Source organism: Lonchura striata, chromosome 14, assembly GCF_050655825.1.
Source record: "Lonchura striata isolate lonStrDom1 chromosome 14, ASM5065582v1, whole genome shotgun sequence".
Classification (NCBI taxonomy): domain Eukaryota; kingdom Metazoa; phylum Chordata; class Aves; order Passeriformes; family Estrildidae; genus Lonchura; species Lonchura striata.
The window spans coordinates 12,253,823-12,325,911 of record NC_140716.1 but is presented as its reverse complement, the minus strand read 5'-3'; positions in this window follow the sequence as shown (position 1 = coordinate 12,325,911).

Here is a 72,089-nt window from a genome sequence, read left to right as displayed (position 1 = left end):
ATTTCAGCTGAAGAGCTGATATCTTTCAAACTAAGCATAATCTCATAGTAAATTTGGTTACTTTTGCTTTGTTTTACTTGTTTTTAAAGAGAGAAGAGGAAAATAGTGGTATAACTTTCTCTGAGTAAAGGCAACATTTTTTGGTCCTATTTTCACTGTGCAAGTTGGTAGGAAATTGAGTTCAGAGTACTGGGGACACAGTTCAGATGTTTTGAACCCTAATGTACCTGATTTACTGAGGGAGAATAATGAAGCAGAATAGCCTCAACTGCTGGAATAGTTTCACTCTATTGAATTGCATCAGTTTTAGACAACTAGGTCTGAACTGTGACATGTGAGATGGGATGTTGTAAATAGCATGGCTGTGTGCACAGCACAGCCCCCCTCTTCATCCTGCCTTTCCCTCTAAGCCTTTCCAGCTTAGAATTCAACACAAGCTTCTTTCTCACCAGTGAGAGTGAATTTTGATAATCCTCAAATGTCTCGACATCTGAACTGCAACTCCAAGCTGCCCAAGCCTGAGGTGTATCTTTTTGGAATTTCCATAATCTACATCTTACATGACCTATGCAGTTCATGTAGTAGTTTGTTTCCAATTAAAATTTTAAGTTGTAAAAAAGGTACCAGAGAATTTGCAGCGATTCTGTGAGGAATAGGAGAACTAGTTTAGGCAAAAGAAGATTCAATTCAAGCGTGGGTAGGTTTATGGGATTGTAGGGTTTTAGTTTTATTCTCACACTCCTCTGTAATTCCTAATTTTGGACAGAACAGATGGACTGAAATTCTCTCTCTTCCCTTGTTTCCCTTCTGGGAGAAAACATGTTTGCAGGGACAGATTCACTGGTATAATTGAAGTAGAGAACAGGTCTGCTGTATTTCTGACCATTTGAAATCCATACTAAAACAAGAAAATGAAGTTTAGATATTTTAGCCAAAGGAAAAAAATATAGCCCATGAAAAAAAACCCAAAAAAATCAGCCAACATAGGTATAAGGATCAAGTCATTAAGCAAAAGGGAATGGTACAGATGTGTTGAATAATGCTGGATAAAAGAAAGAGGAATTCTCTGAGGTGCACTGGAAATGCTGTGCTGGTGCTGTATCCCCACTCAGATGCAAATGGTGTCTGGGATTTCCTGAGCTCTGCAGGGCAGTCCAGGCTGATCCAGGAGCCTTCCTGCCCAGCTGCTGCACCTGCAGAGATGCCAGCTCAGGCTCAGGTGAGCACAGAAGCTGCTGCCCCCAGCCACAGGTAAACTTCTGTGGCCAGAAGTGTGTCACACACAGCTAAAACCAGAGCCAAGGGAAATCAGCTCATCCATGGGCAGATCCCTGCTGGGTGAAGGTGTCAGAAGTTGCCAAAGGATGGGATGTGGCACAGGGCAGGGCTGCAGGTGCTCCCAGCCCTGCTGGGGACACCCAGCCCCACAGAGGTCCCTGCTGGGACTGAGTCAGGCTGATGACAGCAAACACTGTCAACCCCAGCAAGCTTTTAGCACAGCCACCCCTTTTCTGTGAGAATCCCCTTGGTCACAATAGACTCAGGCCAAAGATAAGAGCATTTAGCTTTTATAATGCTCCTGTGCAAACTCTTGGAAGTGAGATCCTTGGGAGGACTTCTAAACAAACCAAGCTGGGCTCAGGAACTCTCTGGAGCTCAATAAAGTTGGAAATTGAGAAAAGACTGGAAGAAAGTGCCAGACAGGCTGACACTGCTCCTGTTTGTGCCTGGTTGACTGGTTGCAGCTGGCACTGGAGGCAGCAGGCTGGGTTTGATGAACTCCTGCCTGAACCAGCAGAATAAAGATATCTTTGCTCATTGCATAGCACAAAATGCTCTACAAGGTTAAAATCCTGAAAGGCAAACTCCATCCAACTACTGGATTTAAATTCTAGTAAATGCCCATATACAGCAGAGAGGGGAATAATTATTATGTAGCAACTCTACTAGGTAAGAAAATGATTTCATAATCCCTTTAATGTCTGTGCTTCCATGCTAGCCAGCTGGCTTGGTTACTACAGGTAAGAGAGGCTACTCTATTCCTTTAACAACTTGTTTTCAATCAAGCAAGCTAGATTTTTTGCAAGATCAATATGAGATGAACAGAAAATATTTGATTACCTCAGGAGCTGTCGGTGTCTGACTTTTTTCTAAGCTGACATAAATAACATCTGGGGCAGCAAATGTACATGCTTCTGCTTTCTATTTCTGAACATTATTCATGGACTGAAACTTAGCTTGAAATTGAAACAATAAGAGAATTCTGGAAAAGCACCACTTCAATTTGCAGCAGAGAAACAACAAGCTGCCAGCTGGAATGAAGATTCTCAGCACACAGAAGGCAGGGAGCATGTGTAGCATGATGCAAAGTACAGTGAAACTTGCTTGTAAATCACACTGCCTTTTAAAATTCAAGTCCTTCTCTCTGGCAGAGTAGAATGCTGCTGAAGTATTGCCCCATGCCTGAAATTATAGCACCTAAAAAATATTGCTGTTTGTTCATGCTGTGAGAAAGGTGAACCAGGAAAATTGTCTGAGAAGAAAGTGTCTGTGCTGCACCTTTGGGGTGGGTGCTGCAGTCACTTTTGCACCTTGCTTATGCCTCATCTAGACAAGAATTCTAAAATGTCCAGGTTGTTTAAATATCAGATGTTAATCCTAAATCTGAAATGGCTTTATGAAAGGCTACTGTCTTCACACCTGCTATACAGGTGGTTATACTTCTGCTTGGTAAGTCCTCAGAGCAGGAACAACAAGAATCCTACAATCTATTCTGTGCTCTGAAAGTGCCTTTAAAATGCAGCAGTGTTTCCTACCCAGCAATTGTCCCCAGCAACCTCTCGAGATCTGAGCTATTAACTACCAGTGAATGAGTACATGTGCTGTGGCCTTTAACCTCATCTTTGGGTTATCATGTCTGATGTTTCTTTCAATATCTTTGCCACTTGTGGTTATGTTTTTTTGGGGTTTTTTGGTTTTTTTTAGCTGCCACTGAGATTTTTTTTCCAGAGCTGTTTCACACTTTTGGGCTGTATCCCCAGGATAGAAATACTTACCTGTTTTTTTCATATCTCATGTGCAGTTTGTTGGCTCTGACAATTCCATTCATTCTGAAAAATATTGCTTCAGAGAAATCAGTTTTAAAACCCAGCAGCAACCCAGACTATTTTTGTCTGTAGCCATTCCAAAGAAATACCAGTTGCCAACTTGTCTCAACAGCAATCAGCACCTCCGGGTAATGGCTCCTGACACCCTTTGGTAGAAAATGTTGCTGAAAACTCATGATCTGGCTCTTCTTTTTAGGCTAACAGAAAAATGCTGGAGGAGAAAAAAGATGGAAGAGTTTACTTCCTCCCCCTTGGAATAAGGGTTGTGAAAAGGGACGAGGGGATGTCAGAGTGGGATCCTGCACTTGCTGGGGCCGAGCAGGGGACACGGCTGTCGTGTCTCTCTGGAGGAGCTGTCACCTTGGGTTAGGCTGCTGGGCCCTGGCAGAGAGCCACCCACACCTGGGTGTGCTTTGAAGTGAGCAGAAGTGGTTCAACTTCCCAGGCACACCAGCTTGGATAATGTCAAGGAGGGGGGAAAAAGGGAAAAAAGCTTGCTTGTCAATGTTAAGAGAATAAATAAAAAATTAACGAAACCTTTCCCATCTGCTGTGCCAATAAATTTATAACTGACCCAGTGGTTTTTAAAGACTATTTTTTTTTTTCCAGGCTTTTGAAGGTTTTAAGAAGTCCTTTAAAATTCAGCTTGTGCAGGTGGGGAGGCAGGAATGCAATCAATTTTTCTCCCTTCTTGTCAGGAGGCAGTGAGGGAGAGGGAAGACATGCACAGTGCCCTGGGGAGGAGCTGTGATCACTGACCCCACACAGCCCACTTCCCTGCGTGTGGGGCTCTGGGGATGCTTCCTCTTCATCTGCACGGGACAGAGCTTGGGGTCCAGGAGTCTCTAGCCTGAAGCTGCAGGCACTTCTCTACAGCAATGTCTGGCACAAGGAGGTCCTTCACTTTTTGTCTGTTATTCCAGGCATGATTTGTAATCAAATAAAAGCTATGATTGAAACATTGTCGTGATCATGACTTGTCTGATCCGAATGGGGCATGTTCTCCCTTTCCATGTGGATAGAAAGTTACAGGCTTTTAAAATGATTTTTCTTATTATTTTTTTTTTAATTTTCTTTTTAACTTGGTAAACTTCACAGAAAGCCTCTGAACTGATTTTAAACCAGTGTGGAGGGGTGGTGAGGGATATATTGGGTGCAGGTATCCTGGGGGGCAGCTGCAGGTTGAGCTCTGTTGGCAGGAGCCCCAGGCAAGAAGAGGCCAGGAAATGCTGCCCCTTTGCACAGCAAAGGACATGGGGACCTCTGGGCCCAGGTGAGGAACACTGAGCTGGGAGCCAATGACCTCCACACTTCTGCACATCTGCAGAGTGTATAAAATGCCAGGATCTGCTTTGTTCAGGGACCCCCCCCTTGGAGGCACCAGCTAAGTGGTAGTTTGTTATTTAGTTATTGCAGCAAGATTAAATTATTGTAATGATCAGGACATCTGAGATTCTGCTGTGGGGAACCTGGGCTTGAGCAGGTGGGGAAGCACCTGGTCTGACTCTGCGGGTTGCAGCTGGGAAGGGCATTTGGTGAAGTGAGAAAGTATAAACTGGAGTTTGACCTGGTTCTAATAGCTCAGGATTTTCAGGTGAACTTGTAATTCAGAGGTTTTCTATGTTAAAAACTTTCCTGAGAGATTGGGTAAACTGGGTTTCCAGGGGAACATGCACAAGAAATCCTTTATAGCCACCAAAATATGCTGTTGGAATAAACTGAACCTATTTAGCAGCTTGCTTGGTAACAATTGATCAAATAATTAATGTTCATTATAACCCAGCCCTTGCAAGTAATTTTGCAATGACAAACCCATGCCTTCCTTGTGTTTGGACAACTCTCAGGCTTGAGTACATCACAAAATGCAGCTGCTAAAGAGCCATCCCTGGATCTAGCACTGCCAGAAGAGCAGAGCTTTTTCAGCCTGTTCTGGATCTCTTTTGGGGTGCTATACATGGGATGGAGAATGCTGCCTCTGAGGCAACAGCATTTGGTTTATATGGGAAATACAAAATTAATTTACCTTTCATTTTTTAGATTCTATATATTTTGGGGATTTTTCTGTGCTTCTAGCACAGCTGTGAGTCTTTTTGCATCTTTGCAGCCTTCTATTGATTCCTCAGTGTGGTGCTTTTCTTTTTGCTTTTGGTTTAGCTGTAGCCTGGCCCTCACCGTGTTCCAACAGTCTGAAATCCATATGAACATGCAGTTTGTTACTGCTACTGAAAACTCAATCACTCTGTTTTTATATCTCATACTCATTTTCAGGTATTAAATGTATCTGGTTGTTTAAAACTGAGTATAAGTTTAATGATATAAGCTTATAAGTGTTAGGGAATGGTTGGGAAATACCATACACAGCAGCAATGGGATTTATCTGTTTACCAGAAATATATTAACATCAAGGGCAAATCATGGCATGTCGTGTGTTTAAATCTCCTTTCTCTCTCATGCTTTAATAATCATTTAATTTTCTTTGAGTCTCTCTCTTTTTATTCAATGTTAAAGAACCAACCATGCTCTGGCCAAATCTCTACCAAGCTGAGCAAACTCCTTCTTTTTACCCTTCTTTGATACTATAATGCTTCAACAGGACCAGTGTGGAATCCTTTGTTCTACCCTTGCCACCTGACATCTTAGAAACAGGATTTATCTCTGAATGTTTATTCTCCTCTATTCTCCATTTGAACAGTGTAAATATTTGACTTTGAAGTTGTGATGTTAGGATAAACTTCACAGTAAAAACTTGGCTTAATTAAGACCATCAAAGTACCTGTCAGCTTTGTGCATGTACAAGAGGCTGGGTCAGAATTAGCTACCTACAGGTGATGCTGCACATGGTTCAAGGGCTTTTTATTCCTTATGGCAGAATGTCTTTCAAAGGTGAATTTTGCAGCAGGTGCCTAGGTAAAATTAGATAACAGAAAAGAAAGTTTATATTCCTCTAAATACTGAAAGTTAGGTCTTATCCTAAAACTTCTTTAAATGTACTTTCTAAGAATATGCTGTCACATGTGGGGTAAGATACACCAGGGTAAGTATGGCATAAATACAGCTGGATTTAAAATACCCTCTTGTTTTTATGCCTGCATTCATCTCAAAGCACACAAAAAACTCATAGAGGTCAATCTAAATGAAATAGGGATAAATCAGCTTCTTCATTTGCAGTAGAAATTGCTTAAAGATGAGAAAGAGATCATCTCGAAAACTTGCTGGAAGTAGAAAATAAATGTATGCAGAGAAATATATGGGTTGCTGTGGTCTTTCACAGTTGTTTTTGATATTATGGCTAAATTTAACAGCTGTCTTAGACTTTTTTATTTCAATTAAACACTTGATAGGATAATTGGCTGAGGGGCTGAAGGTTCCAGCACAGGATGAGGCATCCAGTGGTACTGGGATCAGAGTGAACAGAGACCTGGATTGCAAACAGCAGCACTTGAGCTTTTGTACAATGCAACGCCAGGTGCAGCTTGATTTCATAAAACAATAACCCCTGGCTGATGGAGTGTAATATGGCACATCTTCAAGAATAAATGAGACAAAATATTCCAATTACAGACTAATCTTACTTCTTCCTATCCTGAGCCAAGCGTTTGCCTCAATTGTTCAGCAACAAATTACCCCAGGAGCAGAGAACTACCACGGAGGATAACAAAGTGGTGTCTGCTCAGGGAGATTAACTCTTGATCGGATTCTCATATTAAGAGTTCTTGAAGGAAAAGAAGCAAACTAATTCACAGCAGATGAGACACTGATGTCTTGTTCTTTGTCTTCAGAGGAGCCTTCTGTGCTGTGTTCACCAGGATTTTTTTGGAAGCTGCTTTTTGAGGATTTGTGTGTGCCTTCTGCACAACACATGCTGCAATGAAAAAATAATCAAACTTACAGGAACGTTTTCGTGGGGGCTGGGAGAATTTTAGAAGCATTGAGTTGCGACAATTAATGCCTGTATTCAGCACCTCTGAGTTTTAATTAATGATTTGTCATTAACTCTTTAACGTATCTGTATGGTAAGAATGTGTTTCTTTTTCTCTTCCATGGGATTGTTTTATGACTGAGGCTGATTTTGTGCTGCATGGTGCAGAGGGGAATTCACAAAGAGGCCAAACTGAGATGTAGAGAAACAAGCAATGTGGAGGTATTAGTTCCAGCCATACTGTGAATACAGGTCATGACTGTGCTGAAGAAGTTTTAGGGAAGAATGCTGATGTATGTGCTGCAGGTGGATTGACTCCTTTTTACTGTGTTTCCCCCTCCACACGCCCAGTAAATATCTTTATGTAGCTGCTCTAATGACAGCCTTTGGCTGTACTCTTCAGTCAGAGCTGGGGGTTCTTTGCAGTCACCCACAGCCTCCCCTGGGGCCTGGATGGATATGGAATTCCTCTTTTGCCTCCAGCTGAATGCTGATCCACACAGACCCTCTACAGATTTTGAAGTGTTTCACAGGCAAGTACAAGTTACTGCAATGATTAATTAGTTTATAAATATTTTTTACAGCTAACAAAATGTATCATTGCTGCGTTGGAAAGAGCCACTTGACATTCCGTGTGTATTTTAGGCTAAGAAGATCAGCTGCAATTTTAAATGTGTAAAACCACTCCACTGGAATATCTCTATGCAGATGGGAGACAAAACCCAGCCAAATTTTTCAGTGAGTGGTTAATGGTCATTGTTTTGAGAAATTCAGGGTTTAACCTAGCATAGTATCCAAGTGTAACACTTCACCTGTGGCTCCTTTATTATTAATCACCCAGATTTAGGTTAATTGAGCTACTTTGCAAGCACAGACTGTTAAAGACAGTTCTTGACATCAGCTCTTTCCTTGCTCTGTAGAAAATATTCTCTTGAGAAGTAGGAATTTAAAACAAAGCCCAGCAACCTTACATGGTCTTGACATTTTTCCTGGGACAGCCCAAGCAGTGACTCCTGATGATTGTGTGCTTACCCGTCAATTTAAAAATGCAAGTTTTGTTGATTTTGTTTCAGGTTGAACTGAGCAGCATCCTCTAGGTCCCTTTGGTTAACAGTTGCTGTCACAGCAACATTGTGGAACACTGGAAAACACTTGAAGAAAGTGATTTTCAGAATATTAAAAGAAGCTCAGGGTGAAGGGGTTTTGATGAAATGTAGCAGGTCACTGTGCTTAGGAGGTGGCTGTTAAATGTGAATGTATGGAGCAGAAGGGGTTAGTGAGGAGGCTTCTGCTTGTTTTGGAGGGTGGGATTGTTGGTCTGCACTGCTTAGGCTGTGGATAGCTCTGGTAGATAGAGATAGGAAAGCACAGGTAAGATGCAAAACCAGAGGTGCTGATGGAAATCTTTGGAGAGCCACTTGATCAAGTGCTGCTTGGACAGGTGGTTCAGCTGCAGGAGCTGCCTTCAGCTGCAAACAGTGATGGAAAAGCCTTGGTGCCTCCCAAGCAGGATGATTTTTCTTCTCCCAAGGAATTATTTTGGTGCTCCTTTCCCCTGCCCCATGAGTAACTGGGTGTGCTCAGATTGGCTCCAGCCAGGATCTGCTCCCAGTGCATTGCAGCTCCATTGCTGGGAGTGCAGATTGCCTGTGATGCTACAAACTAGATTATGAGGGTGTTTGCCAGTGTTTTGGATTCTCAAAATGCCTTTCTATCCTTGAGACCTCTGCAGTCAGCCAACTGCTCCAGGCTTGGCCAGCCACACTGCTTGGCAAATGGAAAGGCATCTCATTATGGGTAATTTGATTTAACATACCTGCTCACAAAAGCAGGTGACTCTTCATTTAGCTAGTGAGCTGTTAAGGCTAATATTTCAACAGCTTTGGAATAATGGCATGGTATTTTTTTTTTCTTCTGGATTAATTTAAAGTAAAATTGAGCATTTTTGTAGTTAATTGTTGCAAAACTCCATGTACTCACTTTGCAAAGTGTTTCAACAATCCACATTCATGTGAATAACTCTTACAGTGACACTGTCTAAAAAGGCTCCTGCTTGCTTTCTCTTTTCACTTAAATAAAACCTGAGGGGAGGGGGAAAAAACATCCAAAAAAACCCAAATCAAAATTAAAAATACATATCCATTTTTTCCCATGCTTTCTGACAGGAAACTGATTCAAATTTGAGTTTTCCATAATCTTCCAGAGTTCAGGTGTTCCTCTGCTTGGTAATTCTTACTGGGAAGGTATTGTAATGATGGCTCCAATTTCTACATGGTAGAAATTCAGCCTGGATCTTCCAGTCCTTCACCGAGTGCCAGAACTGTGAGAGCCAGGCCCTAAATCCAAGAGATTGCTCTGACCAGATCTAGAAATGTTCTGTGATGCTTCTCTTTGTTTCCTAGTGGCAAGGCTATAAAAACCATTCCTCCACTCTCCTGTAATCCCATAGAAAATTGGGACAGAACAGGTATGCAGCTCCTTACTTTGCACCTCACTGGAGTGCAGATTTTAATCCATCATATGAGTTGATTTTTTTAAGGCACTTATTCATTAAGTGTCTTTTTTTTAAATTTTTAAGGCACTTCAGTCTTAAAATTCTATTAATGAAACACAGGTTATCCTGTTGGATTACAGGGTGTGTCCTGAAATTCCTGTTAAAAGTTTTAAAAATGCATTCCCTGTATATTTAGAGTACAGAAGCCTTCCTGCTAATGCCCTGAAATGTGTGCCAGGTCTTCAGGGCATGCTATGTAACGTGGCCCCAAGAAGAGATGCCCTACTTTCAAACTGGAGAAGTTAAGACAGTGAATTATAGAATTAGATGGTGAGGAAACAATGAAGGAGGTACAAGAACTAATTGCAGGGAGAGATGCTGCAGAAGTGTTTCTAAGCTTGTACACTAGGGCAAAAGAAGTGGTACCAAACTCATTTGCACATGCATATTAAATGTATTAACCATCTTCTCGCCTTATGTAACATTTCTAAATAATTTAAATGTGCTCTTTATGTAACTAAATGAACATATTGCTTGAAGCAAAGTGTAAGAGGTAGGGGGAAGGGTTATGATAAAAAGATTCTCTATGCATTTTTCCGTAGAAATGATAGCTCAAGTACTCTTTTTCCACAACTGATTGGGCTAAATTTCAGTGAGAAGTGCATTGGAAAAGCCCTAAGAAATTAATAAGAGTTCCTTTGCTTCTGCCAACCTTAACTTGGGCTATGGCCATTATTAGTTTTGAAGAAAACTGTCCTTGTTATGTTGGATTCGCTGCAGCCACTGTGTATAGTGGAAATCCTCCTTTCAGTGTCAGAAGACAGACCTTTGTTCAGATGCTTTTGACTTTTTTTTTTAAATCAGATCTTTGTTCAGATTTTTTTGAATGTCTTTTTGATTTTTCTTATCCTTTGCAATGACTTTGGGGGCAGGGTAGCAATCAAGTCCGGCCAGGTCACACCTGAAAAGGATTAAGGTGGCCCCAGGTAGCAAATTTGCTCAGATGAGATGCAGGTGAGGGCAATTAACTGTTGGGGCAATTAAAAACAGCTGGGAAGTTCCCAGCCTCCAGTTCTCTGTGGGCTGTTGAGAGGAAAACATGCAGCATCTGGGGTAGGTTTTGTTGGTTTTTTCATACCTTGTTTCAGGTTTGTATGCAGTTGTGTAGTTTTGGTGTTTCTGCATTATGGGTTTCATGGTGGAAATCATCAGGAGATTTTTATAGGGTTTTTATTTTTTTTTTAAATTTTTTCCTGTTTTTTTTGTGCTAAAATGAACTGAGTAGTTAAAAGCAGCAAATGTACTTGTACCTACAGTAGCCAAGCAGAGGCTCTGCCGAGCTCATGGTCTTGAGGGCTAACAGATCATCATGGTGGGAAGAGAATGTGATTTGTTATTAACTTGAAAAATTATCAGAAGCTTTTATTTGTTGGTTTTGTGGTTTTTTTATTTTTTCTTTCTGAGTTCTCATTTTGGGTTTTGAAGTTCCCCATTAGTAGCAATAAAAGTGGAATGATGTTAAAATATTTGCCCATTGTAGATGCCCTTTTCTGTTTGCAGCTGTACAATGTGATGTTTCAAAGTGCTTTTTCTCCCTTCTGTGGTAAATCTTAATTTTATTTAGCATGTAGTAAACATTTATTTTTGTCCTCCTAGAGATAAAGAATTTGCATGCAAGGTTTTTGAGTTGTTCTGAAATAATATTTGCCTTGATAATTGGATGCTTTTATCGAGTTCTATGGATTTTTTTTTTAAATAGGTCGTTGTTCTTCAGTGAGGTTTGTCCCTTAAAAGCTTCTTTATTGAACCCAGCTTCTTAGTCTAAAATATATGCCACCTTTGCAACATAAGCTGCGTGAAAGGAAAACTACAATATTATTATTCCATCATCCATGTTAAATCCTCACGTAAACGGGGTGTGTGTTGGGGGTTATTTGTTCCCTTTTTAAAGCTACTTCAACACCTGGTATCTATTCAGGAAGCCTGGAGGACTCATGTGGTTCTTAAATTGCTGCTCTTCTCCAGAGCTCTCTCTGTTGCTCTTTGGATGAGTGTGATGGAGTGCTTTGCATGCCTGGGAAGGTTCATTTCTCACCAGGCAGGATCCCGTGCTGGCACCTCTCAGGGAGCCCCATATGCCAACACACCTGAGCCAGCCTTTCATGCCTCCCAGCTACGTGGCAGGCCTGGAAGAACCTCTCTCAAACTTTCTCTCCTGTCACTTTGCTGTTTTTAAGAGCTGTCTTAGCAGCATGCAGAGATGAACAGACTACAAGGAGTGGAGATTCTTATGTCTTCCTTTCAAGTAATAAATAAGTAATGCATTCCAGGCTGTGCTACCAGCAGATGTTCCTTGTCCCAACTTTATGGGTCTAGCGATAGTCAGTAGTAAGTTCAAAAGTAGTTTTATAGTATTTCTGGGGAACAACAAGAAAGACACTGAGATCTGTTGCAGGTTTCAGCTCCTGGAAGACAACTTCAAATATTTGGTTTTTTTTTTATGTTAGGGAAAAAAAAGGGGAGATAAAACCCTGAAATCTTGGAGTGGCTTTCATAATGAGTAGGCTTGAGCCTCAATGACCTCTCTAGAAGATGAATTCTAGTCATTAATAAGCAGGATGGCTGTCTATTATGGTTTGCATGAATTTGTTTAGCCTCTCTTTGAGCTGAAGGTTATTGTTGTCTGACTTTTCTTCAGTGTCAGTATCCTCTGACTGCATCTGTGTAATTTGTAATTCCCACTTATAAAGGAAAGAAAGGCACTGAAGGATAGGATCTTTTGGTCGGGGTTTAGGAAAATGTTTCAGTAATTGGAAAGAAAGGAAGGTGTGCTCTGACCCAAACCCTTCTATGACAGGGTAGTGAACAGGTATTGCATGATCTGCTCGAGGACAGCAAATTGCTTCATATTCTAGGGGTGCCTACAGACCTGTGTGGAGACAAGGGTCCCTTTCCACACTGAGTAAATGAATTCCATCCCAATTAATGCCCATCTGGTAATTTGAAGTGTAGTAAACATATTTTAAAAGATAATTCTTGGGTAGCCTTTGCTAGTTTGATAGTGATTGTAATTTAATTTTAATTTCAGTGGCTGTGAAGGAAGGAAAACAATGATTTTGATTATCTGAATTCTAGAGGGTTTACTTTTAATTCCAGTGAACTTGTTTTCTGGGGTTGGGAAACAAAGGCCTGGCCATGTGCATTGTGCTGGATGTATGTGCACAAACATTCCCAGAGTTATTATTGAATACTTTCACAGCAGATATTGACCACTCTTTATGCATGTCAAATAAAGGGATAGCAAATACTTAAAGGCATCCTGATGCACCCTTCTGTCTGCCATGTCAGAGAGCCATCGTTGGGATTACACAGCAATATAACAAATTTAAATTCACTTGGTTTCTGTCCTGCAGCAGTATTGAAATAGCAGGGAAGTAGGAAAATCTTTCTTTCATGCACATGGTTTTTTACTCCATTTTTTGTGATTGCTGTTTCATTGTTTTTAAGTAAGACGTGAGAAATGCGTTTAGTTTCTTGAAGTGATGTTTCAAATGATGGTGTTCAGTATTCTCTTATGCTAGTGTTTCCTGTAGCTCTGCATTAGGGAAGTAAACTTAGATCTAGAAGAGAACTCATGTTTTGGCAGTATCTAAATTTATCCATTCACTTTATATGGCACCATTAGTGTGATATCTGAGGGAAATATTAAAAAAAAAATTCCAGTGACCACATTAATATTGAGTCTAAACTTTCAGCAACCTGCTGCACTTTGTCCTTATTGTTAGCTCAGTTTAGATGCATTTGTTTGGGTAGAAAGCCACCAAATAATGTTGGGCTGGTCTGGGGTGGTTTTTTCCCATTTATTTGCCTTTTTTTGGATGTGTTTGCTAGCTTCCCTAAGTAAGGAGGCTTGTTTGGGAAAGGCTTCCCAGGCCAAGTGTGTTGAGGAGTGAAGGGATTTCTGTGTGAGGCATTGTGAGGGTACCCAGGGCAGGGGCCTGTGGACAGCTCCCAGCTGGGGAAGGGACGAGCAGGACCCTCCCTGCTGTCACCCCTGACCCTCTGATGGGCAGGGAGAGCAGGAAGGGCTGAAAGCAAACTCTGATTTTTGCTGGGTATTTTAAGATTCACTATCAGTTTGCACTTCTCTGCCTTCCTAAGTCAGGAAGATGGTGCGAGAATTGAATACCTGATCCCTTCCAGTGCTTCTGCTTTCTCAGTTTTTATGCCAAAGCATGACAATTCCTGTGATGATGTTACCATTTTGCTAATGGTTCATGCCCTAGTGGATACCCTCCATTGCCCTAAAATATGCAATCATTTAATTGTCATTGCAATCCTATTATATTGCCATTATGTAACGTCTGGTGGGGAAAGCTATGAACATGTTATTAGTGCTGAAAGGGACAATTTACTGAATCTCACTAAATGCCATCACTTTTCAAAAATGAAACAAAATTACTTTATTATGCATGTCTTACTTTAATATTCTGCTCAGATAATGATTGGGAGCCATTGATCTTTTTCTGAGTGGAGATTTTTTTGTACAATTTTTAGTTTGTTGCAATGGTAGGAATGTTAACAACTTCTTGGCTTCTTCCAGCATCCGTCTTTATATTAAAAAAAGGAAAGGAAAAAAAGGCAGCTCTTGTTGAAACGGAATTGTGAGTACAGTTTTTGAAGTGTTTTGTGTTTAGTGACTCAAGAAATATTCCTATTCATAAGTTCATACAAGTGAATCAGATATTTTCCTCCAGGCACTCCATCTCCCTTTTAGCTCCGCTTTCCTTGCTTTTTTTTTTTTTCAGCTGTTTTGTAAACTCTTTGGGGCACAGGGTACATCTTAATGAGTCTCGGAAATAACATTATACTTGTCTCTGTACAACCTCACTTGAGGTCTCCAATTACAGCCAAAGTAGAGATAATGAAGTGCCTGTGTGTGACTCTGGTGCTGGAGGAGGTTGGTTGCATCTGAAGCATGTGCAGCCTGTTGTCAGTGTGGGAGCTTCAGATGGGAGGCTGTTCCCAGAGATGGTGCAGGGAAATGGAGAATTTGAAATTCTTATTTATTCCAGAAATTGCATTTCCTTCTGTGGCTGGCTAGTGAGGCTGACTGAATCATTCCCTCCTCTTTGAAATTACCTCCAAAGAGCTATGGGAAATCCAAGGAAAATGTCATTGTGGAACAATATGGAGGCCAACAGAGACTTCTCCAATGTATAATAAATTCTAGAGGAAAAGCTATTTTAACCATAAGGAAAGAAAGTACCATAGAAGCCCTTTAATATCTTTATGGTTTGATGTCCATTTAAGTGCACATAAAACAAATTGAAGAGCACTACATGCAAATTATGATTAATAATTTGAGCTTGGGGGGCATTAAAAATTCTTAGGCATGGTAAATGCAAAGTGTATCAGGATTAAGAATGCAGATATATGCTTACATTGCAAGTGTCACCAAGCAAAGCAAGAATAGTCTGTTGTGACTTTTTCCCTTTTTAATTCATGTGATGTGTTTAGCTATTTCATATAGATTCTACAGACTTTTTTTTTTAAATCCTAGATTTCTTGCTGGTAATTTTGAATTTGTAGTTCTGGGCCAGCTGATACAACACAAACAGAATTATTACTATACAACTTAGTTTGGAAAAGGGTTTTTCAAAAGCAGTTTTGAATTGCCTTGTGGCAATTCTCTTGTACATAAACTCATTTTAACTGCATAAAATCTACTATATTGCATCTAGAAACTGCAGTGAATGTGCATTTAGATGTTATGAATAACTGCACTTAAGTAGAAATGAAACTGAAATAAATCTGAATTTTATTTGCACTTTCCCTTCATTTTAATGCCACTCAAGCTGCTGCTGCCTTTTATTCTCAGAGTAACATAGCTATTAAGGATAAAGAGCGTGTGTGTGTTTATCTGTGAAATGCTCAAGCACTGTTGGCCTACATGTAACATGGTTTATAACCACAAAGGCTGTGCAATGAAATTTTGACTGCTGGACGTTATTTTAAAGCTGTTTGCTCCCGTCATGGAAATGCAGTACACAACTAACACAAGGTATGGCCAAGAAAGCTGAAGAACCACTTCAAAATTTAAGGTTTCTGTGGGTGAAATGGGGTGCTTATGCCTTGCCAATCAAGAGGCTGTTAAAAGGTGCTGGGAATGTGCATGAAGGTTTGTTCCTGCAGACCCGGAGTGGTTTTGCAGTGGCCAGAACTTGGCTTTGTGCTGTGGCACTGAGCACTGCCAGTGCCACTGTGTGGGGACCATAAACCCTCTGCTCTGCAGCCACAGCTGACTGGGGGGGAAATGTTCAAAAGCACTTGAATGGCTTGGTCAGCTTTGTGTCATTTCTGAGCATGACTCACCTGCTCAGGAGCTGCAGCCCACAGAAAGATAATGTGCTTTGTCTGCCAGTGCAGTCAACAATCTCTGAAAATTTTGCCATCAACAGTCCTGGTTGACGAAGGTTTGCTTGATTTATCAGGCTGTGATGGCTTTTATTTGCTTTCCTGCTGTTCTTTTTGTTGCCAACTCATTCAAATCTAAACTTTTGGACCATTTCTCTTCTGTCAGCACTCAGCTTTTGTCATGCAAGCCACCCTGCACAATTACTGTCAGAGTGTAATTAAAATGCTAAAACAAGGTAGTGGGAGCCTGTGCATTGCCTGGTGGGCTTCTGCCAGCAGCTAATGAACAAGCCCTCTGTCCTGAACACATGGATGTGCTGGGAAAACAGCCTTGATGTGAACACAAAATGTCTCAGCAAAGCCATCGTGGAGTGGAGCAGTTGGAGAAGATGCTGCTCTTCCAGAGTGTGAACAGCCTCCCGAGGAGCTGGGACACAGCCCGGGCTGGCCCTGCTCCATCAGGGACACTGGTGTGGCTGTGCCCCTCTCATGCTGCTCCCTTCCCTCAGCACGTTCTGAGAGTCTGTGATTATCAAGACTGTTTCTGCAATAGTTGTCTTTTTTTTTTTCCATTTTCTAATGATCAAATCTGGACTAATAATGATTCTTTGATTAGGCTGTTAATATTTCGATTATGGTACTGAGAAGCCAGTGACTGGACATAGAAGGTATGTTTTTTCTTGCCCATAGCAACATGTTGAGCATAAATTCTTTGATCTTTTGAATTTGCAATGGCACAAATGAGGAAAAAAAAAAAAAAAAAAAGCAGCATGGAACAGACTGCTGGCATGGAGGCTGACCAGGATCAGGAGTTATCTCACAATCCCACACTGCCCTGCTGCTCTGCCTCTTCTTTTCTTGTTTTATCACACCCACCTCCCCTTTCCCTTCTTAAAGGAGTTATCTCAAAGACTGAGAATTAGTATAGCCTGGGAAAATTTTAATTTGTGCCTTAATTAATGAAAATAATGTAGTGTACACCTGTGGTGATAATACCTTTATTAGCATTGAAGCTGTTAGACATCAAAGCATTGTATCAGGCAAACCCATCTATTTCTCATTTAATGGAGTCGCAATTCAAGTGTATTTTGTTAGAATGGAATCACATCATAACTGGAGCTCTGCAGGGTGAGCAGAAACCCTTCCATGCCAAACTGCAGGTTAATAATAGGGTAGGCTGTTATGTTAGGTCACAATCCACGTTTAACATCACTGAACATTTTATGAATTTGCTCGTTTTAACACTTGACAAGTGTCTTAAGAGGTAGATGCATTAACATTATTTTTGCTTCATAAATAAGGGTGAAAGTGTTCTCACCTCAACGTGAACGGTTTCAATAAAGAGAAAATGCTGCAGCTTTTGCAGCAATAATTCATTTCCTGTGTGGATAAACTGAGGCTGAAGGCAAAATAGTTTGTCTCTATCTAGTATTGTAAATACCTTACTTTTCCCCTTTTAAAATTGACATCCTTCCTATTAGACCACAGCCAATGCTGAAGTTTCTTTCCCCCAGCTCCTTTTGTTTCTTTTCCAAATTCCTCTGCTCTTAATCCTGTTGTACAACATTTTGTTAAAGGCTTTTTGTTTGGTTCTGATTCCTCATCTCTCTAAAAGGGGAAGTTTGCTCTGGCTGAAAAAAAACGTCTTGGCGATTTATTGTAGAAAAGCCTGGATGTGCTTACTTTGGCAAAATTCTTCCTGATTTCATTGTTCTTTTTAAGAACCATGAAGAAAGCTGGTCATGTTCAATATTGCCTGCCCAGGCAGTGTCTTGTAGGCATGACAACAAGCATATGTTGTTGGGGAGGCAAATGCAACCGGGTTTGGAACTCGGCCATCTCTTGAGACAGAGGTGGGAGGAGAGGGAAAGGTAACAAGGAATCTCTTATAAGATAAATATAAGATGAACATTCCCATAAGAAAACAGTAAAGAAATTCCCAATATGTAGGGTTTGATTTTCATATTTTCTGGATCATGGTTATATTTATCTTCTGCCAGGAAGGATGAAGGGGACAATAATGGTGTTTTCCCACTCTCCAACCTTCTTTTCCTTTTTTTCCTCCATGGATTCTTAGATTTATTTTTGTCTTGGAGAAGCTGCAGTTTACTGGTGCAGTAGGTTAGCTTTTATAGTTATAAAATTTAGGGGAGAGTGATATCCTTTCCATACAACTTCCAGAGTGCTTTCTAAAGCCTTTATTGCTGCAATCTTTCAGATTCAGTAAGAATCCTTGACCTTTGCTGGCTCCATTATTTTAGAGATGTTGCAAGACTCTGATTCCTCTCTACTACCACATCAGAAGGGAAAAATCTTGCCTTATGGAAATGGCATAACTACATAAAATAAACAAGTCCTGCACTCTTCACATTAAGTGCTATAGATATCTGCCTTAAGTAGAGAAGTAACTATCACTGGGTTGCATAACGGGTAAAATGGAAATTGAGCTTATTCCTAATGTACACTAATTAGTTATACAAGCACTTAGTCTATATTACAGAAAAAAAGAGGAAAAAAGTGAAAATCATTTATTTGAAAACATGAAAATGAAATGGCTTTTTTCCTTGAAATTTTGCAAAGATTATTTTCACTCTGTTATATTTTAAGGCTTAATTTAACAATCCAGAAATTCAGTCTGGCTGCCAGAATCAGCTCTTGCCACCTTTAAGGTAGGGCTCTGGGTGTGGTTGTGAAGAGTTGCTGCTGGTCAAAGGTGATGGTCTCGCTTTGCGCTGACAGAATAACCAATGTCAGAAAACAGACCATATCAGTAGGTTTTATTTAAAAATGTATTGAAGTATGCATGTGTAACATTTCCAATTCCATTGCAAGTATGGAGGGACATAGTCTCATGGGAATGCATTCAAATTTCTCAGGAAAAAACATTCTAAAACACATATAAAAGGACAAGGCAAGCCAAATTAACATATGAAACTCTCAGCAGTGGAGTTCCTTGAAGAAAATGAAGAAAAATGTTGGGAAGAATATTTAGAGTTTATCATTTTACACTGCTCAACAGCTCTGTGTTCATTAACTGGCACATCCCTTCTAATTTGTGATCTCATTTATACTGTGTCAACAGCTTTTAGCAGTGCCTCTCCACATTCTGTTTGCTTTAAAACACAGTTCTGTAATCAGGGAGAAAACTGGGAGCAAAATCACCATTTCAAAACCTATAGTCATCCTCATTACTGCCTCTTGCTCTGCTACCTGGCTGAGCCCTGGCGGGTTCACCTGAGAGCTGGGGAGGTTCTGTGTGTGAGGCTTTGCACATCTGATGGGACTGAGCAGTGCTTTTAGTGAATCTCTGCAGCTTTTGTCACATTCTAAAAGCATTCAAGAGTTCACCTTTTTTTTCCTTTATGCTGCATTACCAAAGTAATCTCTTCTTTCATGTTTTGTTGTGTGATTAAAAATAGAACTGGTGTGATTTATAGATGCAAATTTGGCAGTCTCTCCCTATTTGCCTGGACTGGATGGCACATGTCAAATTTGTGTCTGTCCCAATGAAGATGTTACCTGAAAGAGGAGGCAGTGTGTTAGTTGGTCAAACACAGATTAAGGTGTTGCTTTTGTAAGAGTGTGGGCCAGGTATGATTTACAGATTAAGCTGGTTTCCTCTATTGAGTTTAGTTTGCATTTTTCTCTTTATTATGTTTTGTAGTTCAGTAATTTTGAAATAATTTATCTACCTCAACACAAAAGTCTGCAAAGAACAGAATTGTTTCTGTCCTAAACAATGACAGAAAATATTTTCCGTACATTTCAGCAATTTTTCTTACTATACAAAATACTTTTCCATCCATTGCAACTTTTATTTTTCCTTTCACAGTAAGATGTCGCTTTAAAATATTTTAGAGTGTTCCAAAGTGCCTTGTAATTTTCCATTACCTAAATCATCCCAAGTCCTTTTACAACAAGCCCCAGTCCAATTAGAGAATTTGTCCTTGTATCCTTTTTATTCCAAACTCTGTCTCAGTCATATCGGAAGTTCCAGCCCTATGAAATCAGGACCTGCTTTTGTCCTGCTTCTCAACAAATTTTGAAAAGTGTAATTTGCACAGGACTGCATTATTAGGTTTGCTGTCACCTTATTAGTGCTCCTTCCTTTGCTGGGCTCATCTGTAATTAAGTCAGAGTTCATTTATGATAGAAACTCACAGATATACAGAAGAAGAAATTGTTTCTATTCCTTACAAGAGGGGTGTCTTTAAAATATAAAATATTATAAAGAACTTTAGCTCTTAGCATTAATTTCTTAAGCTATCAATCCCTTTGACAAGGAGAATAAGAAGCAGAGGTATCACCTGGAACAGGGAGGGAGAAAGTCATCCAACCCTATCTTTCTTTGGCCAATTGGTGTTTGGTAAATTTACAGGAGTTAATCTAAACCTTCTTGCTTACCTCTCCATCTGATTTGGTCCTTTGATAAACAAAGAGGAACAATTCAGACCTTTTATCCCACATGTTTTTTTGTGTGATGCATCCTCTGGAGATGCTTTGCAGTCCTTTAGGTGGTGTGGGACCTTTCAGAATGAAAAACAACAGGGAAAAGAAAAGAATAAAAAGCATTTTGTTCTGTAGTTGGCTGAAGGATTGGATAGGAAAGTTTGAGATATTAGTAACCTTGAAAAAATAATTAAAATCCATCAGGAGGGCCTGGAAGCAGCTGTATGTCATGTAGCAGCTCACACAGCTCTGCAGCTATCAAAATAGCTTTGTATACACTTGGTTAAATAATTTGGTTTTAGTCTTCACTGCAGCCATCTACTTCCATAGTGCTCCTTATTCCTTGCTGTCAATGAAATGGGAGGGGAGCCTCGGGGCACACTGTGCATCTCTGGACTTTTCCAGCTGCTGATGGAAAGACCAACTTGTACAGATGTGGAGTGGAGAGGAAGCTGAGCTGTTCCCCCAAAGCACAGCCTGGGCTCCACAGTGTTTTTCACCACAGTGCCCTTATTGAAATTTGTGTGGGTGGTGTCAGTTTAATAGGCTCAGCACTTTTAGGGGACATTGACAGAAAGTAAATTGGAAAAATGCAACAAATGTTAGGTTTTAGCAGAATATCGACTTAAATACAGATTGAACAGGGAAGAAAAATATTGCATGGTGTGCAACTTGAAGTTCACATTGTCTCATTAAAGACTCTGCAATGGATAACACTGTCTGCCTGCCTTGCCCTCAGCTGTGGACCCAGCAGATCATTCATGTAAGGAGTAATAATGTACCACGCCGTGGCACCTCACTGCAACTGCCACAAGGTGTTTTGCAGATCTGCTTTTAATGCTTACTAAAATCTGCACACCATTTATTTCTTTGTAACTCTTTTTTTTTGCTCCCTCCCCACTTTTCCATAGCCCCACATCTACTTCTTTTTTGTTTGACCCAAGTTTCTTTCTTTTATACAGCAATCAATCTCTTGACACCCCCAGGTCCCCAAACCTGTGTTTAGATGTTTTTTTCTTCTCCTTTTAATGGTGTACCTACAAAAAAATGAGTCAGAAGAAATACCAGTTTCTGTCAAAAGAAAATTTTGCCTTTCTGTCTGGAACAAGTGGATTAACGGAAAAATTGAAAACTGGGCCAATCAACTTAGATTTTCCCAAGAACAAAGCACTAATTCTCAAAATATGAGCTCAACATTCAATTGGATTTTTTCCATCTTGATGTGTTTTGTTCCATCAACTATGACTACCTGTTTTCGAAACATATAAACAGTGGGTTGAGGGCTCATCAACTCCACCGTTAATGTGAATTAAAGGCAATTGAATCTGATCCCAGTAAAACAGCAGTTAACCAAATAATGGCAAAGGTGGGTTTGTCAGATGGGCAGCTGCTGTGTTGGGTGGTCAGTGATGAGGTGGCCAAGTCTGTACATGTTCCCTTGGCTGGAAGTTGTAGGGGATTCAGGAACAATTATTTCATGGTTAAGTTTGTGAGGGTTCTTTTGGCTTTATTTTCCCCCAAAAATGAATTGCTTAATATAATCCTATTGTTTACTCACCAGAGGATAAAAGAGATGGAATTTGCCAACTGTGCAAAGAGTGGGCTTTTGGTGGGAGGGACTTGTGCTGTATTTGTGGCCTTAGTCCCACAGTGGGCTCTGTCTGTGCAATACTGATGTTTAGTGCTTTCCATTTCATAAACAGTAATTCTACACAGCTCATTATTTATGTTCAGTAAATGCCAAAAGCTTTTTTTTTTTTTTTTAAAAGGAAAAAGGACTCATAAGTTGTTCAATAGCCTCTGGAATACTGAGTTTCGTCCCTTGAGTTCAGGAAAAGCTGTTTGTCTCCTTTCAGAAAGCATCTGGGTTTGACCCTTCATGGCCAAACTATAATGTGAGGGTGAAATTCCACAAAACACAGAGAAAAAAGAATATTAATGTTTCTCTTTTCATGATTGCAACACAAGCACTGAATGTGATTTTCCTGTTTTGAAACAAACACACCAATAAGTCTATCTGGTCTGCCAAGAAAAGATGCAACATCCAGACAGATCTTTGTACTGTCAGATGAAATGAGGCTATTTTGACTAGTGTTTAGGATATACAACATATGGCACACTGCTGATTTTTGCTTCCGAGGGATCATATTGGATTCGTGTATCTGATGATATAATTCTAACTGCACCCTACAAAATACTGAAACTCAGCATGTTTTTTTTTGAAGGTGTCAGAACCATAAAAAGTTGTTGCTGTCCCTGTTCCAGCACTTCTTTTATTAAAGCTATTTTCTTAGCTTTTAACTAATCACAGCTGTCTTGAGGACAGCAAAATACAAGTTAGGCAGACTGGGAGATGGTTTTGTGTTTTGCCTTTCTGCTCCCCTCAGCAGACATTGACTGTGGTTTCAGTCTTCTGGTACCTGACCTGCAACCCCACCCAGGCCATGAGAGCCCAAACCCTGGTGCCCAGCACTCCCTGAGTGTTGGGGAAACTGCTGCTCTGGGCCTCGCTGCAGAGGGGGTTTGGGGGATGCTGAAGCCTTTGATTCCCAATTGCACTGTTGTTCCAGGGGCTCAGGAAAACATCAATCCCTTGGTGCTGCAGCTCTGCTCATGTCACCTCATCATTAACCTCCCAGTGCTCACCAGAAGCTGCTGCTCCTGGGTTTGGGCAGCAAAGAGGTCATGGCTGGTTCATGTCTTTGATAAGACATAGGATCATAGGATGGCTTGGTTTGAAATAGTCTTCAAAGCTCATCCCATTCCACCTCTGCTATGGGCAGGGACAACTTCCACCAGACCAGGGTGCTCCAAGCTCCTGGCCTTGGACACTTCCAGGGATGAAGCCACAGCTTCTCTGAGCAACCTTTGCCAGGGCCTCATCACCTTCATGGGGAAGAATTTCTTCTAAGATTTAATTTAAATCAATCCTCTTTCCATTTAAAGTGATTTCCCCTTGTTTTGCCATTAAATGATTACACATTGTGATGCTTTACTAAGATTGCTATTGTTCTAGACTTAGAATGGAAACAAAAGTGACATATATTAATTGTATCTGCATGATTTTCAAGCTAGTTCCATGTTGGTGAGGCTGTCTTCCTTGTTCCATGAACAGTATGTTTTAGGCTATGGTTTAGTTTAAACCTGGACTATGAAATGTGGCTTTGTGGTTAAGTAAACTCCAGGCTGTTCTGTATCCTTTGTTCCTGCTGTACCTGGCAAAATATTCAGCTCTCTGGTGTAGCTGGGAAAGTTTCACAGGATTAATTTTCTTTACCTCGGGAAAACAAAAAAAGCTGAGCAGCAGTCAAGCTGCTGTGTGAATTTTGTTCTTAAGGATCTCAGTGGACACTAGCTTAATACACATGTTTGGACTTTTGGGTTGATCCAATGCTTTCTGAAGAGCATTCTACTGCAGCCTGAACTCATCCAGCAGATGGAAATCTGGTTTATATAATGCTCTTGTGAAAAACAGATTAATCACTTTTAATTAGGTGGCCTTTTATTTTTTTTTTTTTAATGCCATTTTGGGGTACCCAAGTATTGCACATAGGAACACTTCCCCTGTGCTCTGGTGTTGTTCACAAAAATAAGTGTTTTTTTCAAGTCACCTGTGTGATCCAATAAACACACTGTGGTCCTGCCCATCTCTTTACTTGTCTTCTGACACAAATTTAATATTCCTGCTACAGTGTTTTCTTGCAGTCTCATTTTCTGTTAACTTTCAATTTTTATAGGCTGAAAAGTACCTCAGGGAAAGAGCTTGCTGATTGGTTTTTTGGGCCCTTTTTTTCTTGTAAAAAGCTATTTTTATAACCCCTACAGTTTCTTCTCTTTTTTTCAGTGCTTGCTGTTTCAAAAAGAATAGCAAATTGACTGTATCTGAGAACTGATATGCCTATTTTGCTCATAACTTTTAGCTGCTATTTCCTTAGAAATTTCCTGATGATACATATGGTGTGTATGAACAAACTGCCCTTTCTGTATTTCCTTTTATTTCTTTTCACCCAAAGGCTTTTTGTTCCTAAAATTTTAATGCAAAAACATTTTTTTTTGTTTAAAATCTCTTATTCTCAGATGATCCCTAACTCTGTTTTATTCAATCATTAAATTATAAGGCATTAAATTAAAAGGCACCACCTTGTTATTTCTGTCATTTCTTCTCTGATCCACAAGCACATGACCTGAAAGTGAACTTTTCCCTTTAAAGTCTTGTAAAAATATTCTAAAAATATTCTTTCCTGGGAGCTGCTGCTGTAGTTTGTGTCTGACATGAGCTGCTGCTGTTATTCCTTTGCTCTGTCTCAATGTGACTGCAGGAGCAAAACCCACCTGGGTGGGCAGGAGCTGCACCAGCTCCAATCTGTGGGTGCACGAGGATGAGATTTTTAGCAGATACTCACATGTTTGCAACCCCACTGCTGCTTTCTTGAGGAAGTTTTGACCCCAAATCATAAGGGGTTTGTGCAGGTTAAAAGATATTAAGGGAAAATTGAAAATATTTTGTGTATGTATATATACGTGTGTGTATATATATGTATATGTAAAAGCACCATTTTGCAGGAGCTTTCTCAAAATGAGTCCCAGACAATGAGACTATCCCACTACAAAAATATTATGCTGGAATTTTCTGAGGAAGGCAGTAAGACTTGCAATGGGATATGTGAATTTAGGCCCATGCTGTGCTATCAGGAATCTGTAATTCAGTTAGCTCACAGGAATTAGATAATTCAGACTGAACTGGTGATAAGCATGAAGGAGTCTGGATTGCTGATTGTCTCTGCAGCTCTGCCCAAGAGAAGCCAAACAATGAGACAGAAAAGTCCCAAATTAAAGCACAGCCTGGGCTGCACTTGCTGCAATTTTGAGTTGGGTTGTTTGACATTATTTGAGGACAATATTTGTTTGGGTGTTTTGGTATTTTCCTAGTAGATTCTCCCTGCTGTGGTCTCTGTGCATATTGCCCAGATGTTTTTAAAGTAGCTAAATTGAGTGAGATATGTAGAAATTATTCTGAATCCAGCAAAGTTCAGTGAGCTGGGACATATATTTCTGACCAATTTATCTCCATGGAATGTGAGGGTTGGTGACAAGGCAGTTTTCACATAATCTGTGCATCTTTAATCTGTGCCTTCCAGTTTTGATGCTGTGTCTTAAGAGTCTGCTATATCTTAAGAGTTCAAGAATTGAAAAAAAGTTTTGTTTAGTGGTGACAGCTGTGATTTTAACAGCTTAAGCTGGGAAGGTTAGTTCATTCAAAAATTGCAGTGTCCTTATGTCTGCAGTGCTGGCCCTTTGTACAGGGAAAACCATCCTGAATAATCTGGAAGCCTGATGGTAATACATAAAAATAATGGTTATATGTGGCAGTTTATTTTGAGGAACTTTCTATGTTTAGTGACCATTAGACAGTACAAGAATTATTGTTAGACTTTTCTTGTTTGTGCTTAAATGGGATTTGCAGTACTGCTTAATGGGCATTGACTCTTGCAGCTCTAAAACAGCCACTGCAAATCTATTTTTTTCTCTTTTTGACTTCTGCCTCTGCTGGCTCCCTTTGGTTTTGATGTTATCTATTTAAAACCAAATCTGATAAGGGATAATGGCTGCATTAGAGTTGAAGAACTGCTTTGCTTGATCTGTCTCCAGTGGCTTTGGAGCAAGGTCTAGGGACTATCCTTTGTAATAAACACTGCCACAGACAACCCCTAATTTCTCAATCAATTTACCAGTAAGGTGAATGTGAACAGCTTCAGCATTTCCTGGACCAAATGCAAGTCTGAGGATGTGTGGCTTGTGAAAAGAGACACAAAGAGCTTAAGGGAGTAAACTGGGATCAGGATCCTCAGGTTCAGTGAGGAGAGGCTCAGTGGGAGCTGATCCTTGCCAGGGAGGGAGAAGCAGCCCTGCAGATGGGTAGGGAAGGAGGAGGAGGAAAGATGCCATTCAGGCTTTTCCTACAGGTACTGCAGCAGGAGTACTCCCTACTTTAGCAATGCTCTACCTGTGTGCCATAAATGTGGTGTCTCCTTCATTCACTGACAAATAACTGCATTATTTCCTGATATATTTCATAGTTATCTACATATGTGTGTGTGTGTGTGTATAAATATATATATACACACTTATCTATGTTTATACATGAGTATATGTATGTAAAACTGGTCATATAAAACACAAAAAAAAATCTATGTATAAATATATATATACCTATTTATAAAAATAATAGTTCTGCCTCCTCTTAGCAAGCTAGAGAAAACAAATGTGTATGTCCAATATTTATTGCTGGGAATAATGACCTAAATTATTTTCTTGTTAGAGTTCAGATAGCTTCATTATTATACAGTTTCCTCAGAGCAACTCTGAATAGTTTTTTGTATAAACTGCATTTATTTATCACGAGGCTTGTTATCTGTGCTGTAATTACAATATGCATACTGATTTTAGAGGGGAAGAGAACTAAAGCTGTTAAACCAGTAAGGATAAGTTTAAAAAAAAAATACTTTAGTAATTTGTCTCTTAAATCATGAGGTTCCTAAATCACAAGTTCTCTGTTTCATAAATCATAACTTAGGAGCAAACCAGTTAATGGTTGGAGAGAGGGCTCATCCCTCCTCCTCCATTGCTTGCAGGGCTCTCCTGCATCCCACTGGGGAGTGAAAGCCTCAGCAGCCCCTGAAGGACTTGCTGCAGGAAGCTTTTTGGGCAAATTGAAACGTTGGCACTTTCCAGCTGGGAAGTGTGACCTGTGCCATTGTCACGAGGCAGCAGATCCCCTGTGCAGGGTGACAGCTGGAGGGCACAGCCAGGCTGCACTGTGACCTCCAGCCCCTCCTGGCCATCGTGTCCTGCTCCGTGCCCTCACTTGGACCTGGTGCTGCTGATCCCAGCAGGAGCAGGCTGGGATGAGCAGGATCTCCCCCTGAGCTGGGTGCCAGCTGAAATCTGGCTCATTAAGCAACAGTCACAATGTGGTCTTTGTTGTTGTCCTCTCAAAATTAGCTATAGATGGTTATAAGATGTCTAAGAGGGTTTCTGTAGGCCTGAAGATTCATTTTTTACAATTTGGGGTTTTTTATTTAAATCCTGAGGCTCACCCGTGAGTAATTAGCTGACAAAATGAATCTAACTTTGGTGTTTGATATTGTATAGTGTTGAAGAATTTATTTATTCCATGAGAACTTTAGGAAGAATACCATGCCAACAGATCTAATAAAGAGGGAGAGCTGCTTAATGCTGTGACATTACAAGATAGAAATAGATTGGAGTATGTGCAATTAAGGTGGTGATGGCTTTTCCTAAACAAGTTTGTGTCTATGGTGAACTTTGAATATAGTCCAGCCTTATTGTTTGATGGAACTTTAAATATACAGCTGTGGCATGATGGTATTAAACTTGGAGGTGACAGTGTAAAAAATATTGACTCTTCTTGTGTTAATGCTGTGCTGAAATGTACTTTGCACCAGAACTGTTTGAAATGAGTTCAGTTTGCTAGCCCACTGTAACATATGACATTTTTCTAATTAGGGCAATGTTTAATTTACTGTCTCATGGCTTTTTGAATAAATATAAATTGTCATACTAAAGTGACAGGTGTAACACCCTGGGTAGCTGTGTTAGAGAGGTTAATTTGCTCTTAATCAAATCAGTTCTGCTTCACTTTCTCGCGGGGAGTGAGAGATAATAGGCCTGTTTAACTGGAGATTAGGCAGCCTTTTCCCTGGAATTCCCAAAGGGTTCACCTGAGACTTATTGTGTCATATTCTCTATAAAGATATTTGAATACATCAACATTTAAAGATGTGCTAGACTTGTTCACAAGGGTATTTTGTTGCCTGCATTTGACTCAGCAACACTGAAAGGAGACCTAGCACTAGAGGAGCTGTAGGAATGTGGTCCTGTGGAGAGCTGCAATATGCCACCCAAGAGGGGACCCATCCCCTTCCCAGGTTTGGAAGAGAAAGAGGGTCAGATTTCTTTCATTGTTGTTGTTTTTTCCTTCTTTCCCCTTATTGAATTGAAAAGGGAGAAAAATCCTCACCCCATCTTATATTTTGCAGTGAGAAAGTTGTCAATATGTACTGCTTGAGAGCTGATAAAAGAGCTAAGAAAAACAAAAGAAAATACCTACCAGTTTGTAGGAAGTGAGAGCAATGTGGGAATGCACTGGAGGGGTGTGTGAGCATTAGAAGCTTGGTTTGTGGGATCAATAGGTGAAGGCTTGTGCCAGAAGGCCAATTGCTGCAGTACCTGCCAGGATTTGGGGGAAAGGGGCAGTCCCCAGTGAGACAGCACCAGCATCCTGGTGAGGGGAGTGAAGGAGGAGCTGAAAAACATTCTGCAAACAATTGGGTGTGTTAGGAGAGAAATCCAGTGTGCTACAGAATATCCGAGGCTAGGGCTGAGAGCAGTGTCAGCTTTGATTGCCTGCTTCATCTGGGGTAAGAAGTTTTAGCATTCAGTGGCAAACTGACATCTTACTTGATTGACCTTCATGTAAATAACTCCATTTACAGAATGGAAGTGAGGTGGTCTTTAGAGTGAAGTTGTGATGCTTCCTTGTCTCAAGGTTTTTAAGCAGACCCATCTAGTATTTTGCTAGCAGTAAGGGGAATGAAATAACCACCCTTGCATGGCAGTCTGTGTGCAGAGAAGTCAGAAGCACAAATTTTCACAGCTCCTTGTGCCTGGCAAGCACAACAGGAGAGGTTCTCATGGTTTGCCATGGCAGTGTGGGGGGATACAACACAAGGAATGGTCTTGGTCCTCACTCTGCTTCAACATCAGGGAAAACCATCCTGAATCATGTTCAAATCTGTGGGCTGGCAGGATAAGCATGTGACAGAGATTGGTCTGGAATTGCTCCATTGGGAGACAAAGGAATGTCTTGACCAAGTGAGTGCATCAAGGAGAAGCAGGAAAAAAGGGTGATACACTTTATCTAGAGCTATGAGCAAATTCCTCCCTACATTATTACACAGGAAGAAAAGCCATCTTCTCTTTAATAATTTAGGAGGTAGGAAATTAATCTTTTGTAGTCCCTGGCCATAGATGAATGATGCAGTAAATTGAGACTGATTTTTGCTTGTGTGCATCTTTTGTTCCTGAATTATCATGTGCAGCTGTGACTTCTATTTATTTGAATGGGCTTTGTGTAAGCCAAATACTGAGAGAAATGTAGCTTTTAAAATTTTTTTACATAACCTATATTGTATGTAAAACAAGCAGATCCTCTGACATGTTTAGAGTCCTATATTCTGGATGTGCTGGGCAAAATAAGAAGGATAGATACTATCACTCTTCTATTATTTATGGACTATAAAGTCTTTACAGTGGCATTGACAAAGGGTTTATAGTCGGTACACAAGCTGGTTATACCATAAATTGTAATGTTATATGATAAACTGGAAGTTTATAGCAGTAGTAGATATCAAAGAAAAAAATGAATTTTGGTTTGAAATGATCTATCATGGGATGGAGTTGCTACACGTTTAAATATTCAACCATTTTTGTCTTCATTTATTTTGAAGCTACTGATAATTCATGTGCTACAGAACAAGGATTTATAGGTTTATTTAGAGACTGCTGTGGGGGGAGGTAGGAACAGACCCTTTAAACTCAAGAACAACACATTCTGGCATGGTAGCTGAGAAACACTGATGCAATTAAATTGATTCAAGTCTTTGGTTTCCAGCCCTAGAGATGGCAAACAGACCTGTTGCTAAATATTTGGTCTGTTGCTACAGGGCTCCCAACAATGCAATAAAATAGTTGGATTACTATTTCTAGGAATGTAAATGGAGACTACTTACAGCAAAAATGTCTTAAACATAATTTAATTGCTTTGAGTTTACATAAAAACTAAAAGCAGGAAAATGTCAACAAATGTTAGCTCCCCTTCCTTTGTGAGTTACATTCCTTTCTTTAGTTAATGATTCTGTAAACAAGAAGCAAAATATTCTTAGTGTTTACTTACAACACTTTAATTTAAAAAATCTCATTGCAGTTTTTCCCATTGCAAGGAATTACTATCTATTAAATTCATACTCTTTATTAAATTCATAGTTTCTCACTGCTCTTTTCTCCTTTCAGAGCATTTCTAGTGTGTAAGTACTCTACAGTTGGAATGGCACTAAAATTTAACTAATAATAGCCTGATAAAACTAATTTTATTTTTTTGTAGCTTCTAAAACTGACTTAAAATTGCCTCAGTTGGCCAGAGAAGGATGCTCACAAGGCCATGGGTTTGTTTCCTGTATGGGATGTTGGTGTAAGGGTTGGATTTGATGGTTTTTGTAAGTCCCTTCTAACTCTGTTCTGTGAAATATAATGTACTATAGGAGTTGTCAAAATTTGAAAACAATTCTGCTGTCTTAATTTGTGATGTGCTCAATGCCCAGTTACAGCCAGAATTTTGGCAATCTTAAGATTAGACACAAAACTTGAGGAAAACAGTTTTTTCAGCACAAATGAGTATTGCTGACTTGTCCTTGGTGGTGACTGGTATGTTGGTAAAACAGAGATTTGCCTATTTAAACGAAGAATGCTGTGTTGGGCAGTGAGCAGGCTTGAGAGGCACAGTCCAGGTGAAAATCCAGGCAGAGCAGGAGGGATGGGATGAAGCAGGCAGCACACTGAGCCCTGAGCATCGGGGTGCAGGGCCAAGCCTGGTGGCCTCCTGAACCTCACTAGAGAGGGGCTCCCATCCCTCCCTGGGGCTGGCAGATTCCTCAGGGATGAGGATGTGTATGATAGGAAGGGAGAAAGGCTTGAAAGCCTCTTCACCAGACAGCAGAATAACACGAGAAGTTTTGTTCAGGCACTAAAATATGAGCAATATTTGTCTGTCCCTACTGCCAGGGGCCCAGGTAATGTCTGAGTGTATGCACGGCACATCCCCGTGGCTTCTTTCCAAGCTCTGCTCCAGTCTGGCTAGATAATGAATATGCATGAAAGGGAAAAGGAGTGGTGTGTGGGGGGGTGTCTGTCTGTTGGTTTGTTTTGGTGATTTTTTTTTTTTTTCCCTAAAGAAATATTTTTGTTTCTGGGGGGAGAAAACTCTAACTGCTGTTTTTCCCTGAAGTGGAAGTTTTGCTCTGTGTATGTTGTTAAAGTACAATGCTAAGGATGAAAAGATGTATCTCCCCAAGCAATTTCTTGAGTTGTTTTTCATGCAACATAACAGTTTTCAATTGTACCATGTAGCAGTCAAGTGGTCTTGTTTATTTTAGTTATGCCTGAGGAATTCTTTGAAGAAATTAAAAAAAAAAAAAAAACAAACTAGCAAGCCATTTTGGGGTTAGACTCTCTGCTTGTTTTCAGCCTCCTCTGATCTTTGACCCCCCTGTTAAGAGATTGAAAAACTGGGATTGGTAACATTTCCCCATTTGCAATGGTGTAAACAAGCACATATTGTAAGACCCTGTCTGAGTTTTGACATCTGCTTCTTTATCACAGATGCTTTAAATATTAAATAGTTGCACAGGAATTTCAAACAGCAGAGCTTTATGGGTGCTTTGGCCACTGTTGTACCCCATAAATCAAGTTGGCATTAGTGTCTCAACGGGATGGGTTCTTGCAAGCTGGGCATGTATTTTAGTCTTTATGGTTGGCACTGTGGATCAGCATTGGGTGTTCACATGGAGCAAAATAATTGTGCACCAGAACTGGTGGGGAATTGTGGGCAGCTCTGTGTACTGGGGACACTGATGGGAGAACAGCTCTGCAGGGATCTGCTCTTCCTTGAGGTGCCCACAAGGGCTGACCCATCACAGACTTTTTGGGAGCCCGTTCAAACCTTTTCCCCAAATTTTCCTCAAGACCCAGAGAGCTCTAATGAGCTTTAATTGCTCCAAGCAGCCTCCCCTGCCCTTGTGCCATGGCCTGGGAGAGGTGTTAGAACTCAAGTGGGCCTGGGACAGAGTTTGCTCCCTTCCATCACCTGCCCTGCTCCATCCCCCTTGCTCAGGTACCTCTCAGGTGGGGGTGGCCTTTGGGACTAGTCATAATCAAATATATGATTATTGGGACTAATCCAGCCCAGCTGCAGTGGGCTGGATTTCAGTGTCACAGGATTGTCCAGGTCTCAAAGCTTCCCAGATTTGCCTCCTCCCCTTGTTCAGTAATGGAAGTTTCAGGCAGTTTGTACATTAGGGTGGGTATTTTTTTTTATTATTATTTATCTGTTTTCTACTGAAGTTTCTGCCTGATTTGTCTAAGAAGTTGTATAATTTATCTGCAGCTGAAAACTGCTCCCTTTGTCTGTCAGCACAAAGAATGACATTTTCAGTTTACTAAAATAAATAAAAACTAGGGGAGTCAGGGACATGTTTACATGCCAGTGGCTCTTGTTTGTGCCTGGCAGGTAAAAAGTGAGTGAACTGTTAAATTACTGTTGTGTTCCTATATGAGGTCATCATTGATTTCTATGAAATTCTTTAATGTTGTTGCTAACTCTTAAAAATCTATAGCAAATACTCATTGGACCATGTATATTTCTGGGGATTTATGAGCTGCTTGTGATTCATTCAATCACAAATATGATATATACCACTTGAAATAGGAAAAATTCTTTGTGTGGTAATTTTTCCTTTTATATTTCCTGAGCAGAGTATACCCTTGTAAGCACAATACCTGTTTCAATCTATTTACAGTGAAAAACAAAAAACTAATTTAATTTTTCAGTCTCTTATGCAAACTAAGAGAACCTAAGCCTTTGGTATCTTCCCTGTATATGCTTGCTGAAATGCCAGTTTTAATACAGAGATTTCTAGCTCTGGGCAATGCTTTGGTATCTAGTATTTCCTCAAACGAATAAAATTATATTTTCTAGATAAAATAAGGTACCTCCAAGTCTGGACTACTAAAAGCTACCTGGTGCCTTGTTGTAGTCATGAATACTTTTCCTAAAAAATACAATAGAATTCAACTGGGTTTCTTAGTTTTAGGGAGTGCCAAAATGGAAGTGTGTAATAAATCTCCATGTGAGGTGAACAGACATTTTGTGCTCTCACTCCATGTGAAGCTTACCTTCTGCATGGGCTCTCTGGGAAGAAGGGCAGGGGGTGATGATCTGCTTGTGCAAGGCTGGAGCCCACAGCTGAGTTTGCATCCCAAACCACGCTGCAGTGACACCTTTCAGCTGTGCAGAGCAAGGAGGAGGAGCCTTTGCAGCTGCACAGAGGCACTTGGAGAGATTCTCCCACTTGTCACCCCTCACTTTCCAAGAGCTGTCATGACACACTGCTGGAGCTATGCAGTTATGCTGTCAAAAAGAAAGGGGGATTGTGGTCTGTTGGAATTTGTGGTATTGATGATTTTGAGATTGTGGAAAGTTTTTGGTTTTTTGCTTTGTTGCTAAAGAAGAAGTTATAATTTGTTTGTGTTGGTTTTTAAGGTTGCTTATTTTTGTTTATTTATAATATGTTCTGCTGCCCTGCCATAGATTTGTTTTGCAGGACAGCATGTGGGGCTCTGCATTTTAGTGGGATGTTATAAACATTATAGATTAGAAACTATGTGTGTTGTATTTATAATAATGTGCTAATATCTATTATTTATGTTGAACAGTGTGTTTTTAGCTTAAACTAATAGAAAAATGCTAATGCTACAGTGAAACATGGAGGGTATGAAGAAGAAAAAGGGCAAGGCACACTCGATTTTTTTCTATTTTGTCTCTTTTGAACTTTTAATTTAGAATTTTAAAATTTTACTTTTGTACTTGTGCTACACTTAATTATTATTTATATTAAACGCATAGAGTTTTAATTTATTCTGTAAGATTTAACTTTTTTTTTTCCATGGACAGAGATCACAGACAGTGTCTCTGGGGGCTCTGTACAGGGGGGTTCCTGACCCCCTGCCAGGGTCTTTGGCCTTCCAAGGCAGCCAGAGGGAAGCCTTAGATTCCCACAGTGATCCATATCAGAGGTGTTTACATTTTATTTACAAAGTACCATGTTTTCTGATTCAGGTCTAAACACATAAGCACTTAGTAGAGTATAAGCAGAACTTAGCCCTGAAAAGACATGATTTTAGCTTGAGTTTCAAAATGAGAGTAAATGTTTGCCAAAGATATGTGCATGCTATACCTTGAATGCATGCAGTCCCTCTTAAGCCTTCTCGTACTGATTGTGGCTTACATTGGTCAAAGCTAATTTTGCAACAAAATATTACATGTGTAGTATTTGGAAAACCAAAACATGCTTACAGGCAGAAATCAATCCTGGCTGTGGAAGGTCCTTCATACAGCCTAGGCTTTGCATCAACAACCCAAGTTGGGCTGACTGGGAGGTAACTTCATACCAGTGTAGGGGTACTGCAGTGAGAGCAGCCCAACCAGTACAAAAAAGGTACCTGAGCAGCCAGCTGGTGCTGGTCACTGCAAGAGACTGTGGCAAGCCCATCACACAGAGCTCAGGGACTGCAGGACATAGTAAGAATCCAACAGTGACTTCAAGGCATTCATTTAAACACTTTCTCTTTTTATTTCTTTTTTTCCTCACTGTCCCTTGTTGTCTACAGTGCTCCTCCTTCCTTCCTGAGGTCCTAAATGAATCTATGACATAACAAATAAGTTGTTTTAAAATGGAAGCACACTAGTTTTTGTAGAACTATGGCATGCACAGAGAAATTTATTTGTAAGGAAGAAACTTGGCACCAGGTTTGTCAACACACAGTTCTTGCTCAGACTCTTTGTAGAAATGATTCATTGAAATGAATCACAACTCTGATTCTGGGTTCTGAACTTCTGTCTGTGTACAAAACAGGTATGAAGAGATCCAGCTGCATCTTTAAGAATCAATGGCAGGACAGTGTGTGGTTCTGCACCAGCTCTGAGTAGCAGAGCAGGAAAGGTGACACTGATCAGAGAACTGGTGGCCTCTGGACCTAAAGTCATCCCACTGAATCACACTGCTGAATTCTATATAGTTCTGCACTATATATAGCACACTCTTGAACTGTTATCTTTTTTTTTTATGGCATAGTCTTTAAGCTAATGAAATATTTTTCTGAGCAGACTGTTGAGGAATGCTTGTAGCACTGATGTGTGATGGCCAGGCTACTGTAATAGTCCTTTGAGCTCCAGTTGTTGTTTAACCTACAATTACATTTCTAGTGTGTTTAATAAGAAATAGCTGAAAACGAGATTGCAGATGTGTATGTTGCTGGCATTATCATAATTGAGACATATTGGCTTGTTTAAAAAAAATGTAGTGAATGTGCTGAAACTTTCAACTGGCATAACACAAACGCCCTGTGTTTACTTTAAATGTCTGCATTTGCATCTTATGCAACCTTGACTAAAAAATCCTACAGTCTTCATGTATTTAAATTCTTGCTTAGAAACGTTTCTCTTCATCTATGCTAACCTGCTGCCTGAGGCAGAAAGCAGATTTTGATTCTGTCTGTATTTGCTCATTAGTAGAGGAAGCAAGATTCAAGCCCCTCTTGAGCTAATACCTCAATACGTGTCTGGCCTTAAACTGTGATGAAGGCACCCTCAGCCCTGTGAAGCAAGGGGCAGCTGAAGCAGCATGAGGAATAGTGTAGGTTTCCATTTACCCCGCAGGTGAGCATGGGAGCAGTGCAGAGGTCTGTGTGCTGTCCCAGAGATGGAGGGGAGCACACAGTCAAACTGACTTTGAGCCTGTTCATAGGGAATAGGAGGCTTGTATGGTTCTGGTTTTATCGGCCTCTTTGTCTCCCAAATTTGGTCTTACAACCATGTGAAATACATGTAAAAGAAAAATTTTCAAGGGAAACAGAAGCCTATGACTTGAGATAAGCAGTAGAGAAGACCTGGGGAAAAAATAACCAGCTTGTTTCTGGCTAGGATCAGCAAAATCACATGTGAGAGAAATACTAGAAATAGCCAAAAGAGCAGGATGCTGTTCCATCAAAAGTGATAATGAGCTTCCAAAGCATGTCAATCAGGCTTCATTATTCATAGAGTTTTGCTGTCGCAATATCTTCAATACCAAGGTGTACAGTTTAGAAGTCCAACCCAAAAACTTGGTCCTTGTGGGTTTGGTCCCTTATTTCTGTAGCTTTTGTACCACTTTGGGGTTGTTCAGTCAGTCACACCACCTACATGTTGGAAGCTTTGCATTGCTTGGGTACTTTCCAGCTATCACCTGCTTTCTATCTTTTCCAGCAATACAAAAAAAAATGACTATGTGATTTTATTTTACTGCTTTGTGCTATGCTTAACAGCCTGTATGAATACAGAGCTTGATATAGGTAAGGTTAAAATAGAGAATATTTCTCCACAATAAGTAAACAAGTTTAGATCATTATCTATTTTGTGATCATTCCCTACTCAGCATGTATGCATAATTTTTGTTGCCCAAATTATCCAGAGGTTAAACTAAATCTTACATATAAATAGGAAATAGTTCCTATATTCAGCTGTGCAACTCCCTGCTAAGCAGGGGAACACGTATGTGCATATTTTACAATAGCACTGAGCACACATTTTTCATTCTTTTAAAGTTTCTGTTGGTTTATGTGGCAGTGACTGTGGGCCTTTGATCAGGCTGGCTGTTTGAAATCTCAGAGTGGCTAATAGCTCCTTGTTAGTGAGGGGGAGGAGATGAGCACTGAAGCTCACAATCACAGGCAGTCGCTCGGTGAACTCCTGAACTGGAGTGTTTTGGAGTGGTTTTTAAAGCAGGGGTTTGAATTGACAGCGTTTGAAGTTTGCACCAATATCAGTGCCTGGGCACAGAGGTGACATGAAGCTTTTCCATGCAGTGGGTTACAGGTGGAACTGGTGGAGTGCAAGAACACAGATTTGTGCAGCTGTTCAGGCCCACCAGAAAAAATTGGATGTGTTGATCTCTGCATGGGAGGTCTTTATTTGAAATACTGTGATATTGAGGATGGGAAGGACCTTCTACAACTGACCCTAAGCCATAGAACTGCCTACTCAGACCAAGGCTGGGGGCTGCACTCAGCCTCCAGAAGAGGGTAAGGGATGTGCTTGTTAGCACTGTTCTGCAGCATTGGCTGCCTTAGAGGAGCAAAAGTAAATGCTGGGCAGGAGAAGAAACACAAGTTTTAAAATATCTTTTCTTTAAGATAAATTAAATTAAATATGACAAGTTGTGAATGTAAAATACCTGTGTGTTGTACAAACTGCTGGTTTTGAAGGTTGATGATGGTCTTATAGGGAAAAGAAAAGGTATTACTCAGGTGGCCTATAGATCAATAGAAAAGTCTATTAAAAACTAGCTACAGAAGAGGAAAAGTGACGCAAAACTAATATTTTTTTTTTTTTTTAGTAAAAGCAGTGGTAATAATAATAAAAAAGTCAGGACTTGCAGAAATCAAATTATTGTATACCGTGTATCCCATTATTAGAAGGCTGGTTCATAGAGACCTGAAGTCTGTTGCTGAAATAGGTGGCATGATTTACATGGCTGAAATGTTAGAAATCAATAGTTATGGCTTTAGGAGGGATTTGGTGGGCATAGAGGTAAACAACTATTGTAAAAAAAATCATATTTCCAAGTAAGAGATACTAAAACAAAGTTATCCTGAATGGATATGAATCAGCTTCTCACATGATGCACTACCCACAGTTTGTTTAACAAAGACTGAATTCCAAATGAGAACTGGATAATTCCCTTCCTACATTTACTTGCAATCCTCACTGTGGAATAATTTGTGGAATAATTATAGTAGCTAATTTGTCAGATTTCAGTTTAGACTCTGCTGCTGGAAAACAGTGCTGGGAAATGGATACTGCTGCAGGTACTTGATTATGTCTAGCCTGCATTTAAGTGTGAATCATCTTGCCCAAGCTCCAAGTATGAATTTTTTTGGAAGTGCATATTGCCTTCCTGGGCAAGCCTGGTTTTCCAGCTTTTCAGAAAGGGTGCTGAGTCAAGGGGGAAAAAGGTAGAAAATAATCACCTTTCTCTGAAGGCTTTTTCTGTGTTTTTCCCCAAGATCTGTATCAGCAAAAGGTGTTTTGCTCTTGGCCTGAAATAGAGTTGTCACTTAATTTTTTAATTACGATGTAATCTTAATAAAACCTCAGAAAGTTCGATATCATTAAAACAGGTTTGCCAAAGATTCTCTAGAAAATCTGTCCAAGATCTCAATTTAATACTAGAGGTATAGGAAACCAGTAAATAGATGCAAGAAATGTTTTAGAGGCCAGTGTTTTCTGCAGCTTCACAGCTGTCATTATGTCCCCTTTAGCAATGCCTCCCATCCATGACTGTCAGATGAATTGCATCTTGCATTGCACAAGGCATTACCTCCCGTTGGGAAAAAAATGTTCAGGAGGTATCCAAGAGTACTCTGAGAACAAGAGCATCATTTAAGCAATGAGTAGCTGCTGACCCACCAGAAAAAAATCCTGAAGAGGCAGCTAATTTCCCTAGAGCGATTCTCAGCCTTTGTGAACAGGGCTGTGCATCTCTGAGCTGTCTAATCACAGATCACTTGCACACACAGATTACTTCTCTGAGCCACTCCCGAGGAACATCATCTAATCCCTAATCCCTACTCTCCATTTCACTTGCTTGTCTTGCCTTGTGGAAGTTGTTCAGAACAGGAAAAGGGAAGGAAAAGTGCCAGGATTTTCCACGTTGCTTGTGAGAGTAGGGATCCAACTGCTACTGGACAGAGGAGTAACTGAGATCTTGACTGCCTTTGAAAGTCACTCCTTTTAAATGAAATATTAATTTCACAGGAAATTATGACAGAAATGCCTGTATTCCTGATTTGTGACACGTGTTTATCACTATGAGATGCCTCCAATAAAGAGTGGGTGTGAGAAGGGAGGCAGAGGCTGAGGAACAGCTGAGGGGAAAGAGACGTTTAGATTTAGATTTACACTGATATTGCTCTGTAGATTTCATCCTTGACTTTTCAACCCTTTGCTAAATGATTCTATGTTATAGATGGATGAATTAAATAGAGTCAGAACTTTCTAGACCTTTTCATTATATTTAATGTCATCTTAGGCCAATGAGCCTGGACAAGTGCAAAATAAGAGTAAGAGCTCTTCTTTTGAGTACTTTTTGCATAACTATCTTGATGCTCAACTCAAACTGAACTAGAAATAAAGACTTCTTTACTTTTAAGGTAAAGTATATCCAGATTTGTGGATGGCATTAATGCACCATAGTTGGCAAATTAATTATTAAATACATATCCAACATAAATACAAACCCAGGTAGTATTCTTCCAAGTGTGTGTCTATATATACTTATTTATAATGTGTATGTTTGGTATGATGCTGCAACCACTGCTTCTTTCCTTTTAATAGAAAACTCAAATCAACAGTGTACATAAAATACAATATTTTGGCTTCCAATGGTTCTCAGTGAGTTCTGCCTTTAAATTTGACGTATTTTTTTAGCAGCTCTGAACAGGGCATTGGATTAAGCATCAGAGATTCTGGGTTGGATTTCTGCCTCAACCATCATCTTTCATACATTATTTTTGTTATTAAATTATGGTTAAACTCAATGCCATACATTCCTGAAAATGAAACCTTAGCAACAAGTAAATGCATCTTAGGCTATAAGTGTACATGGTATATAATATTTAGAAGTCTGTATTGTGGAAGGGTAAAAATAGAAGGGTCACAACAAGGAAATAGATCAACACAAATGTCATGTGTAGCATCTTGTAGCACGTATCAAAAAGATGCACACCTTGACTTTATTCCATTTTTTTCTTCATGAGCAGAAATTGGCAATAGACTAGTTTAATACTTTTTCAAAAGCTGCCTAGGAGCCCTAGCTACTAAGCCATAAAGGGAATGGGTAAGTCCCCAGAAGGCTTCCTTTCTTTTCTTTTATAAATGTGTAGGAGGAAAAAAAGCAAAATAATAAAAAAAAGACATCTAGCTTCAAAGTTAGATGTAAAATAGATTTCCTTTATCTATTATCTTGGCTAGTGCAATGTACTAAAACAGTTTTCTGAATGTTATGGAATTTAACATTAAGCAAAAATAAGCAGAAACAGAAATCTGTTTTAATTTTGCGCTAATTACTTCCTCAGAACCAAGCAAGCTGCCAGTCAGGGCAATTGAAGACAGCATCTTTGTTTTTACATAAAAACTTAGTTACTGTGTTAATGGACAAAAAAGGTTGCTGAATTTAATTTGAAGTGTAGGTAGCTGATTATTTCTTGAAATAATAGTTGCGTTATTGTGTTTCAAGTTAATTTTGAGATTGTGCTGGAAAAAAGCAATCGGTTAAAAAAAAAGCCTACCAAATCTCAGGGAGGTTCTTTTGAAGACACTGAACAAAATCCTAAATTAAAGTAATAGCGATAACACATTTATATAAAGAATGCTGATCTAAAGTGCCTTTAGAACAAATACATTTCTAAAGACCAGAAATCAGTTTGAAACTGATTTCTTTTGCATCTGCACTTGTGTAGTCATGTACACATCTCTAAAACTCTCACAATTTCTCCTTCTCATGTAACAGAAAGCACGGGCTTAAGGTTTTCAAAGTGTTACCTGCACCCATAGGAAAAGTACAATATATACTTGGATTATTGTATTTCTTTATGCTATTGTATTTCTTTATGCTGGATCTGGAAAGCATGTGATTTGTTTTCAGAGGAAACTATATTCCTCAATTCCTTTGAAAAAATCTCCCTCACTAAATCTGTTATCACCCTAATTCTTTATACGGATAACAAAAGGCATCTGTGCTGTCTTTTCTTTATATGCTTAACAAAAATAGTTTGATTAATTCTAAATGACAAGCACAGCAAAAGAAAGTGATATAATGAATCTGTAAATGGAGAAATTTTTGCTTGAGGTTCTTTTATAGTTTTTTTTTTTTTTTACCTTGAATTTGTTTGGGAAATTTTAGGGGCTGGTTTTGTTTTCTGCAGATTTATTAGTGTGCAGGTACAGGGAGGGAGGGATTTGTATTTAAGGTATCAGTCTGGAAGAAAAAAGGAGTTTACATTTTTCCCTGCCTGAGATGTTTGTTTCTGAATTTGGGTACCTATTGTTTCCTACGTTGGAATATTTCTGCAAAACACTGGTAGCATAGCATTCCTGAAATGAAGATGTGGGAAGGAAAGCAATTGCCTACACAGCACTTCAGGTTTTGTTTATTTCCTTGTGAATAATGTTTGTTATTTTTATTAAGAGCAACAAACACAGCAAGGAACAGAAAAACTCCAAAATTCAGAAACCTCGGCTTCAACCCCTTTGCATTCCCTAAATTTCGAACCCTTATGTAAGGAAGGATGCACTTGACTTGCAGAAGGATGCCTGAGGCCAGCTCAGGGAGCTTCTGGGAGAGGTGGGGAGAGGAGGAAAGGCCCTCTGATATTCAATGTGGGTTTATTTACATGTGGACTGTAGCCAAGTAATTATTATTTTTGGTTTTGTTCTTCTAACTCTTTGCTTATTTGTGTATAGCCTTTCTTTCTTAGATGATATTGGTTCATTGAGTTGAAGTTAGTTAAACATTTTAAATAATCTTTTTGCAGTGTATTAATCTTTTTCACAAAAACCTAATTTTTCTTGCTTACCCTGACTTTGGATGTGGTTATTTAACTCACTCGGTGATGAGTTCTGCTTACAGATAGAATTACTGAGACATCATGGAAAGGAGATTTTTCAAATGGCAGCACAGAAGTTCTCCTTGTGAACTTGAGAATATTTGCATGGGCATGAGAGGTTGCTGAGGGCCCAGAAGGTAAAGCTTTGTTGTGCAAGCTCATGGAATAGACAAAAACTTTATTTTTCTGCAGCATTGTAGTTTTGTTTCACTGCTTCAATCTGCTATTTTTCTTGGTTTCCAGGTCCTGAGCAAGAACTATAAATGTCACAATATGCTGAGTTAATGAGGGAGCACCAGGCTGGGCTCTCTGCAAGACTTTGCTTTGTGGTTTTAAATCAGAAAATCAGAGCCTTAAATTTATCTGAACATAGCCTCCTTTTTGCCTGTGTGGTTTAATGTGGCTTAATTAACTAATGTCTTAAGTGAGGATTCAAGTACCCATGTAGATTAAATGAGCCAATTTAGGATCCTGCAGGAGCCGAGTCCCTCTGAAAATACATCTCTTCCACAAGGGAGTACAGAAAAGACTTTGGAGGCTGTATTGGTTTTGTGTGGCAAGGTTTTGGTGGAGGGGGCTGCAGGGGTGGCTCCTGTGAGAAGCTGCCAGGAGCTCCCCCAGTGCCCAGCGGGGCCAGGGCAGCGCCTCTGGGGTGCAGATTTAGGATGGGGGAAGAGCGGCCGTGCAAGGACAAATTGCAGCCTGGGACAGGAGTGAGAGCTGCGAGAGGAGGGGCAGGGCAGGAGGAGTGCCAGGGGCTGAGCTGCCATTCCCTGGCTGTGCCCATGGAGGTGCCTGGGGTGCAGAGATCCACCTGGAGAACCCAGCTCTGGAGCAGGGTCCTGGCAGGACCCACAGAGAGAGGAGCCCATGCTGGAGCAGGGTCCTGGCAGGACCCACAGAGAGAGGAGCCCATGCTGGAGCAGGGTCCTGGCAGGACCCACAGAGAGAGGAGCCCATGCTGGAGCAGGGTCCTGGCAACACCCACAGAGAGAGGAGCCCATGCTGGAGCAGGGTCCTGGCAGGACCCACAGAGAGAGGAGCCCATGCTGGAGCAGGGTCCTGGCAGGACCCACAGAGAGAGGAGCCCATGCTGGAGCAGGGTCCTGGCAACACCCACAGAGAGAGGAGCCCATGCTGGAAGAACAGGGTCCTGGCAGGACTTGTGGCCTCACAGGGCACCCGCACTGCAGAGCTTGTTCCGAGGGCCTGCACCTCCTGGGAGGGTCCCTGAGCTGGAGCAGGCCCAGAGAGTGAGGGGTGGTCACTGCCTCATCTGGCCTCAACCCATCAACCTTCCATTATTCTGTGATGTTTGCTCGCCCTTGCCCAGCTGAGGAGGGGAATGGCAGAGCAGCTTTGGGGCACCGTCATGCAGCCCAGGGCTGCTCCCTTTGAGGGTCCGTGAGGGGAAGGGTGCTGTGAGCATGGCAGGTGCTGGGCAGCAGCAGGAGCATCCCTGACAGGGCCCAGGTACAGCCCCAGACCCGGGCAGCAGCTGCCACAGGAGCCAAGAACTTCCAGAGGGGCTGGGGCTCCCTGTCCCCCACCCCACAGCAGCCCCATTGTCACCTGGGGATCCCTTGAGGAGGGAGAAGCAGAGCTGAGGTCACAGGCAGCAGCCAGCAATGCTTTTGTGCATCAATTTGAGGAGTGTTAACCCCATAAATGTTAAATAGGAGTTAGAGAGCTCTGACTGCTGATTGCTCTGACTCTGAAGACCTTGGCAACTGCTCAGGTCCTGCCTACCCACCCAAAATGCCATGAACTGCTTTTCCCTGGAGCATGGTCCAGCTCTGCCACATGTGGATGCCAGCCTGCTCAGGGAGAGAGAAGTAGCAATCATTTCTCACAGTGCCTTGTGGGAATTGTTATGGACTTGTAGGAATGTGATCACTTGTTAGTCTAAACAATCTGCACGTGGTGTTTTTCCACCTTGCTTTTCTGTTCCTCTAGAGCATGGTGTGTGAGGAAGATCTTTTATTAACTAACCAATCAAATAGAATGTATCATGTTGGTCTATTTAAGTTGAAGTTTCCTATCCATTAAAACCTTCTTTTCTTCCTTTTTTATGCTGTGTCTCTCATCTGTTCTTGTGTCATTCTTGGTGCAGGGGTGACAGCCACACACCATGCCAGCAGGGCTCCTGCTGCCTCTGTGCCCACATTGTCTGCAGGGTCAGGTGCTGGTCATTGTTTGTTATCAGGGGAAGGTCACACTTATCTTCTCATATATCTTTGTTTTTACATGATTGAATATTTACTGCAACAGCAAAACAATCTGTTGTGCTAAGATGTTTTGCACAAATGAGAACACTGCAAAGTCAGACTTAGGTAGAAATTCTTTAAGCAGCTAATTCAAAGGAAATATCTTGATTTCCAAAGCTGTATCACAGAGGACAAAGGAGAGTGATGTACTTCTTAACAGCCACCATAAACAGTCATAACAGACACTGGGTTTAGAATAATTGAATCATTAGAATTAAACATCTCCAAATCAGAATTGAAAGACTTTTCTGGATTTAGCAATTCGGGCAATATTACTGTTGAAATAAGAGCATTGTATTACAGGAGCTAAATGGTGAGCTCCTACGCACAGAACAATTATAAGTTATTCAAAACCCTTTCTGCACAAGGGCATTTATAAAAATGCAGAAGCTCATCACACCTTGTATAGACTCTGAGGCAATTAATGGTGAAGGCTTCTGGAAACAGAAATGAGACTTGATAAGTAATTGCTAGATAAACATTATAGAAATGCTGAGGTCCTGGGTTTAGAAGTGAGAAAGGCTTCTAAATGCCTCAGATGCTCCTGTGAATGTCGCTATTTGTTATAGCTCTGCAGCATTTCAGTGTCTAAGTGCCCATTTCAAGATACTTTGGTTCTGATTAAAAAATAATAATGGCTGAGCAGTTGAGATACCAACATAATTCAGTCAAACTGATGTGAGGCTGAGTTGTGTTATGATCAGAGTCAAGACTGTCAGTAATCACTTTGCCAACTGGTATTTTAATATAGAGATAATAATTATAAAAGCTACTTTTGTAGCTACTGTGGCTTTTTTTTTGTCTGAGTGCTGGTTGTTTTGCCTCATTAGAAATGAGCATTCCAATGCAACCTGGCCTCTGGACCTGGGCTGGCCAGCACAGGGTTAATTCCTAGATGAGAAGCGCTTCTTGCTGTTCTTTGAAGGAGGTAGTTATGATATTTGGTTTTTCTTCTTTAAAACTCTCCTCCCTGATGAGGAGTGGAAAAATGTTTTAAATTTTTGTACTGTTTATGATACAAGAAACTGTTTCTTGCTCTGCTTCATTTACAGCAGTAAGAAAATAATAAAATATTTTGGTGGAGAGGAACGGGTGCCCTTAAAATATTTCTAGAAAAATATTTTTCCAGGCCATTAATACAAAGAATCTGCTTACATGGATGTTTATTGTGAATTTTTTTACACATAGTTGTTTTTATGAAGCTATTTTGATGTTCCCAAATGCTCCTGAACAAAAAATATTCTCATTTTGTTAGTTACTACTTATGAAAATGACTTTATACAACTTATTTATAACCTAAATGTAGGGTCGTGACTTTATCTTGAATGTTATGCCCTGTTGGAGTAAAAATACAGTTCTATACAGTTGTACTAAAGCACCAACAGAGGAAAAAGCCTGTGCTTTCTGTAGGTTTCTATTGCACACTCTATTTTACTGAGTTGGCTTACAAGACAAAAATGTTCATTCTTTATTTGTGTGAACAGCCAACTGTAGCAGCACCAATGTCTGTAACTGGATTTCATTATGGAAATTCAGCTAAAAAGGGCCACAGGCACAAAAATCCATTAAAATGTTTCTATTGCTTTACATATTCTTCTGTGATAAAAATAGCCCTATATTTGAATTTAAGAAGCTTTAGCCTAAAGGGTAGCAGATGGATATTAAGGAGATTATAATAAAGAAGGGTATTATAAAAAAAAAAAAGGATGGGAGAGAACCATTCTTTCATATTTAGGGAAACCATTTGTAATAGCAAAGGTATTCAGAAAATGTGATCTATTACTAGGTAATCAATAATGACTTGTTGATTCTTTATGTTTATCTATGAAGTCCTGACATAAAAATAGGGTCATTTTCTAATAAATTGATACAAACAACAGCTAAAAAAATTAGGTCTATCTAGGACATTTGCATTGTCACTGTAATAATGCAAAATGTGATGAGTGGCTGCCATCTGAGCATATTTTGAAATAAACAGCAAATGCTCTTTGGCTTAGTAAGAGTCTCACACAGCAGCCCTCAGAAGTTTCTGAGAACATGCAGCTTTTGCCAGTTCTAGACTTGAGTTCGCTTCCAATAAATCTACTTTATATTTGAACATTTTTCCCTATCTCTGCAAATTTGTCCTGGCAGATTGTAAAGGTTTTTTTTCAAGTTTCTTGAAAATTTCTGATCCCTTTGGAGTCCAGGCAGAGCCTTCCAGCAGCCAGATGAGATTTTCTGCTTCAGTCACAGAAATCCATCCCCCCTGTGTGCACATACAGATCACTTACACTTGAAAAGCTCAATACCTGTGTGTTAAGTTTGAGACAAGTCAGGCTTAATTGTCATTTTTGCATAAGGGAAGAGCAAATCCGTGACATATCTGGCAGTTCCCAGGGTTGTGGGACTGAAATGTTAATGATGCATGGGGGAAGGCTGCAGCCAAACTGTCCAGCAGCATTGAACACTGCAACAGAGTGGATTTTCTCCTCTTGGAAGCTGGACAGGCTGTGTCCTGCATCCCCTGCCCTTTGGAAAGGGTGGTTCTTGGATTGCCAGGGTTGCTGCATCACTGGATGTCTGTGGTGAAAGGTGGAGGAGCTGACAGGAAGGGAAAAAAGCCCCACATGTGTCTCCTCTCAAGCCCTCTGGTGTGCTGGCTGGAGGTGGCCCACTTAAGTCTCATGAGATTAACTGGCTTCAGTGGGCTTGACATCTGTGTGAGTAAGGTTAGACTTTTCCTTCAGTTTAGCTGGCCCTAATAACATTTCAGTGATTGCATTTCTTCTTATACTTTCCTTGTGTTGGCTGAATATTGTGAGCTGTGCTATAGGGATGGATTTGTTAGATATTCCTCTTGCTCTTTGAGCAAGCCCTGAGACTTTTCCAGGGAAAGATAAGGCAAGAAAAGAACAGGGGCAAAAGGAAACTAATAACTAAGAAGGGTTAAACAAAGAGATAACTGCTGCAATGTCTAAATGTTTTTGGCATCTCTTTAATGTGAAGCCTTTTCATCTGTTACACCTTCAGAAGTCAGACCTCGCTACACTCCCTTTGAGTTTTGTGCTTCCATTTCTGTCTTAATTACCTCTCTGAGTGAGATTGCTCTTCTGTCTTAGAGGAGGGGGATTTTCTAAAGCAATGTTGTATTTTTTATTTGTAAATATATACGTGTATATATATGTCTAGAGCAAGTTGGATTTGAATCTTTTGTTTTTGGCACTCACCATATGCTACTGTTTAATATTTAATCAGCCCCACCTCATCAGAAATACTGCTGGCCTCATTAGATAATTAATGGCTGCCTGCGTCTCATTTGCTTCAGTTGATACATCTGCAGGCAGTAATTAGAGCAGGAGTTTATTAGTTGCACTGGCTTAGTTTATTTGTGAAACAATCTCTCCTTTGATTGAAGCCGTTGGGATTGGCATATGTGGACAGCCTGCCTCCCTGTTCATAGGGCTCTTTTGTTTACATTTTTGCTACAGTTTTGCAACACTGCACATCCTGGCAGTCCTAGGAACAGTTGGTGGTGAAGATTTGCCTTTTATAATTTAGAAGATAATTGGGTAATTCAATGCAGTAAAGCTACTGCAAAGCAATTCTGTAACTTTGGGGGAGGGGTGAGTAGGGAAATCTGGTAGACAATTTGTTCTCTTATAGTTTTCATTTTTTTATTATTTTTCAGACATCTTAATACAAATCCCCTCTAGCTGAAGGATATATGGGCATAGCACAATGTGTTTGGAAGGCTTTCAATCCCCAATTTTTTATTTTGATATATTAGCTAAAACAAAACCAGTATTTTTAAATATTGCTGAGTGATCACATGCCAGAGTCAGTAACCATCCTCCTTAATGAATTCCCATCTTAAGCCTCTCTTCTTGGTCTGTCAACTCATTTGCAAATGTGTAAAATGTACTGTGGTATTTTCTTCTGGCCCTATGAATTTTTGACAAGTCTCTCACTGAGTAGGCTGAAGGAAAACCTTTTTACAACTGACCACATTAAAATAATGAGATGAGTTGTTCCTGCCTCTGAGAGAAAGCAGCACATCTCATCATGATTGTCACTGAAAGGTCCTTTCCTATTATTGTACTTTTAATCCTGATTAAGTGGGCTTGGTTTTTTTGGTTTTTTTTTTTTTGTTTTTTTTTTTTTTTTTTTTTTTTTCTGAGAAAATAATTCTCTATAGGTCTTTCTCTCCTAACAAGGCTCTTGTTCCGGTGATCATCCATCCAGGCAGAAGTTTGAATGGGGAGTTCTCCCTCCTCATTACCTATTTTTGTCTCACATGTTATTGAGCACCTTACCTTGGTATTGCCTTTGTGTGCAGAGGTACTGCAGAATTCCACTCTGGAATAGCAGCTGTGTGTTTGACAGCCTCTGGCAACACAATGCAAGAGTTAACTGTTAATGTAGGGAAGAAACCTAAGTCAGATTAAATCACCTTTACCACTAGGAAAGCAAACTGAAAATTGTTTTATTTTGTGTATTTATTTTCCAAAGGGCCAGGTTATTGAGTATGTTTTTGGTTTTTTGTTGGTTTGTTGTTTGTTTTTTTTTTTTCCCAGTATGGGAAAAGTTGTTTTGGGCTGTTGACTCTGACTCTTCTTTTATCCTCAGTGAGGATTCTGATGCAGTGAACATTTCTGGATAGGTCTTGTTCCAAGATTAACACATCAACTGTGTTTGCCTATGTGCAAGAATTCCTGCAATTAAGCCTAATTTCTCTTATAGTACCTCTTTTATCTCCCAGCATGTGTGCTCCTGAAAGCATATCCTAAATTTTCTATGTTCTGGGATGCTCTTTCCTTCTTGTTGTACCTCATAAAACCAGGGAAGGCAATTATCAATGATTTTTGCCTTCAGCTTTGCTGCAAAAAAGACAGGTTCTAGTCAAAATTATGCTACACCTTCTTTTAACCTGCCTTAAAACTGGGTAGATATAATGCAGGTTGGAGGCATCAGCCTCTGGAGGACTGGATAAAAAGTGTTCCTGGCTTGGGTTATTCAGGTGAAGACATAAACTGCCTGATAAGACTTGGAGCTGGCAACTCCCCACCCTTCTCCTCCTGCAGAGGTGAAATGTCTGTAGCTGTCTGCTGGGAAGCCTTATTTCATTTATTGTGTGCATCTGTGTGTGTTCTTTATTGTTTGGTTTTCTTCCTATTTTGCAAGCCACACCTTGTATTTAAGCCCAGCTACCTCTCTTGCATAGCTGGTTTATTTGCCCAATGTTGTTAAGAGATTTAACTTTGGTAAGGAGCTAGAATTTGTGATAACCATGTCTTTAAAAGACTGGTACCAGGCAGCCTGGCTGCAAATTGGAAGGGGTGTCAGCCAGCAAGAGTTTTACTATAGCTCCAAGCAATGGCTTCCTTATCAGTCTTCAAAACATTAAAAAGTCCTTTCTTCTACTAGATAATCCTTTATCATTCCTCTGTAGCTCCACTTAGCCTACACTGGCAGATTCAGTGTGTTTTGACAGTTCTGACCTGATGAAAAAGCCTGTGCTGTGTTTGTAATTGATTGTACCCATAAATGGCTCACGGACTCTATTTTGTTTCTGTTGTTCACTGTGTCACTTGAGCTTTTTGTTGGTGTTTCTCTGGTTCGATTTCTCCACGGTGAGAAGAGCTTTGCAGAAACAAGTTTAGACTCTGATTCATATGGTGGTGCTGGGCTGCCTCTGGGAAGAGGGCAGGAAGGAGAGACACTCTTCAGTGTTTTCTGATGCAGAGAAGAGGGAAATGATGGCTGCTGTACTCCAGAGGAAAGCACAGGCTGCCTGGAGATTTGGATCAGACCACCTGGTTAACAAGCACTCCTTTCTGCACACTTTGCTGTCACTGCTTTTGATCTAAGTGCTCATCCTCATAATGGTTAACTTTTGCTTTCCCATATTACTGGCACAGGGGAATCTACCAAACCACATTTGGGTTAAATTCCTAAATGGCAGAACTAGATGTGCCTACGCAACTAATTTTAACATGATTTTGGCTAGAACAGTAGGGATCTCTGTGTATTGCCTGCACTGCTGCATGGATATTATATAATCAAGTTAGTTGTGTGTTTGCAAAATTTTCCAAACAATTTTTTTCTCTAAATCCTCCCAATGTCTTATGAAGGGTGTTTCTGAAAACTGATTATTTAATGGTGTTTTATTCAAAACAGCATTTGGGTATTTAATTTCTTAAGTTGCCCTCAGAAATCACAATCATATATTTTGAATGCTAAACCTTAAGTTTGTTTTGAGTTTGTGTCCATGATTACTTTTATAAGCTCAGAGGACTCATTATTGCACACGTATTCTGCTATATTATGACTTTTTCACCCTTGCATGGTGAAGTGCTGAAGTTAAAGGTGAGGACATGTATTAACTGAGTCTTCAGAGAGCCAAATGTCTTTTTTTTTTTTTTTTTTTTTCCACCAGTGACGCTTTATGGCAGCTTACCACATCTTTATGGCAGCACACCATCTCTTTGGGTCTGGAAAGTGTTACTCAACCATTTAATACAGAATTTACAAGGCTAGAAAGCAGTTCTTAAAAAAGTCATTAGAAAATGAAAATTTTGCAGACTACCACAGTCTGTTAGACAAGTCATTTAAAGCAATAAATAGGTGAAACCCATTCTCACAAGCTGAATTGTAATAGAAATTTATCTGATATATATAATAGTGAAAGAGACACTGGCATACACATTACTTTGCAAGATGATGAAAAGTTACAATAAATCTCCCTGTGTATGCCTTTTCTTTCCCCTTTAAACATTCTAATGTCATTGTTGTCAGGTTTCTGCATTCAGAGTCTATCTCCTTTCAGTAATCTCGGGCTCGCCTGCTCTCCAAGGGACACAATTATGTTAGTTCCAAATAAGGGCTCTTTGATCTCTTTTTATTCCTCCTTTGTTTCTGTACAATGAAAGCGAGAGGAACTCAATTAAAGTGACTTAGTCTGGTCTCTTGACAGAAATTGTTACAAGTAAAGGGTTTGATTCTCTCTTCAGTTAAACCGGTGTTTTGCCACTGTAGCTACATTGACAATATCAGAGCTGCATTGATGGAGAGCAGTTGCAATGGAAGAAAGGATCAATCCTCAAGTTTCTCCAAATAGGCCATTTGAAAGAATGACCACTTTCTTTTTCTCAGCTGAATTGAAAGCAATTTAATTGGCGTTCAAAGTAAGCTGTTCAATGAAAGAAACCCAGACTGAAGGTGACCATGATGGCAACGCAAAGGGGAGGCACGTCTTGTGATGAAACTTTGTTTTGCATTAATGTCTGGTAATCCTTTAAAAGCCAATTTTAAGAATAATGTGCCCCTGGCTGGCATTGTCAGACTTTAAACAGGGTTGTTACTCAGTATTTTCTCAGAGTAAAATCATGTCTTAAACTCCCTTACCACACAACATGTGTTTATGATTTCTTTTCTTGAAAAAGGCATAAATTTCAGGTAGCATGCATTCAGCTTGTGCTTTCAATCCAAATAATATTTGCCATCCTCAATATATGTTTTAGGTCTTAAGTCAGCCTGTCTCTTGAAAGATCCAGAGATTTGCTGGAGCCTTCAGGGATTATGAATGCTTGGTAATTGCTACAAAATGAGATTCTTCTATTGATAAAATGGAATCCTTAAACATTACTATATGTATTGCTGTTCAGAAAGAAAGCTCAGGACAGCAAAAAATCATTGGAAACATGAAATATTCCATTGAATACAGGATATGTGGGCTCTTGAAATATAGTCATCAGTATTTTGTATAACTCTGGGGGATTTTGGCATAATATCTGTCTTTATAATTGAATAGATCATCATGGTTAAGAGATCTGTTAATACCATAACTGATATTGAATACTGCTTCTCCTTTGCTCCTTTTATTCTGAGAGATTGTTTCCTAGATAAATCCTGTGAAGGGTTTTTTTTATTCCATGGAGTTATTCCATTCTCAGCTGTGCACCAGCCTTATTCATCCTCTAATGCTGCTGTGAAGTTTGTGGTCCTTGGGTTCTTCAGCTTGTTAAGAGAATCCCTTATTTGGGAAACCATCTGATTTGGCTTCCTTTTCACTTTTGTCAGGATTCGCTTATTCCCAGTGTGCAAACTGTTTCAAGTTGGTTGTCCCATTAGCCCTCGGAGGTATGAGAATTGCAGTTCATATAGTCAGGTTAGTTACTGTCTCTGAAGCCTCTTTTCCCCTATTTCCCACTCCTGGGTTAACCCTTTTCTCAGCAAATCTTGTCCTGCTGGAAAGTCCTGTGATGCTGCTTTGTGAGGTTTCTGTCCTGACAGGAATAAGGGCACATTTTCTGATACAGAATATTGTGGTAGTAGCCAAGATTGCTGTCAGAAGAAGGTCTCTGAGACATATTCTTTGTTTTTCTGAAATAATTCATCACTGGTTCTCATGCTTCTAAGCAAAAAGAATGGAAACAAAGGAAATATGTTTATTACTCAGAAGATGGAAATTACAGGCAAGCAAGAGCTGAAGGGCAAATGTGGGAGGTATCACTTTGCTCTCCAGTGTCACAGACAATTTGGGCTTGTCTAGAATAGATCTAATGATCTCTGGGATGTTTGATCAATTCTTATTTAAGCAAATTCTCTCCTTGATTTTTGAGGTGATTCAGTGATTAGGGAATGCTTTAGATATCTCTATTTCCTTTGTGCATTTCTTCACAGCATGAAATTTTTTAATGCAAAAAAGAATGAATGATGGTCTGCTGAGAGATGTTATTTAGAAAATAAAATAGGGAGACAGCAAAACTTGAAGTCTTCCAAATGCTATTTTACAATGATGATCCACTGATGCATCTAGCTGCTGTTTCATGCTGTACCTTATATCCTCAGGGGAAGAAAAATAACTAAAGAAAATATAGAATATAAGAGTTCATAAAAAAAATCATACATACAAAAACCTGACTGCCATATAAAAAGACTATTAGATTTTGAAAAAATATATGGAAAAAACAGAAAAAATCAGTCAGTGATATTTTTCCTGTCCATAGTTGAACAAGAGTAGACCAGGCAATGAAATTCATAGAGAAAAATCTTTTAGTGGAAAGAAATTCAAGGAGTGTTATATGGCTTATTTGCATGCAGAACATCCTGTATTAAAATACACCTGTGACTAAAATAAAGATTAGAGAGTAGAGCTATTTCTGAGATTTTTGATTAATATTACTTAATTAAAAAATACTATCACTCAAAATTTGAATGTCTGGGGAGGTCAGGGAAGCTCTCTGAATTCTTGTCAGTTCTCTTGCTGGATTTTCCTGCCCAGGTTTTAGCACACTTAGGGCCAGGACACATGAGCCCCATCTTTGAGCAAGGCTCTTAGAAACTGGACTTCCATCATCTTAACTAAGAGTTTGTACCACTGCTTGGGCTGTGCTGATGTTTTCAGTCTGCTCACCAATTGGAGACATCGAAATTTCCTTTTTTGTTTAGCACAAAGAAAGTGAAAGAAACTATTTATATTCCTCCCCACTTTTGGAAAAAATACTTTTAAATCATCTTTTTCTATGACCAATACTTTTATATAGAGTGAAAATCTTTTCATATTAGTCTTTTAGGTGAGTGCACTCTTAGTCAAATCAGATAGTCAAAACTATCTGATTTGTTTCTTATTAGTAGAATCCAGAATCCTGCATTTTCAGTAGGGCAGAAAAGTCACCTGATTGCCAAGATCTGAATCTAACACTGGAGTGATAGACGTGTGTGCTGTAGAAGCATTGCTCTGTGCTAATTCTGCTCTGCTGATTTCAATGGAAAATACCATCCTAAAAATGACGATGAGGAAAAAGATGAGTTATTACTCAGCTCTGCATATGTTCTGCCTTATGCTACCAAGATGCAATTAGGTTGATGTGAAGCCAAGGCATCCTTTTGTATCCATCTGATTCTGCTTCTACCCATTCACCTGAGCAGGGTGGGGATTTGCTCTGTCCTTTCTCTTTATCTGCTACACACAATGTAGTTGCTGCTACAGGAAAAACACAAATCTTTTTAGTCATGTGCAGCCTCCCATGTATTTGGGTCTTACTGTACCAGAGTTTTATCCCTTCCACACATACCTTTGGTGTTATCAGGCTCTCAGGAGGAGCTTTATCTTAAGCTTGGTGTGAAGTGGAGGTCTAAATTCTGAGCTGTCTTTAAATCAATTCACTCTTCCCTGGTAGGAAGAGTGCAATTCATGCCTGGAGTGGAGATAGCAGTCTTTTCAATATCAGCTAAATGTTTTATCCTTATTTATCTTATTTTAATTCAACCGTTCTAAAGTACTTTTCAAAGTAATCAGGTATGACAGTGCTGGGGTTAATTAACAGTTGGTGTGCTGCCAGCAGCTTCCCCGTGATGGTATTGATGATGATACTGATCTTATCTGATATGCTTTGCTAGGAAAAAAAAATGAGAAAGAAGCAAAGACATTATGATATGAATATATAAGGACAGTAGGTGTCCTTCCTGCCGTTTTATGGAAGTGTCTGAAGGATTTCCTTTGTGAGAACAGAAGCTCAGCCTAACCCTGATCTGTATTACACTACAGAAATCTATTTTCAAATGCCATCAAACACTTGTCTGAAAACCACAACGCAAAGTATAAAGAAGTGCCTGAAAACTCTTCTTGCTGATGGTGCTGAAGTAGTATCGCCCATGTGATTTTGAAGGTCAGTTGGTATGTGTAGAACGAGTACTTCCTATCCATGGGCTATGAACTTGCTATGTTTAAAGTTTCCACTTGTCAGCTACACACACATCCAAACGTTGGGACACACCAAGGCCTTTGTTTTGTGAATCTGGAAATTTTGCAATGTCTGTTTGAGCTGCAGCTGTCTGAGAGGCATTTTTTGCTTTTGCAGTGTAAGGCTTTGTTTGTTTTTGCTTGCCTGCTGCAAATGAAATATAAAATATGATGCCAATAAATCCTCTAAGAAATTTAAAAATGAACAGCAAAGAAGTCTCGGAAATACATCACTGTGATAAATGCTTGTCATCCTTTTGGGAGAGGCAGGAAAAATGAAAATCCCAAAGGTGATATTGGAGGAAACCAGATGGCCTATTTAAGACCATGCTTTTAAAACCAGTGGTGATTACATTTGCCAAAAGCCAGCTGTAAACTCATGTTTCTTTACCAGTGCTCAAAGCCCCTCTCCAATATTGACCAGCTGTGTATAAAGCAAGCAGCCTGAGAATCCACACACTTTTGCACTGTTTAGAAGTACTGATGGGTTTTCACATGGTCATCAGTCAAATTTGTGTACTGGGCTCTGTGTGTTTTCAGAACCAGGTAAAGGAGGAGTCCCTCCAGACAAGTGCAGCATTGTTGCTTGGGAGAACTATGAAAAATCAGTGTAAAAAGGCAGGTGAAATATACAGGATGTTAACCTTGCAAAACTTGACATCATTTTTGGGTACAGACTAGTGATTATTATTTGAGAATATGGTGAAAAGTAGCATCAACCTGGTTTTGCTCCTTCAGATTGTAGTAAAATGAGTTCTATGGTTTGCAGTTTGGAAAGTAAATAACTTTTATATACTTTATAACTTTATTTTTCTTTTTAAATCCAGTCATGGTAAAGCTTTAATTGAGAAACAGTTGAGTTAGAGGATGAGGAAAATGAATTAAAAAAATACTTCATTCAAGAAGCAAGACATAAAAATTCTGGGAGCTCTGATATCTCTGCAAATACACTCTTTAAATCTGTCAAAACCCATTCTGTGTTGTTCCTCTCACTTTGCAAGATATGGTGAAAATCTTGCAGGTAAGAATTCCAAATTTCTCACAGTGAGATGATGACTTAAATTGGCAGTGATGCAGGGGATGCAGTTGGACTGACTAGCTCTGCCAGCCTCCTTGTTCCTGCCACTCAGTCCTGTGAGAGCACTTAGATAGCCCTGGATCCCTTTCTCCCAGCTGGGACTTAGTCGTTTTGCAGAGCTGGTGTTGCTCAGGTACTACTCAGACATTGTGGAAATTCTTGGTGTTCTCCAAGGGGATCTGAGGTGTGAGTAGGTGTTGAGCTGTGGCTGATTGGTGTGGGAAGGCTCCTCACACTTCATGGATTAGCATTGCATGGAGCAGCCCCTTCAAACAGGAGTGCTGTGTACCATGTAATTGGTCTTTGAGAGTATTATCAAGATATTTAATGCACCCAATTAAAAATAGGAAAATAGAAAGTAGTTATAAGAGCTATAGGATTACCCTTAAATCACTGTAACAATGTTTTTTTTCTTGCTATATAAGTCTGACCACAGGTCAATGCCTCTGCTCTCTTCCTAGTGATTTTGTTGCCAGCACTGATCCAGGTAGCTGATGATCTCTATTAGGAAGTTTTTTGATATTACAGAGACCTTCATCCCTGTGCTCTTTGGTTAAAAGAAAAAAATTGTATCTGGTGGTGATTTGTGCCTCAGTATTTCCATGGGTACCTGCCTGCATATTGGGGTGGAGCATGACCTTCCAGAGCTCCTTGCTGTTGCTTTGTAGAAATCAGATTTTTCCAGTTCGTGTTTCTGTGTGCGTAAGCAATGACTTTGATGTTTGTTTGAGCAGAGGATCATTACAAAGAAGAGGTGGGTTTGTATGCAGCTATCTCCTTTGTTTATATGCAGGTATCTCATTGGTGTTACTATTCACATTACCATCTTTTTTTCCTTCCTGAACAGCTTGTAAGCTTTGAGTATTTACAGAGCTGTGGTGCACTTACATTTTGCTGTGATTTTGTTGTGGCAAACTAACCAAATAATACTACGACTTTGAAGCAGTTTCTCAAACTTCATTAGCAAACCAAGCATTCATTTTTGGAGTAGGAAAACTCTCTTGCAAGACTAGTAAAAAAGGAATTTGTTTGATAGTCTTTTGTCACAAGGGTTTTTTGTTTCTTGGGGGTATTTTCAAGAAAATGGACAAAAACAGTGGCTTGCCTGAAAACAGTCTAGAGAACAAGGGATAAACAGACTAAATAAAACATATCTTGAATTCACTTGTGGAAAGTTTTGGTAGTAGCTTGCTGTATGATTTCCTGGAAGCCATTGCACCAAGGATTTTGTTATTTCCAGGTTTCAGTCGCGCAGGGACTTGGAATGATGCAGGGTAATTTTATATAGTGATGACCTTGGTGCCAACATGAACTAGGGGAGGAAAAGAGGAGAGATGAGTAACATATAAATGACTTAGATTTGAGTAATATTTTTAATATTTTATTTGCACTGGTTTGTTTTGTGGTATTGGTTTAAAAAGTCTCCATTTGTGTGGAACAAGCTGCATGCAACAAACAAAATATTGATAATAAGATATATGATATACATAGTTTCAGAAATTTAGTTTAAAATAAATGTACTTCAGCTTGAAAGGAACCTTTTCTTTTAAGACCTCCTTTTCTCTAATTTTCTTGAAGTGTAAGAAAATGAGCTCACTTTTTGCTCAAATGTATGGTACTTTATCAAACTTGTATATAAATTACTTGATTCTTCATACTGCTGATATTCTTACAATTGTTTTAATAGACCATAAAAATGGTAATACTGTGGTAAACCATTAAATGCTTTAGCCCAGCAGTATTCCTAGTTTAATAGTTTTACTCATTTAACACTTACGATTTGTAACCGAGTAAATCTAATTTTAAAGTAGGTTGAGGAAGTTAAACCACCTCTGGGGGATAAATCTACACTCCCTTACCTGGAGGGCAATACTAATTGCTATCCAGACCCAGAACAGGCTCAAATGAAGTCAAGCTCCAAGGATTACTAATGAGTGAGGCTTACATTGTATGAGCTAAAAGTCTTTGAATGCTATTTTTTACTTGAGAAACTGGCTGAACAAAAGTCTGAGAAAATCCATGCAATCACTAAGACTGCTGGTGCTTTTAAGCATTAGTAATTATCAGCCTTCCTCCTTGGGATGTTAATGATAGTGGTTTGACCTTACCCCAGTGTCTCTATCTAAATGTGTAACTTGGCTATCAGTTTGCTTTAAATCAAGCACTAAATCTGTCTGAGCTCCTTCTCATATGGATATTAAAAAAGCATCAGGGTCTACTCAGCTTCTTTTGTCAGCTAAATCTCGGACAATTGTGTGAATAAATTAATGGATGAAACTGACCTTTTAAAAATTATTCTCTAAGTTCTATGTCAGTGTGGATGAGGAGCACATCTCAGTATTTATTCCAGTGCAGAGGAGGTATTTGCAGTCACTACTATTAAGCTGTATAATCATATTGGTGGTAAGACAAGAGAGTTTTAATTTTTGTAGAGATCTTTAGCCTTTCTATCAGTTTTCCAACTTACTCATAAATCTTGAGTTCTTTCATGAGGTTGTCCTGTTCTTTGCCTCCTTCCCTTTCATTCCCTTTGTTCTGCTGATATATGGCAATGGAAACATCAAGGTTTGTTTAAAACACTAGCAGGCTACATTTAAACCTTTTTAAAACAAAGTGTGAAAATATTTGCAATGATTAGCTAGATAAACGTTAACATGAATAAATTGTAATGTAAGTCACTTTGCAGGGTATAAAAGAATGGGAGGAAAAAGATTAGGTCTCTGTTCCCTAATTTAAATCCTGTTTGAGCCCAGAGGGTTTAATAGGTACCTAAGTGGTGCCTCAGAGTGAGACTGGGACTTAGGAAGTGAAAATACCTTCATCTGACTTTCTGCTGCTGCTGAATTTTGCCCCCAATAGCCAATCTTAGTAAAATCCTGCTATTTTCTTTGAATAATGAAACTGTGGAAAATCCAGCAAGTACATGGATATCAGAAGTAGGAACAGGCCCTAGAGGATTTTTAACCTAAATAGAAGAGGCTGTATCACCAGCTTTGAAATCTGTTGCTGTTTCACTATTCTTTCTTTTTGCCTCTGGGATATTCCTGAAAAGTGTGCATCTTCTGTTTTATGAGATGTACTTGCCTCCCTTAGATGTTGAGAGAAACAGGAGGGGGTGGACGGTGGCATGGCCTCCAGCACTTTGTTTATGAGAACATCCTTCCAGCAATTTTATGTCTGCATGAGGCAGAAGAACCGTTTCCAATGTGCCCTTGAGCTGTGGATCAAGCATTTTACTTCTTACTGTTTTCTGCTTAAAAACTTGGTGTTCCTTTCCCAGAGTCCTTGGACAGATGAGGTTTTTTGTTCTTTGCAGTGGCCAAAGCACTTTCAGCTCCTTTTCTTTTCCCCAGGCCCGTTTCCCAGCTGACTGAGCTCGCGTTGTGTTTCTCTGCCTGCAGAACAGCTCTCCTGGGAACAGGCCTGGCACGCTTCAGGATACCTGCAGGACCGTGCTGTGGTGCAATCCTCTCCTCCAACTTTTTATTACAGCTGAGGCTGATGAAAAGGGGCTGTTTGGTCTGTTAGCCAGGGTTGTGTTCCCAGCTGCGTTCAGGGCTTTGTGTGCAGAAGGCTCGGAGAAATGAGCTGGCCACTGGCCGGCTCCCTCCTGGGAGAAATGCTGTATTTACTTGATCATTCTCCAGTCTTCCTGCTGCTAATGCTTGCAAAATCTCCGTTTCTCCCCCCAAAAAAACGCCAACAAACCAACAACAAAACCCAACCTAACTCCTAGAATTATACTTTTCTATTTTTCCCCCCAAATGAAAGCAACCTGACAACAAAACACAACACTGTGGATCATTTAGTCCTAAGGAATGTGCAGGGCACCTCGGGCTCTCAGACCGAGGGCTGGGACACCTCCAGGGTGGCAGCACTGTGATCTCCATCTTTCTGGCTTTAGATCCAGAGTACCACAGACAAAAGTTGTATTTGCTCTTGGAAATTAAGCATTTTCCTTTGCAAACTGACACTATTATGTGTGAACAAAAATATATTGTTTTCCTAGTAAATTTACATCTTCTCTGTGTGGTGAGGGGATTTTCTGGGTCCCATGCTCTGAGGGACTGCTCTGCTGTAGCTGTTGATGATGGTTGTAATTAATATAGCAAAACTTATTGTTCAAACAGCAATGTGTCATCATCTGGCAGTGCTGGCTCCTGCACATCTATATAGAAAACAGCCTTGTTTATCCTATTGCTGATTTACAGAAATAAATTTCTTTCCCCATTGAGTGCTGAGATACACATGTGCAATTCACCAGTTGTAACTTGTGTTATTAGCTCTTATCCCTCCACAACAATTTGCCAAAATAATTGCCTCAGCCACAATGACCTTGTTATGTGATGTTTCTGAGTAAGATGTGCAACAATTTATTTCTTACTGGAGCTTTCTTGCTTAAATTAGCATAATTTCTTCTTAAAAACAAACAGATCTGACTCGTCCATTCAGCAGAAGTGCAGAGGGAAATTGTTTATGCGGTTTTTACTTTGGCTTTCTTTTGGGCTGAGGTTTTATGGTCTTCTGGAAGAGAACTAATGACACATTAGGAGGTAAACAGCTGCTTTCCTGGAGCCATGTGTCAGCATGTAGGTTGCTTCTGCAAGGATTGCCTTCAAATACTAGTGTCAGAGTGAAATTGATAATGAGGAACACTTTACTTTGGGTTTGCTTTTATAAAGCCTATCTGAAAATCGGTGCAGATAACAGAGTACATAAAAGGGCATTTCCTAGCCTTAATTTCCTCTCTTTTTACCAGTTATTAGCCTGTGAGAGAACTTTTTTTCCTGTTCCATGACAGTTTTCAATGAGGGATTGTCACAAGTTTTGGGCTGGGGGAACAGCTGTGGACTGTGTTTGTGGACTGCTCCTTTTGTCACTGATTTCACTGGGAGACCTGGGGAGCCCAAGATCCCTGCAAGAGGTTGACTGTTTCAAAATTCTTTGATCAATGAGGTAAACATCATTAACTTTCTACCAATATTCCCATTCCAGAAGTCAGGGTCTCTTGGCTCTTGATACCGTGCTTATTATCTTTTGTTCTACTCATGTTCACTCTAATTTAAATTGCAGGCTGCAAACCACAATTAAATAATCACACATTTTATATCTGAGATGCTTTGAAACCACTGGGTGCATATTACGTGTTTCTACTCATTTTGTCCATTTATTCTGAGAGCTCCTAGACAGGTCAGTTTGAGGAAGTATTTTGTACCCATCCTGCAGGAAGAATCTCTTCAGTCCCAGGCACAGTAAGGTTCTCTGTAGGAAATGTGGATGTGTAGCATTCATTCACTTTGCTTTCCTTCTAAGTTCCTCATACACCCTGTGCTCAAAGGCTGGCTGCTTCTTATGAGGATTTGAAAACTTGGTATTTTTAATCTCTAGCAGTCACTTCCTGAAACCCTCTGGTGGTTTATTATATTTCTTTTACTCCCCTCGATTCTAATTTGACATTAATTTTGTCAGAGTTTGTCATTTTCAGTTTTCTCAGGTGTGTGCAACTTCTGCTTTTGAAAGGATGTCTTTTCATGCCTAATAGGTTCTTTTACTCCGTTCTTTGAGTACACTGATATTTTTTGGAAACCCATTTAAAATTATTCTTGAAAGGTATTATATATGTACTCTGAGCTTTTACAGTGGTGCCTTTAAAGCCTCTCTATGCCAGTTTATATAAAAAGAAAGCTTTAAAATATTTATGAATATTTTAAAATTTTAGCTGACTCTTTTTAATTTATTTTTAACTAGCTTTTTCATATTTGTATCATTCTTCTTTTTCAAGTTAAGCAAGTTAACCTTTCAAGTTAAACCTCTTGTGGGTTTGCTTTTGGGCTTATTTTTGGCTTTTTTCCCCCTCTCATACAAGTGGTTTGGTATCTGAGTGTGGAGTAATGTCTTTTCTAGAGTTTTTCTTGGATAACTTCATTTTAAATCTAGAGCTGATCTAAGCACTGCTTGTCATCTTGTGAGTTTTTCATTAGCTACTCTAAAAAGTGGTTCTTCAGGGTTTAGGATGTCTGCCAAACATGTCACCATAGTTTACTATATGGGGGCAAAAATAAATCTGTCACTGTTATTGTGCTTGGTCTTCACAGCTCTTCACTCTCCCTGGAAAGTTATAACTATTGTGATCCTCATATGTTTTAGATATATTTAAAAATATTTCTGTTTAAGTAGATCTTGCTTAGGTCTCCAATGCTTTGTATGGAAATAGGAGAAATTCCTCTCAGTCCAGTGACAACTTGTCTTTCATTTCCCTACAACTCTGAATTGAACAATCTCTTGAGTAATTCAGAGGGTTTCAAGTTGTTTTGTTCTCTTAATACCTTTTCATCTAATTATACCAATTATATTGGTGCTTGGTTTATCCTGTGTGTTGGTGCCACCTTTTAGACCTTCTCTAACAAACTCCTTGTAATCCAGTTATGGTGTTCATCCCTTGAAACCAGGTCAGTGGGGATTGCCAGGACTGTGTCTCCAAGGGGAATACTATAGAGGTCTTCAGGAGTTCTAATCAATGAGAGAAATTCTTACGTTTAGGCATTTCCTACCATCACTTTTAATCAGACAGACTCTTACGGGTTTGTCCATGTCAAGTTATTGTAACCTGTGCCGATTTCTCTTGTCAACTCTCTCTCACTTTCTGGACTACTTTAAACACCTTATCCTTTCCCAGCAGTTTGTTTTCTCTCCTTAATCAGTCAAACCATTTTCTCAAACCTACTAGGAGTTCATTCTTTGCTTTCAATCCTTATGTTCCCAACTATTCTTCCTCTATCTGAACTTCTCAGTTTCAACTTTATATGGCAATTGCTGTCACTCTAATCCACTATGGACGCCCTCACCCATTGTGTGCGTGACTCTTGACTAATTTGAGTTAATTGCAAGTTAATTACTGTTTAAGAGATTTGGGTTTCTTTATTATTTGATGAGCTACATATTAAATTACACGGTCTTTATGAGGAAATAACTTTCCACTACTCCAGATCTATATGCTCTGCTCAAACCATTTGGTACTGTCAGATGTGGCCACAACAATTTTTGCTTAAATTGCTTTTCTGTGTATTAGCACAATTCTGGAATATTGATTGCTTTTTATTCTAGTGTTGCTGCTGCTGCTGTGTCCAACAGTACAAAAGATTTTCCTTCATGTCCAAGACAGTGTTTCTGGAAACTTCATTATATACATGAGAATTTGGGAGATGTGTAATGTGTTTTCTTCTTCCTTGTATTTTCATCCAATGGCATTATTTGCACTGTGGCCAAATAAACATTTTAGTGTAATTGTGCAACATTAAAAAAATAAAATACAGACTGCCTAGCATATGTAGCAAAGAACAATGTTTTACTTTAGCTTTTAGAGGACTCCTGTTTGATGATGTGATTCCTTCAAAATGTGGATCATTGAAAATATTGATTAAAAACAGAGACATCTTTTTGAAATATGTTTTGTAACTGAAAATTATTTCATCTTTAAGTACACAGTGAATGTTAGGTTAGCACTTCTAGTTGTTACCTTACACGAAAAAAAAATGATGGAAAAAGATTTAAACTGCTTTCATAGAGGATCCAGATTTCTAGACACTGAAAATAAAAAATAAACTTGATGTGATTACTCTGAAATTTTTGTTGAATCCCTTGTCTCATAAAAATATAAGGTTTTTTTCTTGTTGTTTTGGTTTCCTGGTGTTTGGTTGTTTTTTTTTTTTTTTCTCTCCTACAATCAAAACATGCCCATTAACCTTGTCTCCTTTTTGTTTTTCATTTAACTCAAGTATGTGAGGTAGTGTTAATGGTTCAGCCACAGTTTGATGGAGCTGCAGCACTTTTGTTATGTAAGTTTATGCCTATGAAAATGCAGGGGTTTTCAGTTAATTACATTTCTCCTGAAAACCCCTTCATTCATTCCTAGACAGGGTAGTTCAAAACCCATGCATCTTCTCCTTGACTACATCCTGCCTCTGGTCACCTAACATTTTTAGCCATTAAGTATTAAAATGCTGTGAAAATTTGGTTAGTGGACCTATCCAGTCCACATTTATCACACAGCAGTTCTCCCAGATGCCCTCATTTAGTGACTGTTATTTGCAACTTATAAACAGCCCTGAATTTTGGTCTGCATTTAATTACAGAATTAACTTTATGAGGTAATTTTGAATCACTGGCTGGAAGAGGGCACTCATATATTTGTGCTTTTGAAGCAACAAGGATTTAGAAGACTTCTACTGTTTTATTGAGTCCCCTCACTCCATTTAATGCCTGATTGCAATCTAGATAGGGAAGCTTTCCTAGGTGCACGGTGATCTTCTGTGTTACTGAAATTAAAAAGATGTAATTTGGAAAGAAGAAAGTTTGCCTGTGGTAGCCCATGTATGTTAATTCCTTCTTGATTATCTTTTGTGTCTTGAAAAAGGGAAAGTAGATTTTTCTGTGCTGTGAGCTCAAACTGTGTCTTGATCTCTGCATGAGAGGTGACTGTTTGTGGTAAATGTGGCTTTCTTAATGAGGACCTGCTGTTCTGCATGAAACACTGTCACAAATAATAATAAACAACGCCCAGTTTCTGCTGCTGCAGTAGGAATAAAAACTGAGTAGTGAATCTTCCTGCCACAACTGTGTCAACAGCAGGTCCTCATTACCTGTCCATGGCTGGTGAAAGCTGATTTATCCCCTCGTGGTCAAAAAGCTCCTTTTTTTGGTAAAATTTTTTGAAAGGCAAGAATAAATATTTTCCTCTATTTCCACAAAGATTTTGTTGGCACTCCCTGAAACTGCTTTTGCCACTTCCAATCCATTTGATTGTTAATGGGCTTTGTGGACACAGGGCCTGTGAGCTGTAGGAATTCCAAACACACAGCTCCAGCCCAGCTCCTGAACTGACAGGTGATCATCCTGCTAGGAGCTGGGAATTCACATGGTGCCTTCTGCCAAGGGTTTTCCTTCTTGCACCTGCTTCTGCAGTAAATGCATAAGAGCAACTTTCTTTGTGGAGAATTAGAAAAGCTCTGTAATTTAATATTGAATAATATCACTTTGCTCACTTTCTTCATTTTCCTGTGTGCTGTTTTCCTCTGGAGTAATCTACAGTTCCTCTGGGCTGCAGGCAGGAAGCACAGGAAAAACAGTGCAAGAGCCTTTGACTTAAGAGGAAAGAACAAATCAGGATCTGAAGAGGCCAACCACTTAAAGAAGGTTACCTTGGTAAAGGGAATAGAGATCTCTATTATTGAATGTTTGGTTTTGGTGATGTTAAAGAAACAGAGAAACCAGATGGGAGGATATTGTCTGTAATTTATCTCTCAGTTTAACATAGAGAGCCACAGGTCTTCCCACAGGTGCAAGGTGAGACAGCTCTAAAGAGTGTTTGGGCATGTTCTTGTTGATCTGAGGGATCCTCCTGACTCCCAGAGTAGATAAGCTGTGAGGACAGACCCGTGTGGCAGAGGGGATTCCATGTCACATTTATTTATTGCCACTTCTCTAGTGTGGTCATGATCTCTAAACGGAGACAGAGCTGCTGCTGAGGCCCTTGGGGCTCCTCCATCCAAGGCTTCGGCTTTAAGTTGAAAGATTTATATCCTTTATCTGACTCATGGCTGCTGCAAGCCTCGTGATGTACTTGGCATCAAAAACCCCTTCAAGGCCCAAACTTCATAAATCTTAAATCCTATAAACATCCTAGTTCCTGGAGCGCTGATTTCAAGAAACACTAAGTTACAGAAATTAAGAGTCCAGTAGTCCTGGATTGTAGCAAGGAAATTTAATTAAAAGAGGAGATAATTAGATGAGAAACCTCTGCTGGGAGTAATTAGAAATATTTCTGAATGGGTTGAGTTAGATGAGTAATCCACTAAAACTATGCAAAGCCACGGCTGTCCAGCTTCCAGCAAAGTGAGTGAGAACGGAAGCGAGCGACTCCCCAGAGGCGATTTCTTCTGGAACAGGAGGGAAAACCCCACGGCTGATGGAGCCTGCTTTGTGCCATTCCTCCTCTGGAAGGAGTTTGTACCAGACCATGGTTAAAAATCACCACTTTTCTGTAGCACGTAGCTGATGCAGCCTACTCTAGAAGGGGGGAAAGGATCTAATTCTGTGCCAACTGCCTTAAGACTTGAGTTCAGTCTTCTCTACCACCAAACTGAGGCACTGCCATATGCTGGAGTGAACACAGACTCAGGAGAAGATAAACTTAGTATTTGTGGTTTGCAGTGGGAGGATTTGGGGTGTGTTTTTGTCTTTTTTATTCCTTTTTTAATTGAATTTCAGAGAGGAACAAAGAGCTTTATGAGAAGATAGGTCTGTCTTTTCCCCTTCACCTTTTTCAATAAATCAAAAAGAAAAGTTTATAGAGATAGAACTTAGGACTTAGAAAAGTCTCAGTTCAAAATGAAATTAAGATTATGATGTCTGCGTTCTATTCTTCTGGACTGTTTTGGGATGACACTTGTGGCTAATAACTTTGTTTTGATGCTGCATCTGAGATGGTTGTAGTAGTTAGTGTGAGGGTCAGGACAAATAACCCTCCCCAATTCATTGACAGTGATTCAGTACATGGATTTTTACACAATGTACTAAATGTTGTTAAGGCTCATCCTCTGTTCATCTTTCATGGCATCTTAATTTCTTAAAGGCATCTCAGCTGAAAACAGTTTTTATTTTATATGTTTTGTGATGAAAGAATTATCTGATGGGAACTCAGCCTTCCTGTGTTCCCTACTGGCTATATTCAGAGAGGTTTTAATATGATTATCCTAATCTCTAGGGAGCTTTGTGTAAGCATGAACTGTTCAAATGAACTGAAATTCAGAAGAGCCGTTCATACTTTGCTACTGAATTTTTCAGGGAGCTGGACCCCTGTCATTTAACATTTCTACTTCAGGAGGTCTTGCTTTTCCATGAGCAGGATATAAATGGAACAGCCAAGACTTCTGAGGGCTCACATTCAAGACTTACGAGTCTGAATAGAGGTGTCATAAATCCTTAACTGCAGCTCTTCACAAGATTATCCAAACTTCTCTGAAGCACTGTACACCTTTTGCTGAAGCCAAGTGCTGTTGTACAAATATTCTTCTCTTTCAATCATGCTTTCCAGTTTGGATTTCTCAATGTTCTAGAGAGCTTACAGTTCTTCACAAAACTTCAATTCTGTTTATGTCACCACAAACAATTATGATTATGCATTTATATATGCATATAACAGTGGTTTTCTTTCTTTTATTTTAAAAAAACTTGAGCTTTAAAGTCCAGGAGCTGGAACAGTTACATAAGATGAGCAGCTCTTTATCTGATATTCTGCATATGTAGATTTCTTTAACTTAATTCACCTGTAAGATTTTTCTGTGGCTTTCAGTAACCTACAAAGTGTGTACAGACACTTGCGCTCATTCGATTTGTATGGAAACTAGAGCAGTATCATTTTTGCAATAGAATAAAAAACAAACCAATCTGTCTGGAAAACTTTGTTGGAAGCTCAGTATGTTTTATGAATGTTGTTGGAGAAAGACTTGTACTTTTTGTTTATTTTAATATTTTAATTACCCACCTTATCTTTGCAATATTATGTACAACAGTGTTACCTGTGTGGAATCTCAGGGGGTTGTACTTTGAGCATCTGTATAGGAGTTTTTTAGGAGCTGGGGGAGATGGTTCCTTTGTGAAGCATCAGAGAAAACTTGAGCTGTAGGCTTTGCTTTTCCAATCCTGCAAAACTTTAGACATTTGCTTAATTTCTGCAGACTTCAGTGCACTTCATTACATGTGCAGCTTGCATATGTAACTGGCAGAAGTTACAGAAAGTTTTTATTAAATATGTTAATCACCTAACATCATTTGGTTTGCAGCCTCAACTTTAAAGAAGCAAATAAGAGGAGAAAAAAGTTCCATGCGTAAAATATAGCACATGAAGTAAATGGAAAAATGTAAGATCAGTTGCTCTCTCTAAGCCTTTAAAATCTAATAATTTGTTTAACACCTCAGAAAAAGAAATTGAGTCTTGATATGCTATTTTCATCTGGATTCTGACTGTTAAATCACTTCTGGTGTTTGAGAAATTCTCATTACATTTATTTATTAAGATGACAATATATTTTCACATTCTATTGTGGTTAGCTGTTCTTGTGCAGCACCCAGTAAGTGTTTTTGTGTTTCTGCACCAGTGTATGGGATTTGCAATAATGGATGTCATAACCCTCTGCTGAAGCTTTGGAAAGAACTGGCCATCAATCACCATGTACAGTCTTTTCAATTGCAGCTCCCAGTAAATGTGTTTTCTTCATTTATTTGGAAGCTATTATGCTGTCATTTAAAAGCCTCAGAGAAAGGGGGAAAAAGCCCTTTTAATGAGACTTCGTGCACTCTGGTTTTTTAATAATAATGGCTTGTTTCATGTTAAATTTAAAGCATGTAGCTCCTTAGCACATAGGTTTTTGGTTGGTTCACATAATCAAAAGCAGTACAACTGGCATATGAGCGTCTGCTCTGATCCCAGCTTTCAAACACAGCACAGAGAACAAACATCCATGCTGTCCCTAGTTTAGACTTTGAAAAGTCAAAACTTTCTTCCTCTTGTAATTGCCCTAACAGATCTCATCAGTGCTGGTTCACATGCTGTGTTTCACAGATCACAGCCATTTCAAAGCTCGCTTGCTGATGAGGAAGAGGTTCTGTAGCCACCAGCACCAAGCCAGCCTGGCTTTCTGCTCTCTCACTTTATTGCTTTTTCTCCTTTGCTGCTGCTTAACTCGCCAGGTTAGGTTTTTGTACTGCCACACAAGGCCTGGGCATAGAGCAGAAAACTTGTTTGTTTGCCTGTGTTTCTTATTGTCCCCTTCCAGGATGAATGCACGAATCTTTAGGGTTATTTCTGTGTGCAGTGTAACAGTTTAAAACTGGTTTCAAGAAATAATTATTTTAGGTAGCCTAAATGTATCCATATAGCTAATTCTTTAATGAGTAAATCAGGTTGCAATACTATGAGGAAAAGAGTGCAATAGAGCAGAAAACTTGTTTGCCTGTGTTTCTTGTTGTCCCCTTCCTGGATGAATGCACGAATCTTTAGGGTTATTTTTGTGTGCAGTGTAACAGTTTAAAATTGGTTTCAAGAAATAATTATTTTAGGTAGCCTAAATGTATCCATATAACTAATTTTTTTAATGAGTAAATCAAGTTGCAATACTATGAGGATAAGAGTGCAATCTTTAAGAGGCTTCTAGTTATTTTGTCTCTAGATTTATACTTTGTAGAAAAAGTTAATTTATTAAAAAATACCACCTTCATAAACATAACCACATTCCTGTCAAGTGTGTAGCTTTCATGAATTGAAATGCAAGCATCTGATGATATTTCCACAGTTTTCATGTAGTGAAACAGGTTTTATTGGTGGCAGTTCATCATATTCAAGAAACTTCAATGAAAAATTAGGATAATTAAAAAATTATTGTATCTCGTGGTACAATCAACAAATCATCGTCTGTTTCTACTAATTTTACATCAGATTCTATAAAAAGTGCTTCTGTAGTTTTATATCTGATTCTTGTTTAAGAAACCACCATGAAAAATCTCATTTTGGTAAAAACCCTATCTTTTTAACCATATTGTAAAACTGCAGAGCTGCAATTGCAGCAGTGTTTGAGAAGTTCCTTCCATCATGTTTTTCTTAGTCTTTGAAAATCTGAAGAAAAAAGTGAGGAATTCAGTGCTTTGTGAAAATTATTAACTATAAATGCAAGTACAGATATTCATCACTTTACCTGCAAACAAAAGAAATCAAATTGCATAACACTTCTTTCTAAGCAGGTTTTCCTTCTGAAGATGCTGAAAACAATTATATTAATAGTGGCTTGTTTCTTTCTTTATCTTAAGTGCAAGTTTTCCTTGCCTTGTGATATAAAGGTAGCCATGGCAACTTAACATTTTAATCACTCCTTTGCAGTGCATTTCTTAGGTAAAGATTATGTAGAACCTGCAGTTGATATCTGAACTAACTAATTCTTCTTTCCTTTAGATAATATTTCAAGATAACTGTTTTTATTTAAACTTAACTGAAACAAAAATGCCCAGTTGTGAAGAAGACAACAAATTTGCACTTGAAATTTTGTTTCTGTATCCACTGATGGGAAGACAGGGATTCGCTTTGTTTATAAAATCTTCACCCCTCCTGGAGAACAAGGGAATTCCCATGACTCCAAGGAAGTGCTCATATTTCATTTAATTATGTCAGAAACAGTTCTGCAGGCATTGGTATTTCAGCACTTGCAGTGTCTTGGAGAATGTTAAAAGAACACTTATGTTATTTGTTTCTGGCTCTGCAATGAGGTGTGGCAGGCTTTTCTCAGTGCTCTCACAGGTTTTGGGTTTTTTTAGGACAGAAAAAAAACAAGTGTTGAACTCTTTCCCTAATCCATAAACAATTTTTGATAGCTGCATTTATGTGGAAAACAGGCATCTGTTTGTAGTAACACTGTTAGTAGTTCCATGCTAGGAGAAGCTTGTCAAGTCTGAAAATGAACTTTTCCCTTTGAATCTCAGATCTGAGTGTGCTCCAAAACATTATAGAGAGCAAAGGGGTTTGATAATGGCCTTTATCATTAAGTAGTACTTTGGGTTTGTACTTTCAGTCTGTGCTCCTTGCCAGGTGATATCTTATTTAGCTGTGCATTTGGATATTATTCCTGAAACTCTCTACTATGAATATTGAACACAATCTGTGGTCCTCTAATCACTTAAGCAATCCTTTCTGTGAACTCTCTGCTCAGAGCTATGGCCCACATGCTTCTCATTCTGTGACTGCATTGCACCAGTGTGATTGCCTCCCTCATAAAAAATGTCATTATTTTTTTTGTTGGGATAAAATTTTAATTTGCCTCTTTTTTTTTTTGGAAGTCCTAAATCAGAAGCCAGGAACTGGTGGTATCAATCCATAGATGAGGATTTTGAGTTGTGTTCACCTCCTGGATGGTGAAGTCAACACGTGCTCAGTTGGTTTCCAGCAGCAAACAATGCTGTTTCTTTGTGTCAGATTGGCAGTAAATTTTTTTCAGGACAGCTGGAAACCTCTAGTAATAAATTTCCTTGCAAATTATTGTGATGTTCTCAAGAATTTGAGTACCGTGGTAGGCTTTTGTGTATATTTGTGAAGCAGTTGTAAACCCCAGTTATTTCACAGCAGTTATTAAGAGTTGAGAGCCTATTTTTTTTTTTTTTTTTATTTTGTTAAGAATCTCACTTTAATTAAGTGAAAAAAAAATTCACATGGAGAGAGCTTGCTATACAGGAGTCACAGACCAACAGACAAGTGTTTTGGTGACACATTGGTGCTTACTTCATCTTTGAGCCGTCTGCTTGCTGTAGCTCTGCTTCAAGAATTTCCAGTTCCCCTTCCTGGGCCTTGCCAATCTTCTCTGCCTCTCTGCTGGAGTAGCTGCTTAAGCAAGAAAAACATTTGGAATAAGTGAATGCATCTCTGCAATTCCAAAGCTTGCTGTCCTGTGGTGCTTCAGTCTTCTCACCAGTGCCTGGTGCTGTGGGAGGGTGAGAAGGTAGAGAGAGGGTTAAAGAACCATGTGGTCTCTTTTTAGGAGATGTTGTCAATAGGCAATAATTTAGTCAGGGGTTGTCAGTGACCTGCTGCAAGTGATGGAAACCTGCCTGAAATGTGTGCAGCAAACTCCAGGCAGCCCTGGGCGTTTGGTGTGTGCAGTCTGGGGGGATCAGGAGCAGCCTGGGTGCACAGCACTCCATCTCTCCGTGCTCACGCTTCACAGGGGTCACTCAGCCAGCCACAGAATGGAAGGATGGGTGACTTCAGAGGGGCACAGCTTGCTGCACTTGCAAATGTCAAGGCAGAGATGTCATTTCTATTGCAGGCATTTGGGAAGCTGGGAAATATGGCTCATGGTAGTAAGTGCAGGGACTTAGAGTAGCAAAAGCGCTGAATGAGGGTTTGATAGTGAAGAAATTGGGGAAGAAAAGGGTTTATGCACCTTGTGTGTCTCTTTCTGTGGTCTTACATATGGAATATGTCAGCATTTTTAGGTGTTCCTTGGATGTCATCTGTCTGGAAAGAACTTGGTTCTTTAT